The following is a 72,089-nucleotide window of genomic DNA, read 5'->3' on the forward strand; positions in this document are numbered from 1 at the left end:
AAAAGTAGCAAAAGAAGGATCTGCTGCTCGTTATTTTTCTAGAATTTCCGCTTTGTGTGCACATTATTGGTCCTATTCCCACCCAAAGGTAACTCTATATATGGCATTATAAAAGACCTGACAAGTCTTCAAATCTTGCAATTTTGGTGGCATCTGAAGGGGCACATGCTTCTCTTTCTATTGTTTGCGCCCAAAGCTAGCTCCCTATATTGCATCATAAAAGACCTAATAATTCCTCAAATCTTGCAATCTTGGTGGCATCTGAAAGGGCTCATGTTCCTCTTTTCATTGATCACGTTCCGTGTCCATATTCATTTTAGTTTGGAAAATATCCGCGAAAGAAGGTTCTGCTGCTCGTTATTTTTCTAGAATTTCTGCTTTGTGTGCACATTATTGGTCCTGTTCCCGCCCAAAGCTAGCTCTATATATGGCATCATAAAAGACCTGAAAATTCCTCAAATCTGGCAATCTTGGTGGCATCTGAAAGGGCACATGTTCCTCTTTCCATTGATGTAGAATTCATTTTCATATTCGTTTTAGTTTGGGAAAAATTAGCGAAAGAAGGATCTGCTGCTCGTTATTATTCTAGAATTTCCGCTTTGTGTGCACATTATTGGTCCTGTTCCCGCCAAAAGCTAGCTCTTTATATTGAATCATACAAGACTTTAACATTCTTCAAATCTGGCAATCTTGGTGGCACCTGAAAGGGCACTTGTTCCTCTTTCCATAGATGTAAGTTTCATATCCATATTCGTTTTAGTTTGGGAAATATCAGCGAAAGGAGGATCTGGTGCTCGTTATTTTGCTAGAATTTCCAATTTGTGTGCACACTATTGGTCCTTTTCCCGGCAAAAGCTAGCTCTATATATTGCATCATAAAATACTTAAAACTTATTCAAATATGGCAATCTTGGTGGCATCTGAAAGGGCACCTCTTTCCATTGATGAAAGTCTCATATCCATATTCGTTTTAGTTTGGGAAATATCTGCGAAAGAATGTTCTGCTGCTTTTTATTTTTCTAGAATTTCTGCTCTGTCTGCATAGCTCCATCTATCGCATCATAAAAGACTTGGCAATTCTTCAAATCTTGCAATCTTGGTGGCATCTGAAAGGGCACATGTTCCTCTTACTATTGATTAAGAATTCATATCCATATTCGTTTTAGTTTGGGAGAAATATGCGAAAGAAGGATCTGCTGCTCTTTATACACTCTTTAAGGCCCTATATCTTCTGAAGTACATGTCTGATTGGGTTCAAATTTTGCAGGTACGTTGAGTAGAGAGTTTTTTAGAGGAAAATGGACCTTATTTGATGATGACGTCAGGAGAAGACAAGTCACGTGACATTAAAGTTGAACTGTTGAAGGCCTTTATCTCCTGATGTACTAGACCAACCGGGTTCAAATCTTGCAGATATCTTAAGAAAGGGGTGCTTTAGAGGAATATTGACCTCATGTGATGATGACGTTATCAGGAGACAAGTTACAGGACATTAAAGGGGAACTCTTAAAACCACTATACCTCGAAAAGTGCCGGTCCGATGCAATTGAAGCTTTGAGTGTGGCTTAGAAGGGAAGGGTTTAGACCCAAATTGATCTGATTTGATTCTGACCTCATCTGGTGACAAGTCACGTGACATTAAAGAAATACAATTCTTGTAACTGATATCACATCCACTTGTGATAACGTCAACAGTCGAAGAAGCCGCATATGTTATCTTTAAGTAAGTATTATATTTTTAAGTTATTGTGAGAAGCTCTTCAAAGTACAAAGCAAACCCTCAACTGTGAGAGTAATATCACGTGACAAGTCCTATAAGATTTTCTTCTGAAGTGGATATCCAATTGCATTGGTTGAAATTATAAATTAAACTTTTTCAGGGTATATGTAACGTCCAGAATATTAAATTGTTCATTTTTACTCTCTCATAGTTTCTTAATGCCAGGTTTTTTCATCACATTTGCCAATACTTATTTTGTTGGTAAAACAGTCCCGAAACAGCTCTGTGTTTGTTCTTGTTTACAAACACTTCTATCTTGTTAGCTGTTTAGGCAACTTTGCCGAAAGAAGTATTGTTTTTCTGATTATTTTTTTTATTAGCTGTTTCGGCAACTTTGCCGAAACAGTATTGTTTTTCTGATTATTTTTTTCTTCTTCTTCAACTAATTCCTTCCACCAGTCGACTTCAAACTTGGCAGACCTTTGAACCATCATCCAAGGACGGTCCTAGAAGAAATTCACAGTGATAACTTAAGTAGTTTATTTGTTATTGATTTTTTAAGAATTAATTTTTCCTCATAGACTTTGTACACAGATTGCGCACAGTTTTCGGACTGTCCTATATCAGGCTATGAGGGCGCTATTGCAAAATTACGGCGACACCTGCCCGGGCTTTCAATTTTCAACAAACTGTGCTATATTGAACCATGGATGGCCTTGTTGCACAACATAGGGGTGCAGTGCCCAATTCAAGGGAAATTCTCCGGCAGGCGGAGGCGCTCAAAAAGTACCCCTACAGTTTATTTGGAAAAGAGGAGATTGTGTGGCTCAAGAATTTGTGGGCTTGTAAAAGAATGGCCCAAAATGAACTCCCTAGATTCAAGGGCTCCCATCCCAGGCCGAAGCATAGAAAAATGCCACTGAAAAATTGTCCCAAGAGCCTGAAAAGGTGGAGGGATGTCATTTGAAAAATGGCCGCTGACAGACTTGGGAAGGTTCACTTTTTGGAAGGTGAGTTTGTTTTGGGTGGATAATTAAAAATTTCATTGGTTAACCTACTAAAAATTGAAAATCAATTGAGAGCTGAATGACCCCAGAACACTTTGTTTTTTGTTTGAGAGGCCTGAGGGACTTCGGTGGCCCGCACCGGGGCTGCAAACGTGGTCGATTTTACATTGTCTTCAATGGGGCTTCAATTAGTTCAGTGCACCCATAGGGTTTGTACACACATTGTCGAGCATAATGCGTGAGCAGTCCTCAACTTCGACCGAGAATTACTACCAGAACGGCAAAGAAATCAGGCTAAATTTTCCCTTCTGTTCGATGGCAAATATACCCAAGTGTGCAAATATTAAATAATATTTCATGAGTTTTTTTCCAGTTTAGACAAAAATCACGTGACATGAAATTAATGGAGCAGTTTTCCTGCACACGTGTTTCTAGCCCCTTGACTTTGTACACGTTTTCGAGCCACAACTTTGGTAACTTTGCAGGGTTTGACCGTTCTCAAAGTGCAAGCCAACAAAGACCCTAATGCAAGATTTATTGCAGAGGGATGACGTCATGATGACATCTTCATCTTATTTTATATTCATTTTTTAAGATTTATTTTTCCCCATAGGTTTTGTACACGTTTTCTACTTAACACAAGCGAACAAGTAGTCTTTAACTTCGGCGCAAGATTACTATAAGAACGAAGGAGAAATTGGGTACTTTACGCCGTGTTATTTTATTTGAAATATGTCTAAGAGTCCGAATATGACGTAATATTTCATAAAAAATGTTCAGTTTAAGCGCAAATCACGTGACACGAACTTAAAGGAGCAGTGTTTATCCAAATGAGGTTTTTCGCCCATTAACTTTGTACACGTTTTCAAGGCACAATTTTAAACCCTTTCGGATGTTCGATCGTTTTCAAAGTGACAGCCAACAAAGACCTTGATACAAAAATTATTGTAAATAAATGACATCATGATGACGTCATCATGTGCTTTACTTTCGTTTTTTCAATATTAATTTCGGCCCCTTGACTTTGTACACGTATTCAAGCCAGCATTTGGGTTAGTTTGAGAGCTTTGATCAACTTCAAAGTTACAGCCAAGAAAGATCCTCATGCAAAGACTCGTCCAAGTTTCTGACGTCTTGATGACGTCATCATGTGATTTATTATTGCTTTTTCAATATTTATTTCGCCCCCTTGATATCGTACTCGTTTTCGAGGCACTATTTTCGTACCTTAGTAATCGGTGATCATCGTCAAACTTGCAGCAAGCCCTTACTATACAACGAAGATAATTCTAAAATATGTACGTCATGATGACGTCATCACGTGATTTATTATTGAATTTGGAATACTTAAATATTCCTTTAAATGTATAAAAAGCCATATAAAATCAACCCTGGCCTCCCGCAATATTCTGTTTGCAGCAAAGGTCAAATAACATGTAGGTCAAATAACATGACCCTTCCATCCGGTTTAAACCGGAAATGGGCTTATTGTTTAAAAGTGGTGAAAGCCGTTAATTTGTTTTTCAACAGAATGCGTCTGTCGGCGTTAGTGCTGGGTTGAAAGCTTGCTTATATCTTGGAGAGGAAGTGCATGAGGCAAATATTGAGCTCATTTATTGATGACGTCATAAATAAATTTTTTTTTTCCTAACGGACATAATCGGCGTTATCAACATGTCAAATATTTTTAATTTTGCCTGGATTCTACTTTTCCGTTGATTACAAAAACGCGTGGCACCCGATGATCTGCGTTCCACGCGTGGAGACGTATTAAGTCCTGAACTCCAAACAGGACGGGTGGTGTAGTCAATGACAACATCAGACCCTTAACTTGCAGATTCAGCCTGGTGTCAATTGCCAAAGATCGTCAGAGTAGTTTCAAAGTGTATATCATACAGTGCAACTTCTAGTCACAATTATCAAAAGTGAAATTCATTTTTGCGCCAAAATGTTCAGGATAGTGCAACAGATGTCATCTCTACTGGTCCTGCAATCTTTGGTCTTATATTTTGTACACAGAAAATGTGAAATGTGCAAACAATTACTCTTTTGATAGATATTATCAAAGACTTTTTGGTTTTCAGTGTGCAATGCATATTTATGATTATGCAAATAAGGCGGGGTTCGCAGACCGATGTCAACGGAGAATATACACTCTTTAAAGCCCTATATCTTCTGAAGTACATGTCTGATTGGGTTCAAATTTTGCAGGTACCTTGAATAGAGAGTGCTTTAGAGGAAAATTGACCTTATGTGATAAAGACGTCATGAGGCGACAAGTCACGTGACAATAAATTTGAACTCTTGCAGGCCCTATATTTCCTGATGTACTAGACCAATCTGGTTCAAATCTTGCCGATATCTCGAGAAGGGGGTGCTTTAAAGGAATATTGACCTCATGTGATGATGACGACATCAGGAGACAATTCATGTGACATTAAAGGGGAACTCTTCAAACCACTATACCTCTAAAAGTACAGGTTTGATGCGGTTGAAACTTTGTGTGTGGCCTACAAGGAAGAGGTTTTAGACCCAAATTGATCTGATTTGATTCTGACCTCATCTGGTGACAAGTCACGTGACATTAAAGGAATACAATTTTTGTAACTGGTATCACATCCACTCCTGATGTCGTCAACAGTCGAAGAAGCCGTATATGTTATATTTAAGTAAGTATTATAATTTTTAAGCTATTGTGAGAAGCTCCACAAAGTACAGGCAACTGTCAACTGTGAGAATAATATCACGTGACAAGTCATATTAGATTATCCTCTGAAGTGGACTACCAATCGCATTGGTTGAAACTGATTATAAATTAAACTTTTTCAGAGTATATGTCACGTCCAAAATAGTAAATTGTTCATTTTTACTCTTATAGTTTCAGGTTTTTTTCATCACAATACAGTATACTTATTTTGTTGGTGAAACAGTCCCGAAACATCTCTGTGCTTGTACTTGTTTACAAACACTTCTATTTTTTTTTTTTTTGGTTGCTTGGTCATAGTCCCTAACCCTCAACATTAGCAATACACTCAAATTTTATTATGTTACCAGACGAATAATAAAAGTATGCCATCCATAGTTTAGATACAAAAGTCTCAGCTCTCTTCTCAAGAGAGTGTTTGAGTAAGCACCCGTTACTTACACGCGTACATTCGTGTTGACTATGAGGTTTTCAGAATTATTGCTGTTAAAAATTGATCGCACAGCTACTAATTCCAAAATGCAGAAGCCCACGCATTTACACATAATAAAAATAGAGTGCAAGTATGTTGTACTGTGTTGAGACTTTGTCTAGGAATCCCTATAATAAATATTTTTTTGTAGAAATTCAGTCATAAAGTGTGTGAATGACGTTGCAGTTTTCAGTGATTAATTTTAAATGTACTTGCAATTGTATCGCCTTCCTGGATCCACGTGTCCCAAGGGCATTTTCGCACATGTCAGAATGTAAGATTTTCATTTTTTATCTCTCCAGTCAGTACAATTTAGTTTAGGTCGCCAAATCCCCACAAAGTACTGTTTCCATTTTTATGCAATGACTATGTGGCTATAAATTGAGAGAATATGTGTCGCCAACATGTCCAAAATCATTGTCTTACACGAAATTGGGAGCCGGCCTACGAACCGTAGCGTTCAAAGATATGGGCCACTCCCGAATGCATGCAGTTCGCAATTGGTCGCCAAGAAGCGCAGACCAACCCACTCAGCCGGGGTTGTGGTGGCTGACAGCAGGGCAGGCACAAAGATCACGTGATGGCTAAACGAACGCTGCTGTGTAAGTTTGATTTCACGTGTAAGCTAATCAACTGCACCATTGTGTACCGGTAAGTTAATATGTCTGGTACCCTGCTACATTTGTACGGCCTATTCACTGCTTGCGCCCAGATTTCAAGTCTAAGAATAAAAAAATCTCATTTGCTTTTCTGCTATCAGAATGGTAGAAAAACAGATTTAATGTTCTGGTTAACTTGCAATTTCGACTTTTCTTTTTTTTCTGCCGACTCAAAAAGCAGAACGAACATTGTTTGGTTATGCATTTTTCTATTTTTCTGCTTTTCTGCTTTTTTTTTCATTCGCTGGAGCCGAAAAGGGGTCATTTGCTTTTCCACTTTCGAGCAGGCAGAAATTTGGATTGAACATTTTGACGACAACCGTGTTTTCAACTTGTCTGCTTTTATGTTACTGGAAAAGCACATTTTACGTCTGTTTTTCTGTCCTCAATGAACTTTTGTGAATGGGGGTCATGAACCGGTAGGTTACGATCATTTCCGCTTTGGGGGAGTGAAGACGTATGGAAACAGGAGCGTAACCATGTTCTCAAGGGACCAATCCCATACTGCAGTATCAGTGTCCCTGTGAGGCAGAGAAAACAGCATCTCAAAGGAAATACAGTTTTACAACTATCATCCACTGCAGACACACAAGCTTGCTTGGGCCAAGGAAAACATGTGAATCTTTCATTATAAAAGATAGGGTGGATTGTAATTATTGGTTTATACGTCTTCATTCCCCAAGAAAGGAAATGTTCATAACCTGAGGTTTACAACCCCATTCACGGCCCTTGGAAGGCAGAAAAGCAGCTGTTTGCAAGTTTTAGAGCCCATAATGTGGAAGATTTTACACCCTTTGCAGTGGGAGTCGAATTACAAGATAGATTGCAACCTTATAGAGTAGGCTTAGCTGTACAGATGGCGTTCCCGGTCGTAAGCGTAAGTAATTTTTGTACCCCGTATTCCGAATTGGGGTAAATCCATATTTATTAATGTTATAAAGGGATACAAAGTATGCATGAAAGATAAGATCGAATTCTTATTGTGCCATGTAATTCGAAAAACGCAGGGCCTGAGATACCAGTAACAATGAACATTACAAAGGCGGAGGGAGGGTCCCTCTGTCCCACAGCTTGCTTCATATGTGATATTTTGTTGCACTGCGGGACTTACTAATGCTTATAACCTCAAACTCAGGAATTTGAAGCCTGAGACGGAGCCTAAGTCAACAGTCACGGCGTGGTAATGAGCGTCACCAAAGAAAGAAATCGTATGAATGTGGGCGTTACTCCAGTGTTTTCAATCCAAAGTTGTTATCATGGCGTCAGGGGCTGGTCTGGGATCAGTCACAATGTTGTGGTGTTGTGGTTCCACACTATCCAGATAATTATGCCACCACGGACGGCACGAGAACGTTCACACGCAGGCGAGATATGCAACCATACGTATGAAACTTAGCCAAAACATCCACACAATAAAAGATTACATGCCAGTACAGTACAGCAAGCACTGACATGAAACAGTGATTTCCTGAATGATCAGGGCCATTGAAACCATACAAATACACTTTACTGAAACTCAGGCCCTAAAGCTAAGACAACTTAACTCTGGGTATAGAGGAAATGATTAAACATGTAACAGTCATGGCCAAAAGTGGCTTTCTCAGTTGCGCCCATATCTCATCATCATTCCAGCCCCTCCATCCAGCAACCGGAAAGGGCCCAGAGGCTGTTTATAACAGCTTTGTTTGCATCAGACAGTATTCACCAAAACAGCTGTTTATATCCACTTTATCAGCGGTCTGTAATTGATTGCTAATAGTGGAACTTGGTTGGAACATAGAGCTACAAACTGTAGCTATACGGTTGGAAGGGGAGGCGGCACGAAGGCTGACAACAGGGTTACAAAATGATGAATGGGACCTGGCAGCCTGGGCTGCGGGGTGGTCGGGTTCATCTTTACTATAGCCAAAGACCAAAACGGTAAGGGTGACTGTACCTCACAAGACAAGGTAATGAAACAAAGATACATCGAACATTAACCAACGCAAAATGATGGCAACGGGGACTTATTAATTAGGGTCGTGGCCGACCCGAGCGTACTGAGTTGCCTGCATGTTTACAACCCCTGTCTCTTAATTTAATGGGATAATTATAGCATTAACAAGCATTTCTATTTTGCTTAACACAAGGGGGGATCCTATGGCCCATGCACCCCCTCCGAAACTGTTGCCCCTGACAATCTATAAGACCCTGCCAGTAGTCTTACGTTTTAAAACCTTACAATCAAATCTGGTCGGCTCTGCGTTGGACCATATGCCTGTGGTTATGGCATATGAGGATAGACTAGACTCATGCACTCTTATCTTACAAGCCAGGCCCACTGCACGGGATTTCATTTTTTTCTAACTACGTTTACACCCTATTATATTAGTTAATAACCTGCCCCACGAGCAGTTTTGTTAGAACGCCAGGCCGTTTCCAATACTACATGTACTGAATACTCAACTTCGTCTCCGTCTCAGGCTTAGTGTAGGAAGCCAAGCCTCGATTGTGAACCAGAAGCGTTTGACTGAAATTTATTAACTAAAATTAATCCCGGGATCCGGCCTGATCCTGCGTTAAGTTTACACACGTTTTTGATCCGGATCTGATCCCCCGCGTGGCATCTGATCCTCCTGGCCTAATCTACTGTAAACGCAGGGCCTGAGATACCAGTAACAATGAACAACACAAAGGCGGGGGGAGGGTCCCTCTGTCCCACAGCTTGCTTCATATGTGATATTTTGTTGCACTACGGGACTTACTAATGCGTATAACCTCAGACTCAGGAATTTGAAGCCTGAGACGGAGCCTAAGTCGAGTACTGAAAAACAGCCCAAGACGTGAGGTTCTTTCATGAGTGCCGGTTTATATTGGTCTGTATGGTGCATGACGCGATCATCCATGGTGCATCATCATCATGGGTGCATTATGCAGTGCCACTCGGCAAAACTCAGAGCGCGGACTGCCCGGCACGTCTTTAGCACCTCGTAAATTTGTTGAAGGTGCGCCGGAGCCAGGCGCCGGGCGCACGGCGTGAAGAGCACATGAATGCCCCAGATACAGTAGTTATTTTTAGTTCACGCGCACAGGTCAAAAGTTGCGCGCGATGCATAGTTCCCAGAGCTATTAGTCGATCTTGTCTTGCACTGAGCTGAGCTAACTGGATTCCCTTCGTGTCCTGGCCCAAAGCGGTCCATTCACACACTGGGGACGCAGTGAAAATGCCTTCTATGAAAAACACTGTGGCGCCGCGCCCCTCCGACGAAGGCGAGGGCGCCCTCCTCCTCGAGGCGCGGTGCGTCGGACGGCACGCCGGAGAGTCCCTGAGCGGCTAGGGACGAGTCCGTTGGGACCGAAGTATACCGTCCCCCAAGAAAGTTGGTCTTCGTCGAGATGATGGCTAATCTGATTGGTCGAAACTTAATGACGTAACCCGGACAGACCTGACTCGAAATAAACTTCGCCTGGACTCCTGACTTATATACAACAATTCACAAGCGGCTGGTTTATTCATCAACACACTCAACCAATACACTAGTAGAGGGCGCTATTGACGGGGAAACTGCGTGATTATACGTGACCGGACTTTGCCCAGAGCAGTGAACACCACAATTAATTGCGGGCATCCAGTGCCGAATCAGGGACTTTAGCAAGTCTACGGGGCTTATTGTCAGGGCTGTGCTACACGCAACTCACGTCACGAGATAGCAATGCGCCCTTGCATCGACCGCAAGCTCCTATCAGGAACTATACCGCACCACCAATCAGCCCCTCAACCTACCAAGCCCCTCAACAGCACACGCACCACTCGGATTTAGGCACAGTCACACTAGGCTAGGTGACTTTAACCCTTGCACAGGATTCTCGACCCTTACCTCAGGATCAGCCCTTTATCAGGACCACTAGGCGTAGCCTACGCGCGCCTTTTATAGCTTTCGCGCTGCTATGACCACGCCCGCGCACGTGCTCACGTGACTAAGGAGTGACTTCCGCTGCCCTATCGCACAACGCACAAGGCGGAGCCTATGTGCCGCGCTTGCTTAACACACAGCTACGCGCGCCTAACATCTGCCTCTGATACTGGGCAGAGCGCCATCTATATCTTTGCACTATGCCTAGTGACTAGCGCCCTCTGTCGCGTCACAACACCTTTTGCCTGTGTGACACAGGGTAAAGTCAAGGTCATTGACGCATGGTCTGGTTTCTTTCCAAATCTTTAATGGTGCAGAAAGCTAAAACCAAAACAAGAAAAACCCTGAAACGAGAAACAAAATAATGCAAGATAAGTACTAAACCAATGGATGTACCATTCTGGCAAAGAACAATCAAACACATATTAAAGTTATAAAAAATCTGCAGTCCCTTTAAACACAACATGATGCACTAGGCTCGGACGCACAGGGCACGTATATGCTTTTACCTGTACTCCAGTAATAAGCAACAAAAACAAATCACACGGTTACTGGCACACCAGTCTATCCAGCCTACATGCACTGCCACTAAGTCTTCCCACAGTGCTTAACTAAGCAGGAACAATGGGCTTCCTAGTAAGGGGCAAAAAACAGTGGTGGCTGACTTCCTCCTTGCTGCACTAAAAGATAGCAAGACTATTTACACATCATTGAATATGCGGCAACTTGAGGATTAAAGACTTCCTGTGCCATGTGCCACATGGGCAGTGTGCCTTACACATGCACCAAATGGATAACTTCAAGAAATCACTAAACCGCAATGGTATAGTCAAAATACGTAAAGGAAGAAAGAAATCGTTATACAAAGAAAAGAAAACTGATCCTGCCACTCTCAAAATGGCTCTAACTTTGCCTCTTGTGGATTTCAGTAAATTATTTAAAAAGTGATTCAAAAGTAAAATGTAAAAATAGAAAATGCAACAAACAGAGCTCACATAAAAGTTACACAAAATGCCATCTTAAAAGCACTCATGTTCACAATTGATCTTCAATGCCTTAAAATACAACAAAGACGTTCCTGGCTGTCCCCAGATCGCTGAAAACTCTCAAAGAACTAGATAATTTAAGTTAAGGCGGCCAGGAAGTTTCTAACTAAACTTAAAGAAAAGTCAATCAAGCTAAGGAAAATAATAAAACTTTCAGTTAAGTTAAAGACACTAATTATACAGTATAAGATGGACACTAAATACACAATAAGAATAAAAGAAAGTACACTACCCCAGTCAAGCTTGGATAGAATACAAAAGATGAACTGGACTAAATTGCGGGGACAGGCATCATGGCACTTGTTGGCTATGTGGCAGCTAAAGGACTCTGGACGGTGCTTACGGGTGCACCACTACAAATAAATTCCCATAGACAGCAGTGACAAATCCCCATACTTCACAAATATTTTAAAAATACTCACAACTCTCACAGGTGTTCAGGCTGCACAGAAAAATGATGTTCCACATGTCCTCTTTCATTTTCCTTTCAATTTTCGGGGGGTTGACCAATGAATTTTTGAGAAATTTTCACCAGAAGCAGACCACCCCTAAAATGCAGAAAATGTCCCTGTCCAGAAAAGTAACCATTTTGAAAAACCCTCCCTCAGCAAAATGGCTCAAATAGTGCCACTTTCATACCCGATTGCATCCAAATTGCTCAGAATTGGAAGCCCCGAGTCCGGCGCAGAGGTCCAGTCTCATATTTCTTGAATTCCTCAGTTCCATGGCTCTCAGGACCCTCTAATATAGAATATTTTGAGTGTATAACTTTTATTAATGAGCTCGGCGGACATATTTCTGGCCTAATTACCAGGGTGCACCCTTACTGGCTGAAGACTCAGTGTGTTATGAGACAAAGGGCAATATACTACAAAGGTGCCTAGAGGGGGTCACTAAATGAACTTGCAAGTGCCCAGAGGGGGTCTCTGAATGAACTCACACTGAATGGTTGACTGAGCACAGCCAACTGAGGGCGCTATACAAATAACATACAAAAGTGACCTGTCACACCTGTATGGATTAATCACCTCATCAATGCGCTTATTTAATACTTTGCTCGATTTCCAACTTGCAGAAGTTTATAATTCAAGCCACCTATTTTATGTTGATGACTTGTAACTTAAAGTTTGAGCACACTGAATCTTTTGAAAAGGTTCAGTGCACCACGAAAGCACACAATTGGCTAGCCCCACTAGTGTGGCACGGATCACTCCCGATTTATCCTGGACGGGAGTGAGACAGCCACACTAGTGGGGCTAACAATTGGCCATTTTTTTACAATGGTCAGTGCACGGACGTATATAAAAAAAACCTGGACTTGCAACGCCTTTGTATGAAAAAGAAGCCAACCAGTGGCCATTTTACCGAGCCGAATACAAAGGCGTGGGTTGGCTCCTTACTATTGACGTCAGGAAGAACAAAGGCGGGCATTACCAGGAAAGCTTTGTATTCGGCTCGGTAAAATGGCTGCGAGTGGATTCAATGACTCTATAAGCTGATTAAGGGCATTGCGAGTCCAGATTTTATTATACACGTCCGTGGGTCAGTGTACATTACTAGGGATGCACAACTTGTAGATGCAGACATCTAGATTATAATTGTACGTGTAGGAGAATTTCTCACTTACCATGAATACCATGGGTAACTGCAGACAGGGTTTTTAGTATTGACTTTTGATAGGAAATCAAAACTTTGAATACTCCTCAACTGTCAATTTTATCTGATTTTTGCTACATCCAGGTGACATTCACGTCCCCATAAGACAGACCTTGCGTGCTGGCAAGCAGTCATTATCTGTGGCATGTAAACAGTTTCACTTTTAGCAAGCTTTTCAAGCCGAAGCCACAATTAATTGTCTCCAGTTGCTGACTTTGTTGAAGCATTCAAGGTGCCATTGCCATTGGCACCCAGGTGTGTGAGTTGGAGGAGGAGACCTGCTTTCCTGAGGGCAGCCAGGAATATGCCTTGACAGCAGTACTGATGACCAACCGCAGTCCTCAAGCCACGCAGAGGTACATGTAGGATTCAGTGCATGTACATGTACATAAACCACATGTTATCGTATGCCATGATGCATGGATGTATAGGTCTACATGTAATTAAATTTCGGGGGGGGGTATGTTACACCCCTACAACACCATTGTTCCCAACTACAGTTGCACGTGAGTGCAGTCCCAACTAGAGCGCTGTAGATGGGGAGGCCTAACAATAGTTGGGGCAGTCGCCGCCGGCCATGTGTTCCCGGCTGCACCAGGTGACTGGGATCATACATTTTTTCTATGATATTACTTTACCCGTGCACGGCCGTGCTGACCTTTAATTAACCCCTGCGGTTTGGCACAAAATGTTAAATTTCACAAAAAGCTTCACATACATGTACATGTAGCTGAGTGGGAACAAATTTCTCTAGTTGGGACCATATCTCTACAGTTATATGGTGGTCATTTCTACCTCCATGGTCAGATTTTATGAAAATTGGCATTAGTCTGATGTTGCGAGGAAGTAGCAATGGACCAAACTTGAACTATAACATTTATATCCCAGCCAAAGTTGGGCCCAGTCCAACTGAAGCAATATTGTTTGGCCGGTCCCAACTGTAGTTGGGATTAAGTCACAGTCCCAGCTGTAGTTGGGACCAATGCTATAATGGGGATGGGGTGTAACAGATACATGTATGTATTTGTATGAGAATAATGTATTGACCAACGTGTACATGCATAACCCCAGACAGTAAAAAGAACAATGTTCATCATAAAACTTCAATATACAACCTGATACTTTTCTAGTACTTAATGGAACAAGTTGTGGGGCATGTAGGCAGCATATTAGACACTGACTGTAGAACCCCCATCGACATGTTATCGGTGTACATGTATTTCAACAGCTACAATTGGTTGGATCACTCATTTCTACGCATACCCGCACTATCCTGCAGCCAAAGTGGCATTACCAAGCAATCATTGCCAGGGAGAGAGGGACATACTTGTCTTCCAGCCACACATACACACAAATCAGATTCCCCACAGGTCCCCCAACTAAATGCTACATGTACATGTATTGCTATGCCAAAGAGTACATGTACTGTACATACCTGCAGTTACCGTGGTGTGCACATATGCCAACTACAGTGTTTTTCTGTGGTTGAATCAGTGAATGGTTATATAAGTAGACATGTATATACATGTATACAGTGTACATGTGGATTTTTGAGCGTCATCACTTTCTCAACATTTTCTGAATTACAGTGGTCAGAAGAAGCAGAAACATGATGAAATCCAAGTCCCACCTCTGTTTAAAAACAACCATGAACTCTGCAGCATACAACATCAGTACCCACTGGCAACCCGTACAAGCAGGAGATCGCCAGTGCATATCTAGGTAATTATGATCTTTCAATTTTCAGTTCGTCTTAAATGTACTGGTACTATTTCAATCTTTTGTACTGGTTTAAGAGTTAGCCACTCACTGAACTCTATTCAGTGTTCCTGTCGTGTTAATTTGTCATAAAGGAAGATTATTGGCATTTTCCCAAACTTTACAAGGTTTTGCCATTGGAGGTTTATAGCTGCTTCTGTGTTTCTTGTCTGAATTAAGGACAATCAAGGTGTGCGAAACATGTCCAAATTACGGTAGGCCGACTACAATTTCTGAATGATGTAAAAGTTCATTGTTATTGAACATGGATCAACACCTGCGAAACAATTTACTCTTTATTGGTAATACCATTTTCTTAAAGGTAAAAGTCTTTTAATCACAAAGGAATTTTGCCCTTGAAATTTAGAAAAATATGTGTATTTAAAATCCTAAGCAATATTTGTAGACTATAGTTTTTGTAGAAGTAGAACATAACCCATGTAGTGATTCGTCATGCTTTATTTGCCTTGCCATTTTCTGATCCACTTTTCTGTGGCCATCAGACACTGTAAGGAATCCTGTGTGTGTTACCGTTATTCAAATCAACTTATCATTTCTTTATGCAGGCCATGTTTGGATATCAATTCAAAACTTAGAAGTTGGGAAGCAGATAAGGCCAGGAGAGATTCATTTGTAGTCAGCTTGCAGAAGGAGATGGAGAATTTCTCCAACTAGACTTACCAGCCCGTCGTTGTGATAACCAAGACTCTACAGAAAAGAGAGCTCTTCAGTGAGGCCAAGGTGTGTGTATACGCAGTGCTTAATCATACCTTAATTAGGGGAGGTTTAGTAATGAAGAACCAAACTGGTACATGTGTGTTGAAAACCAAATTATATATAGACATAGGTTTAACTGAGGTTTGAAAGTTGGCTGGGTTTTTAACACGTGTTTATCATGATTCTACTAATAACCACCAATCCATTGCTTTTTGTTTTTAATAAGAAAACTCGCTAGCTTTGGATCACTTTGTTTGATTTATCAGTTTTGATTCTATTGCTATGTGACCAGACAATAGCAGAACACGCATGTGATCAAGAGTATGCTTCCATCTGCGGCATCATGTACATAGTGGTAGTTGTAAATGTAATGGAAACCATTCCGTTTTTGTATCAGAAAATGAGCCAATACCTGTACATGCATGTGAACAGGTGGTGAGTCAAGGGGGCAAGTGCCCCCAAGTTTGAAAGGTTGGGGAAGGGCATTTGCCTCCCTTACAACCCCCCACCACCTTTCTAAGTATTTTCTTTTTTAAATGGGTGAATATGAAGTAAAGTTTGATTAGTAAAGTCATGTGTCAAGACGGATACATGTAGTTACAGTTGTAGACATTTTTTTAATTAATAGGCTGTGTTCTGTTCAAGCTTTACCATAGTATTGCTTGGCACTGGAAAAAACGTAATGGCTACTATGAAAATAATTCAAGATCCTCACATTTGAAACCATCCTTTTTGCCCTCCTTGGATGAAATTTTCTGTGGACAATTTGTAAGCTCTCCCCCTCCCCTGCAGGTTACTACGGTATGGCATATGAGAAAACTTATGCCTTTGTCTACACAGTACATTTGGTCACCTTAACAACTACACATACACTGCCCTTTGTTTACATTCCAGTCGCTGTTTACAGTAGACATGGAAAATAATTGGCATGTATCCAAATGTACTTGGAACTAGGTCTACATGTACATAGATGGTAAACTTTGGGAAATACATGGTGTAGCTTTGATTCACACAAGGCCATTGTTTTTCTTTTCTGTTTTTTAGGCTAATGGCTTCAAGTACGTCACCTTAGGGGGGTCAGCATAATTTTCTAGCTATGCGAGAGATGCACAAACTGCATTCTGAGGAGGAGCTCTTCAAAAGTCGACGGTGCAGTGTTTATTATCATGCAGCACTGTCCTTAGAAGCCACCCTGGCCTTGGCAAACATCCACAATGTCATTGGTGGATTTAGGCACATCATTACGTGGATTTAAGATGACATTCAATAACAAGGTAAGTACATCGGGCATATTAAAAATGTTCAAATGGTACTTTAAAGGTCTTGGCTTAGTTTCAATCACGTTATATTGCTCATCAAATTTTTTACTCGGTCATAACACTGTTGGTAGAGCATTGAAGTGGCAGTGTATAAACTTGAGGCTAAAGTCCAAGTTCTGCCCATCTACCTTTCAATGAAATTAAATTTGATTTTCAGCAGTTTAAAAAGAATAAGCAGGCAAGACATTTAATAGCTTATGAGACAATTTCCTTTTCTTTGGTTGCCCTGTGATGTAATTTAAAATTTTACATTGAAAGGAGAGAAATGCCACAAATTCATGTTCATGCTTGACCTGTTATATTTAATTACCTGAACTTCTCAGTTTCATGAATAGGGGGTTTCATATACTAAGCTATATAATTTTCTTGATATTTTATATTTTTGGTTACCCCAGGTGCAGTTGTGTCACACAATAAAGGAGGAGACAGCACTCCCAGGAAAGGACGAGTGGAAAAACACTTGCTGCAAAGTCTTGAACCAGAAGGCAAGTGCATACTGAATTAAGTTTATAAAGACGGGTGCATTGATACAATTATATGAAAATTGTATCGGCCAAAACAAATAGAATGCCTTGATGTGGCGCATTGCACAGTACATAAACTTTGTCTTTGTTCGTGTTTGGAGTGCCTCATTTTCCCCTTTGCGAGACAAAATGCAATGCTCCCCAAGACAGTGAACAATTACACATGTTTGGAAGGTGAAGTAAAACTTTTCAAAACTGCCATGTGGAGTAAGATATTAAGGACTTAACAGCTCAGTTTGGAGACGTACAGGAAATGAGTTGTCTTTTGTGCCTATTTTGAAGTACAGCAATGAAATTAGGAAACTAAACACCTCAGTTTATGTGTACAACTTTGTGTACAACAGTGCCAAAGGCAGCATTCAAAAGTCTTAAGGAGATTACTCTCCACTATGAACATAGTTACCTCTGGATATTGCTATGTTAAATTTGCAAATTCAGTAGTTCTAATGAATAATATGTACGTTTATTGCATACATTTTTAAAGATTTGGGAACAGGGAGGGGAAGGGAGGGGAGTGCACGGTATGGGGTTCCCCTTGGCCCCCACACCACAGTTATCTCGGGATGCAAAGTAACTTCTTTGTCTGTGTATTAACAGGATGCCAATGGACAGGAGATGAGGTCCATCCTATTCCTGGCAGACAAGGAGGGACCAACTTTTGAACTGACCACACAAGCTTTTCAGATGTGCTTTTCGAGAATGCTGAACTGAAGGGCTAGACTATGAGGAGAGAAGACATCGAGGGAGTTCCTCAGATTAAGCTGTGTATTTTTGCTCTCCCGACTAGTGCCCTAGACACACTTTTGCAAGACTTAGTGCAGAAGAAACTCGCATTGGCTGGATTTAAGAAGGAAGGGGAGGTTGTAAACAAATTGCAGTGAGTGCAGCATAATGCGATGTTTTAAACAGAGAGCAGCACCTGGGTGAAAGTTGAACAACGTTTCCCGACTTATGCAAAGCGGGACGTTCTCTTCCTATATGCAGGAGCAAAAGGGAACTTCTGCAGGTTGCTGAGGCTGAGTGAAAGTCAGACAGCAGAACAGCAGAACTTCCGGAAAGGTGCGCCATACAAAGGGGAGTCAAATACTGTTGGATTCTCCCTTTGTATGGAAGCATCTAACCTAACTCCAGAGATGGTTGCCAACCTCAGTGTGGAGTTAGGAGGATTCCACCTCACCATCCTGGACATGCCAAAGGTACATTTAAATGTACATTAAGAAATGACCAACTAAAAAAATGAATGAAATACACTCCGATACTTTTTTCACATTGGCACAACACTACCAAGTCACCTAAATCTATACTTAATGTCAGACAGATTTGCAGTGTGGGTAGTGGTGCAGTATATAAATCTTTATTTTAATATGATCTTTGAGAAACTCCTAACACTTCAATGTGTCTATGACCTTTATAATCCAACTAATTTCTACGGGGATACGTGTCATTGGATGCTCATGGTAGTTGAGGTTTTTGACCAATGTTTCCCAAAATGCACCATGGTGCCAGTCCGGTTGCAGACATGATTGTGGAAACTAAGCATATTGGTTCCTTATGTCTGAGTGTGCTTTCAGGTGAAACATGGTCAGATCATAGTCTTCTGCAACTCATTTTTTAAGCCAACAATTCCACCTAAAAAAAAATGATAAAATTTCTTATATGAAGATTTCAGCCATCCAGTGCTGATTTCACTTATACACATTTGTAACTTTGTGGTAAAATATTGACTTACATTTATATTTTTATCAATTTTCTTGGCAAAGAAGACGACCTACTCGAGACCCACTCCTTCAAGACCGAGACCAAGACTTCAAGACTGAAACTTTTGCAGGTCGATACCGAGACCTAGTCTTCCAAGATCAAGACCGAGACCAAACAATAAACATGTACCGGTATACTATTTTATGCAAAGCTGAATGAGGACAAGCAACATAATACGATAACTGTATTGAACATATAAAATAAAGAAATTAACGTATGCAGCACACCATTGAGCATAAATATATAGATTAAAGGTTTTTTTAACACTTGACACATTTCATTTTACCTCTGGGAAATACAATGTAGTTGTGATGAGCTGCAGACTTTTGATATGTCAATATTAGCAGGTGTATGGTTTAATTATAACCATGAACTCCCAAGCCCATTTCCATTTAATTTCAATTAAGATGTATGGCATATTTATACGGTTCACACAAATTTATTGGGCATGATTTGTCCAATACCAAAGTATAAAATGACCTTATGTTAAGGCTGAATGTCCGACTTTATCGGTGATACTTCTTTAATGATCACTGGACTGGTTAGAAAGGTCAGTTAGCAGAAAGAAAGTTACCCACTGATATGGTATTTCCCTGTTGATTGAAATCGTCATTTCCAACCTGAGTGACCCCACTGATGGAAACATTAAAATTGTTTTCATAAACAAAAATTAAGAAAAAAATAGTAGCCCAGTAAGATGTTGATTTACTGAGATGACAAATGAGGGAAAAGAAATACATTCTTTGGGCACGTGTGCCAGTTAACTGTGTACCAGTTCCAGTGCTTCCAACCTCGTCTCCATCGTGTTGAGCGTTGAATCGTTCCCAAGGCTGTCTCCCGTGCTGGAAATAAAGTAACAACTTTAGACGCAGTTGTGGTATACTGTATTGACTAGTCTCTGTCCAAGCATCAATTTCATTCTTTATCATGGAAATTTGTAACATTACGTTGTCGTGTTTGGAAGCTAGACTCTTACGGAGGTCAGCTGGCGAGTGCGATCGTCCACATTATATTGTGGTCTCGACAGGTCTCGAGGGGGAGACCCAAGCCTTTGACATCCGAGACCATGACCGAGACCAGCACTTTTGAGACCGAGACCATCCGTCCCGAGACCGAGACCACAAAAAGGTCTCGAGATGGTCTCGAGACCCTCGAGACCAATAATACTGCAGAGAGAACTACTAGTACTAGCGGCAGGATAGTCCATGATGTTTGTATGTAACCCCCCCCTCCCCCCGGGGCAGTGTACAAGAAGGCCCGTACAATGATTCCAGCCCTTCACCTGTAGCCTAGGCTATGCATACGAATTCCATACTTCGTTAATTAAACTACCTTTATAATTGTTTTAATAGCGAATCAGCCTTGAAATTGTAACACTTCATAGTTTTAATCAATGACGGCTGCCCCGCACGTACTTACAGAACTAACTGGTGTGACCGTGCCCCGCTTTAACACAATGATCACTCAGATTGGCGTTTGCATACGTTGTGAACGCAATATTGAAAATGTACAAGTTTTCCACGGTGACAACTGAAATGGAATATTCATCTGTCACCAATTGCAAAAGAAAATATTCATATTCAAAGTAAGTTACCTCAAAAAGAAGGATAGATCTGGGGGCACACCAACCCCCCCCCCAGCACCTGGTAATACATATTTTTCATAAGGAAGGAGAAATTGTAGACTCACGGTGTATTTCATTCTCCTTCCTTCTCAAAACTGTAAAAAAAAAACCTAAATGTAGTCCCACTCCTCAAAAGATCATCAAAGGTTACATAAAAAATTTCAAGTATTTTTCCCCCAAAAGCGAGTCCCCCCTCCCGAAACAAAATGGTTCTGGATCCAAAGCTGAAAAATTATACGAAGGCCGACTGATTTGAGAAAAATAATGGTTGCGGACCAGTAAGTAAACTGTCGTAGCCAACAGTGATAAACACCTGAACTTTAAAAAATCGGGAAAAGTACTCAAGAGTTTCCCAGGCGTTAAAGACGCACATCAAATTAAAGCCCATTTTATAATTGTTCACTTTCTTTTCAACTTTCTATAATGTCACCCTTAAAAGGCTGTCGTGAAGCACCTTGCCAGTTTGAAATATTGCTGCCTACACTTCTCGAAAAATAGACCGTTTTCGGGCACCGATTTCTTTCAAATCTCACTCAGACACAAGCTGGTATTCTTTCTGCTAGTCTAAACCTGTCTTTTCAACAAATCTTCAAGTTCGTGGACCACAAAATGCTCTGTTTCATAGAGAATTTGAGATATACAAATTGTGGTTTGCCACATGCAAGCCCAGTTTTCGGCCTATTTACTGGCCTGCAACCCTATACTGTAGGGTGCACTGAACTAATTCAAGCTCCATTGAAAACAGTGTAAACTCAAAGTTTGGAGCCCAATTACAGGCAACTGAAGTCCCTGAGGCCTCTCAAACAAAAAACGTGTTGTTTGGTCCTTCAGATTTCATTTGATTTTCAAACTTAGTACGTTAACAAATGAATTTTTAAATTATCTGCCAAAATCAAACTCACCCCCCCCCCAAAAGTGAATGTTCCCAACGTCTTCTCAGCAGCCATTTTTCAAATGGCATCCCTCACCTTTTCAAGCTCTTCCGACAATTTTTCAAAAACAGTTTTGCCTGCTTTGCCCCCATAATGAGAGCCCCTGAATCTACATAGATGATTCTGGGCCATACTTACACAACTTCACAATTTCTTGGTCCACACAAACCCCTCTTTTTGAAACAATTTGTAGGGGTACTTGTTCGGCGCCTCTGCTTGGCGGAGAATTTTCCTTGAATAATTGTGACCAAAGATTGTGTAACGGTCGATTACACACTTAAGGTTCGGACGACCTCACCAGATTGGGATTTCCATTTAACATCAACAATCAGGAATGATTTATTTCGGAATCACATGAGCATTACGAGAGAATTACGATACATTGATTGCCAGCCATCTTTGATTGTATCCCAGCATCCTTTGCTGTGTTTACAGGGTGCAGACCACTAATTCAAGTGAGAATTTCTGACCAGCTCATTAGCATTAAAAGTGCTCCCCCCTACAGTATCTTTTGAAAAAAGAGATTGTTTGGCCCCCAAAATGGTGAGATTGTGTAAATCGTCGCCAGGATCAACTCCCTGGGTCTTTGAGCTTTCATATGAGGGCAGAAGGGCTGAAAACTACGGTTGAAAAATGGTCCTAAGTGCCCGAGAAAGTTGAGGGTTGCCACTTGAAAAATGGCTGCAATCAGACTTCGGAAAAATCACTTTTTGGGGGGTGATTTTGTTTTGTGGGAATAATTAAAAATGTAATTGGTTAACCCACAAAAAATTGAAAAGAAATTGAAAGATAAGTGACCAGACAAGAATTTCATTGTGTTTCAGAAATCTCAGGGATGTTGGCGTGCATGCTATTGGGCCCTGAACGGTGCTGATTTTACACTGTTTTCAATGGGGCTTGAATTAGTGGACTGGACCCTACATGTACATGCGTTAGTCTCCAGTCAAGTCGTGTCAGCCTAGTCTTCGTCCTGTGGTCTTTGTCTACAGTCATGTCCATCCCGTTACAATTGTATAGCGCCGCGCAGCGGCGCAAGATGGGGAACTGACCATCCCGCATGTGTTAATTTCATGGAGGTCACGATCCGCCATTTTGGTGTGCAAATTGCGAGCTGTTTGTACACGCGACATATGGCGGCGGGAGGCTCTATCCACGAGAAAGGGGCCGTTGGAGATGAAATCGGAGAATTTTGGTGTGTTCTGTGTGGTTACATTCTCTGGGTTGCGGCCGTCGGATCGTGCAGCAATCTTAAACACAAGAAGTTGTAGCCTAGGCCCTACACATGTTTCTCCTACGCCTGGGGGCAGATATCCCACGGCACGTTTCATTACAAATTGCACTGGTTATTCTGTGGAAGATCTGTTTCTGTTCTGAATACCTGTTCACAGAGAGTACAGAAGTCAACAAAGGAATGTGACAGCACCATAACTTGTGACCCAGAATCTTATTTTGTAGTATCCCATGCTTTGTTGTGTATAAACAGGAGGGATGGATCATGTAAAATTGCTTCGGGTGACAACGAAGCCAATCTGCACTGGTCATACTGAAAAGGAACAACATGACTCTTCAGGCTTTTACAACACTGGTGATGGTGTTGTTGGGGCCCTATTCTCTGTGAGAGCTCAATGTTAGCATGGGATGTAGTTGGGTTGTCACAAAACCCACACTTCCGCTTTATTGTTGAAAAAAGATTTCATCTACTATGATCGTGTGCAACTTTTTAGTCAAAGAATACATATATGCATATATAAATCAAGCATCCATTGGCTGAACCCCCATATTGCCCATTAACTTTAACTCAAATTCAGGGTTCAGCCAATGGGCACATGTAATGTGTCCGTGTGATGACAAAGTCAGTGATGAACTTGAATGTACAGACAAAGATTGATAGGCAATTTTAATTGTATATACACATGTATATGATACATGTACGTATATCTGTATATATTTATTTTCTTTTGGCCAGTTTTAGTGGACTTTTTTATGTCCCATCTGGCTCAAGCTTCCTTAAGCATCCTCGTTTTTATCGTTGAGGTGTCACAAGTTTTGGTGGGTTTGGGATCTCAAACATTGTGGGCACTTCATTCCATTTCAGCTTGTTTGGAGGTGATTGGTAAACTGGGTTCAAAAAAATTGGAACACAGGCAGAAGTTTGTGTAGAGAAACCACTGGGTTCTTTTCAGAAGATCCTTCCTGTGGGTGTTTTGAACCTAGAATTGGCATCTGTAATGAAATGGAAACATCAAATAAAATGTAAACACATAGTAAATTCAATTTTTTTTCTATAATAGGGCAACAAGTCTGAATTTGCAAACTGTGCAGTTTCTGCGCTTTTGTTGTTTTAACTGTCCATACTGTCTGTGAAATAAAGAAAGCTTGATAAAACTCCTAAAGAAGGTGGTGTGGTTTTCATCCTTTGTCCAATGTGCCAGTAGATATTTGTAGCGTATGCCTAGATGTTTAGTAGAATGTTAAGCTAATGACAATGTACATGCCTTCACGGGTCAGAGGCTCATTACAAATATGAACGTCATTAATTTAGGGCTCAATCTAGCTTAAGCTATGTGTTGTGTTGGTTTTTGCCGCTATTGTATGCCTATACTCTACTACTCGCTTTTCTTTGTTGTTGGGAAAATGTAAGAATGATAGTTCCGAGCTTTTCTTGAACCTGCTTTTGCTGTTGATGCATAGACCTGGAGGAGAAAAAAAAATGGTTGATGGCTGCACACGTCGACGACATTGTGCTTCGCGATCCATGCACGGAGCGCCACCTAGAAACGTACAGTGTGCATGTACATTTTTTTGTACTTGACGCGCATTATACTGTGGCGCAATATCACACCAAAATGGCACCCGTGGCGATAACGCGATTCAGTGGAGAGTTGCCCATTTTGCGCGGCCCGCGGCCCTATACAATCTTTGATTGTGACAGTGTACTCCTAGGATAGGAGTACGCAGCAACTTGACGAGAGCGCCCTCTTGAGACGGTGAGTTTCCTGCACGAGCAATGAACTATAGTACTAGTACGGTGCGTCCAGTGCATGCAATGAGCGCAGGCGTTAAGAGCAGCGCTTCGGTCCTGTGTGGCTTCTAATTCTAACGAGATAGTAATCGAAGAGAAATTTGTGGGTTTTTTTCGGTATTCGCACGTTATGATGGTAAGTTTGAAATATAAATGAAAAAGTTGAGAAAAAAATGTTGTATCCTGACTCCACTTCAGCAGTTGTGTACGGGGAGTGAAGAGAATTATCTAAGTACATGTACGTTGTATTTCCCAACAACAACATCGGTAAATGTTTCTCAGTCCAGAATTCGTGTCTTTCCAGCATTTCTGTAATGACTGACTTTAAAGTTTTATTGAGATTATATATGACGATAAAAGTGGAGTCAGGATGCAACATTTTTCCGAAGTTTATGTGTGAGCTAAATATTGACAAGAATTGAGGTAACACTCACTGACAGTAGCAGAAAGGAGAAAATCGGCTCAGCCTTGACCATCACCTGATCACCATGATCACCCTGTTCATGTGGTATGAACAAATGGATGCGGATGTAACCTTGGCCTGAGCCTACCCCCAGAACTGTGGGGTTCAATGTCCACTCAGCTCCCACATTGAAGCTATTAAAAAGGAGCTCCATGCTCCCACGAACCCCTCAGAAGACGAGCCTTTTTGCCATAGGCTCTACATGACGTTTAACTGGGCATGAACAGGGATTTTGTGGTGGTTGTGTACCCATAGAAATGCTGCTCCATATCTTGTGTATCAATCGCAGCCGTTGCTTGTGGCTTGTCTTCATAAGTACACATGTGAACCGCGTGACTCTCAGGCACTGATAGGGATTGGTAAATACTTAAACCTTTTTTTGAAAATCAGCATGAGTTTGGTCGGTTTTTTTTCTTGGTTCAAAGTACGAAGGTTTGAAGCAACCTTACATGGAACTCTTGGGGGAAATCTCTACTGTATGCACACACTATGCACACAAGGCTCACCAGAAGCCTTTTGGCACATATCAGCCTTTCTCCACTGTCTTCTAGAGAAGGCACGGTTTGGGTGTGAGGCCAAGGATATGTATATGTAGGTAGTCTGGTAGACTGGCCCTTAAATCGGACTACTGTAGGTCTTGCTGAACTTGGGTGCCACAGCCTGCAATGTAAATAGATGTACATGTAGGTCTGTTGTGTGTACTTATATGCGTTTCTAATGTTGAATTTATTCACTCATGAGTCCATAGGCTTACTGCGTGTGTAGTACCGTACCTGCTTTATGGTGCATGTCATGAAACACTCCCTGTTTTAATCATCTTGTACTATCGGTGTTAACAGCAGACATGCACACCATGGTCAAACACCTAATGTTGTACGTGCAAAATTGGAAACTCAAAATGAAGAATAATATTTTATATTATAATATGAAAGGGTGTCTTTTCCCTTTTTAGGCTAGCATCACATGTGCATCACATATCGTCCTTAAAGACCTCCAGGCTGAGTGGTGAAGCATGCTGCTTCAAAATGGTGTCAGCTTGGATGGAGCATGCTAACACTGTATAAACATTGCTCTGTCTCAGAACAGATTTCAATCAGACATTGTAACTGTGAAACTTGGATCATGCTGGCTTATGAGAAGCACAGTGTGCTGGCCATTGTTAAAAGACATCGGGCTGATGAGTCCATGTTGTCCACTGATACATACCATTGAATGTTGCTCAACGAATGTGGCTCATATACTAGACTACCTCCTTATAGTCCAGTCTATGAACCGCATCTATAGAATCAAATTTGGGTGAGACCTGGTTAAGTTGAGCAACAGCTAGTGATGTTGTATATTAAGACATAAATGTAACTGGGATTGATAGTGCCATCTTGACTTCTTTGCCTGCAGTGTTTTCCCTCTTCATGATACTCCTTGGGCGTCATCTTCTCCGCCTCCTCCTTGCCGCTTTTGCACTCCTCATCTTCTGCGAGTTCTTCATCTATTATTTCATTGCCCTCCCGTGCTCATGGCCCAAGCTTCCCCCAGGTGATGGTACGGGAGAGGGGAAGATGGCTCCTCTGCGTGCCATGTTCCTGGCTGACACCCACCTGCTGGGAAGCAGGCAGGGTCACTGGTTTGATAAGCTACGCAGGTATGTGACCACTGGAAGGATAGCTGTGGGAAGGAGATCCATACGTGGACATCACTTAACACCTTATTCATAAAAACTGCAGACAGTCTCCCTATTCAACCACGTACAACTTGACCATGCATTAACAACTGATAATGTTCGCTGAGAAATGATAATGCCCACTGCATAAATCACATGCTGGCACCTGGATACAGGACAGTTTAATCAATTCTGATTGGTCAAGAGTCTGTGTGCATGCGTGCCAATTGGACAATTTGCATAAGGAATATTCCGTAAAATAGGCGGGGGTGTTCAGGAAAATGAAAGTAAAATTCTAGAACGAAATGCTGGAAATCCATCATATACTGACTTCTTTTGACTCTGACTACAAAGATATTTATGAATGAGAATAACTATGTACTTGGCCGGTCTGAAACTACAGTTGCATCCGAAATTAAGTGGACGAATTGCAATTGAGTTATTTGCGTTTCAAATCGCGTTTTGCACATCATAGACAGTTTTCCAGGGTACTGGAAAATGCAATCGCGATTTCCACTAAATCGCAACGAAAGTGCGGTTTGTAATAAACCACAATGAAATCGCGATTTCCACTTACATGTAGGGCCTAGGCCTAGGCTAATCGCAATTACATGTAGGCCTAGGCTAATTGCAATAAAATTCACCCAGTATTATTTCCAGTTCTTTTAAATCAAATTCTATCCGTTCATTGTCGTCAGCAGCGCAACCACATCATGGGAGGGATCTACAAAATGCTATCGACCAGCGGCCGTACATGTATCATTTAAGACTGGCTCTGGAGACTGAATGCTGATAATGCCCTCCCCTGTGGCTCGGGCATTAGTCGCGTCCATTCTTCTCAGCTGGTCTTAAACGCACGTTTAAGATTGGCCAAGCACATATTTGTTCTGCTATGCATAAATACTGTGAAACTGGTCTGTGAAACCCTGGTTTTAAGTAATGCTTCAATATTTTCCATTCTAAATTTGACTTTATAGGAAATGTTTGCTCTCTGATGGTTTATAAAATGGTTGTCATTTGCAGGGAATGGCAGATGCAGCGAGCATTCCAGACAGCGATGACCCTGTCCAGTCCAGAAGCCGTCTTCATTCTTGGTGATCTAACTGACGAAGGAAAATGGGCCAGTGATCAGGTGAAGATGACTGAATGGAAATGTTTGATTTGCTCTTCTTTTCAAAATCACTTCAAAAGATGGTCACTTTAAGAATGAAAAAAAAATATTTGCAGAATTATTAACTCTGGAATAAAAGTAAGAATTGTCTAAATTTTATTTAAAAGTAAAGTCTGGAAGCCTTTTCTTTTTAAGATTTCAGCCCCAAATTTCTTGTTTTGCAAGACTTAATAAGTTAAATCTATTTGCCCTCACCTCAGGAGTTTCGCGAGACAGTGGATCGCTTCAATAAAATGTTCAGAGTCTCAGAAAATGTGCAGTTCCATGTCGTTGTTGGCAACCACGACATTGGTTTCCATGAGTGGTAAGTCACTCAATTTCACCGAAGTTGTCACTGAACTAAACCAAAGTTGTTACTGAATTCAACCAAAGTTGTTACTGAATTCAACCAAATTTGTTGTGGCAGATTACACGGATATCAGTGATTAGACTTTTTTAAATTTTGTGAAAGGTGTATTTAAACAGATGTAAATTGATGACTGTACACAGTGTTATTTGTATTTTTGATGGTTAAGTGGACTGTTTGTACTGTTTAAATTCAAATTTCTACCAGGGTACATCCATTGAAATTCAACACCCATCCTAATTTAACACCTGGTTTTGCAGTGCTTTGATTGATTCAGACTGTTGATTTCTGTTTAAGAACGGATTTTAGCAGATAAAGTTGGCTGCCACACCCTAGCAACTGGAATTGATCTTGGAGTAATGCTTCTCAGATTCTTCCAATCTTTCTTCGCTTTTCACCAGGGTCACTAAGAGCAAGTTGGACCGCTTTCAGGAAACTTTTGACATTCCTCCAGTCAAAATCCTGACAATTAAAGGCAACGTGTAAGTGCAGGCAGTGTCTTTGCCCATCATTACTGTCTATAGAGTACTGAAATAAATATGTCATGTGTACAATGTGTGCAAAAGACATTGATAGGAGAACCAGCGCATGAACCAACACGCACATGTACACATACTCGATTCGTTTGCATTGCACTTACTGGTTCAAAATAACATCACACTTCGGTACTCTACAGGTCTCTCTCAAATGATGCTACTTCCTGCAGATTGCCAGGTGCATCAGTATTTTGGACTTCAAATTTTAGTGACGCACATTGGCAGCACCGAATTTTAAAGATACTTAGATCAACACGCGGGTGTATAGAACATTCGCACACTATGTACAAATGCGCCTGATGGCGTTGACTACACAGCTGTTATTTTCCTACAAAGATGGTGTCCAGTAGATCTATGTACAGTAGCGGCTGGTTACCTCCAAACTGGAATCTAGTAGAATCATTTCAAGACTCGGAATAGGAACTGTGATGCTATAATCTGCTCCTTGTAACATTTAATGCTGGTGCCCCCAAGATTCAATGCTAGACAAACACGGGTATCTCACCTCTTGATGACCCTGCATTCACCGCTCACGACACAATGCAGTTCATTTGGGAGATTGTTTTGGTCCCCTTGCCTTTCGCTTTGGGCATTTGTGCTCAAACAGTAATGGAATCTTGACACGTGGATGTTGACGTCAACTGTCAGCATTTGTTCCATTTGGTTATATATCCACAGCTTTGTCCTAGTCAACAGCATGGCCATGCATGGGGATGGATGCTTCATGTGCAGCCCGGCCATGGACAAACTTCGCTCGGCATCGGAGAAACTGAACTGTACTCGGCACGGATCACCAACTGGCAAAGTAGACGAGAGCAAGAAGACCAAAGAGAGATGCCAAAAATACAAGAAGTTGCCAAATGTCAAGCCAATACTACTTCAGGTAAGCCTTTGCTGTTACAAATTAATCCAAGGAGGGACTGTGACCGCAGTAGCACTGCACTCATGCAAGCATTCTTTTACTTAGTGCAAGTTTGTTTTTACATGTAGGTATTAAATCAAGACAGCCTGTCAATTGAAGGGGTATGTACCAGAGTTGTAGACTTGAGTCACTTGACTCGGATTTGAGTCGGTTTTGAGTCACGATTTTGTGACTTGTGACTTGACTTCTATCATTTTTTGACTTGTGACTTGACTTGGACTTGCCCAAAAAATGATTTGTATTCCATGTGAACTTGTTTTGAAAAAGCAAGGTTCTGTCTGATAACAAGAGCCATATTGTCCAGTTGCCAGTATCGTCATTACTTGTTATTCATCATGGGAAGGAGTGGGAACCATTGAACCAGTCAAGAAGACTTTTGGATGAGTTATTTGACATTCTTTTAGATGTAAGTAGATTTAAGACAAATTAGCATATTTTATCTTGTTTTTACACTTGGCTTTTACAGTCTGTCAAGAGACAAACCAGCACAAGTTGACCCCCCTTAGCTAAGCTTTTCCAAGTATTTTTGCTTACATTTTGAAATAGGTTCTCTTCTTTTTTGTTGATTTTACAGAATAAATGTCATAATTTAACTTTTGCAGCATTTCCCCTTGTACAGGCCTACTGAGGCCAAATGCACAGGGCCTGATGCCCCAACCCTCACCCAGCAACAAGAAAAGAACAAGGAAAGATATGATGTAATATCCAAGACAGCCTCTCAACAAGTGAGTAGTTTTTAGGATGATACACAAACACTATATAGTCCAACGTGATTAACATGAGCACGCTTGAGACGAGATCGCGCTTACTATGAGCATATTTCTTCAGTCCCATTCAAAATGTACACATTCCCTTGAGAGAAAACTTACTTAAAATATGAGCTGTGCTATTAGACGAGAACACAGACAAGAGGAGCACTTTTGCCTAACCCTATCTCTTCAAAAGCTTTATCCCAGTAAATTCTGATGGAGGGCGGTAGTAGTTCTCTAATTAATGCTAATCCGCTCGGTAATTTGCACTGCGGTTTTACCACCGATGACTTGGCGACTCTATTCCTTGTGCCACTAGAAAGGGCTTTATTCGAGACGACAATGGATGTCGCAATGTCGTGGCATCAAAGGAGTTTCAGTCACAGCAGGCCAGTCTGAAAGAGGTGTTTTCTAATTGAAACTGAACAATGGGTGAACCTGACTTGAAAATCGTAAATGGGACGGAAGTTTTGATACCGAGGAAAACAAGTGCACAAACGAACCCGCCGCGTTCACTGTAGCTTTTTCTGAGGGAATATAAGCAGGTGCAATTGTCACAAATGGTCATACGTCTATCATACTTACCTTGAGGTAACTATCGCACCTGCCTTCAAGAAATTCCTTAGAGATAATCTGCCTTCAAGAAATTAGCTACGGCTTCTGTGAAGATGAAGCGCAAGGGCTGTCTTTAGAGACGAAGATTGAAATCATCAAGGCTGTAGGAGCTGGCCACAAAAAGGCAGACGTTAGATGCCAATACAGGCCAGTGTCAAATATGCTTTCGACCATCCTTAAGAACAAGGCTGACATCTTAGAGAAGCTTAAAACTTCCAAGTTTAAGCCCTCACAAAAGAGATGCTGCACTGCTGCCCACAGAGACGTGGAAGAAGCTGGTTTTAGGGAGCCCGTGCAAAAAACCTACCCATCAATAGCCCCCTTCTTCGTGAAAAGGCACGAAGACACGAAACAGGGCTGTGTTGTGGCCCCTCTGCTTTTCAGCATTGTGTTCTCCGCCTTGCTCCATGGCGCCATCAAGGACTGTGACAGAGGAGTGGAGATCCGGTTTCATATCGATGGGAGTGTGTTTAACTTCCAGAGGATGAAGACCAAGACCAAGACGTTGTGGATGATGTTGCGGGATCTACTCTTCACCTGTGATTGCTCTTTGATCGCTCACACCTTAGAAGATGAGCAATTCATCGTGGATCAGTTTGCCAGGGCTTCCGTTCAATACGGAATTAACTATCAATATCAAGAAGACGGAAGTGCTTTATCAGCCACAGCCAGGAACATTGCCTTCAAGCCCTTTCATCACCATTGGCAACGAACCACTCAAAGCCCTGGATAAGTTCTGCTATTGGGGTGGGATTGTCTCACAGAATGCCAAGGTGACAATGAGATCATGGCTCACATCAGCAAAGCTAGTGCGTTCTACAGACGAGTTACACACTGACTGTGGTGCAAGTGCAGTATCAGACTCAGCACCAAGATGATAGATCAAAGTCTATCGTACAGTCGTCCTGGTCACGCTACTTCACGGCTGCGAGTCGTGGACAAGATGTCAACCCCACCCGCGTAAGATCGAACTATTTCACATGTGCTGCCTACAGAAACTGTGTAGTGTTACCTGGCAAGATTGGATTTCCAACACAGAGATCCTCAGGAGATGCAACATCACCTTCTTCATCAAGCGAATGCAATTATACTGGGCCAGCTATGTAATGCACATGGGCGATGAATGCATCCTAAAGGTGCTCTTCTTCAGTAAGCTGTGCGAAGACAACAATCCCGAGGAGGACAACATAAACGATGCAGTGATGTCCTGAAGTCAACCCTCAAGTCGTGCTGGATTAATCTGGAGAGGTTGGGAGTCAGAGGCCAAGAACCGGCCTCACTGGCATAAGATCTGCCATGAAGGCCTCGCACACTTCAAAAACAACAGGACAGCCCACTTGGGGGCATGGCGTGAAGCGCAACATGGTGCTGCCCATCATCGGCCCCCTTCATCATCAGGGTCACAAAACAACATTTATGGCTGGACTTTGCCAAGATCTGCACTGCATGCATAGGACTGGTCAGTCATTGTATACACAAACACCCACCTACATAGCAGCAGCGGGAGGAGGAGAGATTGGTTGAGGACAATGACGCAAGGAGGGAGGGGCTCTGGATGGATTTTTTTTCTTCAGTGTCTCATTTTTGTGGACAATCATAAACGATAATGAAACATTATACATGACATACATTGTTTACAATGCTATTGGTGTGCTTACTTTAGTTATTTTTTATCATTTCCACATTTTTTACATTCTGAGAGTGGGTTTCTTTTTTTGACCTCCCCGATCCACACCTGTGACTTTATGCCTCGTAACTGACTCACAGTGACTGAATTACAGCAAAGATGAACCTTTCTGTTTACTGCAGCTGCTGTCCTGGATTCAGCCACGTATGATTCTCAGTGGCCACGCCCACCATGGCTGCTATGTCATGCATCCTGGTGGGGTGCCCGAGCTCTCAGTCCCTTCATTCAGTTGGCGTAATCGCAACAATCCAAGCCTGATCATGGTAGGTAGTGACCTTGGCATGTAGTTTTTTTAAGTAAGGTCATTCAAGAACAAGGCATGTCAAATTAGTCCATGTTGGGTCCCACTGATAGGGCAGACCTCACACGCATCTCACTGGCCTCAGACTCTTCCGTTTTTTAGCGTACGCTGTAAACTGGCTCATTCAAACCTGTGTTTGGGTTTTCAAATTTTCTAGCACCAGTGGATAGCATGATTTTTGAAAAAAATGGAGACATATTGGCTAACTTCTGAAAAGTAAGCGAAACGCCACCAACACCGACTCTGACACAGATTGTGTTGACTGGCATGAACTGGTTAGTGCAAAGAAGAAGATGGATCTTTTCTTTTAGTTGTCACAGTTGGGCCTTTTAATTTACTCACAAGAGTCCGTAAACTGAATCATCAACTTATGACAGAGGAGGAAAGATGAAGTCTAACCATGATAGAATCAACACTCTACAGAGTATGAACTTACGTTGACAATGTCAGACAGTCGGACAGTTTCAAACGATGCTAACTGTTCTCATATTGAATCCTATTTAGTAGAGCCAAGTCTAATGAAAGTGGCACATATCAATATCTCCCGTGCAATACACGTTTTGGTTTTAGTGAAACACAGTTTTTGTATCCATTTTTCCGGCAAGTCCAGTCTGGTCTTTTAAAAATGGATGTGTCGCCACGACTCATTAGCATCTAATGAATATTGTTTTTTTTTATGTATTACCGTGGAGAGGAAATACCACAGTACGTGTGCTTTAGGTGTGCACAGCACGCGTAGCCGCGGACGACAGCAAGAACTTGAAGAATGCTCTCATTCTTCGAAATCTCAAATAATTTCAATCCCGGTTCTTTTGTAGAGTTTCTAATACTGTACATCCACCAATGACGCACGATTTCGGCATTATTGTAAATCACGAAGAAAGGAGCGCACTCTCGACTGAAAATAGACAATGCTGGCACAGTAGACCTGGCACACAGATTGATACCCATTACGCGGTGCACGCACATGTAGCTCCATGTTCATGTACATGTACGTTTGTAGCAGAACCAGTTGTGCCATGGATACCAGTTTCAATGTTTTCTCCAGTTTTACATCATACATACTTCGTTTCTTAAAAGTGCCACCAGCGGTCAGATTGTGGAAATTTTTCACATCGTTCAAAAGTTTCGGCAAACTTACAAAGAATACAGATGCAATACAGACTTGATTTGGTAATGAATATATGATTTATTACACAGTAAAAACAATAATAGTTTAGTTTCAAAACGTTAAAAACCATTGGGGTTGGTCTTTGAATAAACAAATAAATGAGTATTTTTGAAAGTATTTTTTTTTTCTGTACAGGCCACAATTTCTAAAGACCATTTTGAATACAGCAAGTGCTTCATACCACAAGAGACATCAGTCATCACCATCTACGTGTTCTTTACAACGCTCATACTGATCTGGTTTGTTGTATCCATTTTGCAGAACTGGGGAAGGAATTTTAAGAAAAACAGACAGGTTTAGGGAATCATGAAAAAAGAAAAGCCACATTAAACCTTCTTGTGCTGCGATTCAATAATGGAAACCTTAATTTTTTTTACTGTTTGATAACAAACACATTATAAATGAGTAGCATGGCATTTATGATCAAAGTGGTGTCATGATTTGTGTAAGCTTGTATACTCTAATCAAATTGAAAGTATACTTTGCGATTTTAAATGGGAGCAAATGAAAATGCATACTCACTTCCGAATGGTCACTGTAAAAGACAGATTTTAAGCAAATAAGAATGCACATTTGTTGTAATTGGCAAGGAATACGTCAATCCGAAATCCCAGTCACATCTTTGTAACTTCTTTAATGAGAGAGACATAATGCACGTTCATTAATTTGAAGGATGCAAAACAAAGTCCAATGCGTGTTACTGCGAAAATGAAACCAGGTTTTAAGTCATTTTCAGAATAAATTGACATTGTATTTTACAAATTAGATCATGCATTTTCCGAAATTGGCTGGGCAAACCTATATTGTAGTCGTACATGCAAGATTTTACTCCTGTAAAGACAAGGCAGATGAATGGTCAGACAATATTGAGCATCGCATTGGAAATTGTCACCGAAGACACCATCCCCCACTGAACGTTTGTTGTGTGCACAAATCACTTATCTGTGCATTCAGTGAATAGTAATAAACTTATCAAATGGTATCAGCCATGTGCATGTGTATGAGGTGGTTGACAGGCTATCTATCTGGATAACTGTACATGGGTAGTATTTCTTTAGTGCAGGTCATCAGGCTTAGCCGTTGTTGAGGGTGTACATCTGTGCTACCAAAGCAGCTGGGTACCTGATTGAAAAAAAACACACAGTAGTTGAATTTCAAATTTGATACCAATATGCAGATACTTCATGAGCATCTGTGTGATAATACAAACACTTCAGTGCCTGGGCAGTGTGTAAGGTAAGCTCAATACACTATATGCTACTTTACTATTTTACTTTGTAAAATGTTACGAACGTATTTCCTTATTTGATTTTTCTGTGGTGGTCTGGTTTTCACACTAAAGATTCTCCACAAATTAGCGTTCAAAAGCTTTCTTTTTCATTGTCCCCTAAATTACAAATGTGTAAACTTGGTTGAGGATACGTGGTTAATTTGATCATCTTGATTTAGTTCCTATGATGATCAGGTACCTGTTTCTTATGCGCAACCCTTTCGTCATCTGACGCTTCGTTGTCTTGCAAACCTTGTACGTAGTGGCCATTTCTAAGAGGTTAGCCTTCTTGTACAGCAATGTACATGATTTCACCTTTCGTGCAATTGTTTTTAGGCTGTGCCTGATTCAGCTGGCTAGTCGGAAATGTAAAATTTCGAAGAAATTATGATTCTTGAAATGAGTATAATTACTTCTGCCTCTGTTATAGGACATTTCCTTGAACCCCCACTCATCCTGCTTAAAGATAAAAACACCTCTGTCACGTGTCCACATCTGGGTCCATTCACTGTCCTTTCCACACATGCGCACCAGTGCTTCTTTCAGCATCTGAAAACATGCCAAGGGAGAAAAGTCTATGTATAGAGGCCGGGACGGAGGGTGGTAGTGAGGCAGAAGTAAGTAAACTCATTTCAAGAATCATAACTTCTTCGAAATTTTACATTCTTTCTCATTGATATACTTACTTCTGCCTCCGTGTTACTAATAGGACAGATTCCCAAAGCAGTATAGAGGAGGAGGGAGGCAGCCTCTCTAAATTGACTGCTCCTCCTGCCCACAAGGAGGTGGGCAGGAGTATACAAAACAAAAAGAGGAAAACCTGAACCATAGTACAAAGACAACGCTAAAAAGATATAGTTCTCACCGGCTCCTTCTAATCCTGATGAAGCAAAACTGCTCTGCCAAAATGGCCCTCAGCTCGTTTCCACAGGTCAAGACCACAGTGTCGTGCAAAGGTCAACGAACTTCTCCAGTCTGCCGCTTTCATGACATCTTAAATAGAGGCTCCCATGAACATTGCCCAGGATGTGGCCATGGCACGGGTAAAATGAGCATGGACTTAGTTTGCCAAAGAGATGCCAGTAAGTTGGTAGCTTTCCTCAATTGTCTTTACCAACCAACCTGAGACGGTACGCTTGGACACAGGGTACCCTCGTTGCTTGCCACCAAAAGCAACAAACAGGTGCTGCTCCCCAACAGCCACCAGGGAGGATGTCGACTGACATAAATGGATAAAGCCCTTTTAACGCAAAGGCCTAAATTGGCATCTCCAAATTCTGCAAGGAAAATATCCTGGCCCAAATGGAGTGGAGTGGCAGTCTTAAAGAGGAAACCAGGAACAAAACGAACCCTTAAACCCACCAGCCTCAAAACGCAGGTAAGGGGCTTCACGACCCATAGCCTGAAACTCGGAACATCGGTTCGCTGATGCGATAGCCATCAGGAAAACAGTCTTAAGGGTACAATACTGCAAAGATGTCTCTGCTAAGGGTTCAAAAGGCACCTGCTGTAGAGCCAGTAAAACCACATCCAAATTCCATGCAGGAAGTAACACCCGAGAAGGGGGATTCTTGTTAAAGGCTCCTTTCAGAAACCTGCAAATAGTTTCATGCTGACCAGTAGGCCTTCCACAAAGACCATTATGGAACTTTGAGATGGAGGACCAGAAAACACCTAGCGTCCGGTAAGCTAATCCTTTCTCAAGCAAAGACTGCAGGAAGGTGCATATTTCCCCTACAGATGCTGAACATGGATCTGTATCTCGTGAAGCACACCAATCTTGAAACACTGACCACTGCCTATTATACATCTCTTTAGTGGATGAGTGGACGTCACTCTGGATTGTGTCAGTAACCTCTTCTGAAAGGCCTGCCTGGCAGAGGAGTCTGCGCTCAGTTTCCATGCCGTGAGACAGTACTATTCCTGTCTTGGGTGGCATACCCTGCCCTCCCACTGTTGCAGAAGATCGGGACGAGCTGGAAGCTGAATGGGAACATCCACTAGGAGGTCTAACATTCTCGGCTACCATGAGCACCAAGGCCAATTCGGGGCTGTGAGGATCACCACACATTTGTAATGCTCTATGTGATCCAGAACCAAATGAATCAGTGCGATTGAGGGAAAAGCTTATGCTGTCAACCTGTCCCAATTCAGAGTTAAGGCATCCTCATGAAATGCCTCACTGCACGGGTCCCACGAGCAAAACACCAGGAGCTGTCTGTTACTGGCTGTTGCAAAAAGGTCGATCACTGGCTCGCCCATTTTCTGGAAAAGAGACTTCACAACCGAACGAGACAGGCTCCACTTGGAATTCATCAACGTCTGCCTGAACAGCATGTCGGCTAGGTTGTTTTGGGATCATTGAATGTGCACTGCAGACAAGACGATCTGATTCTGCACACACCATAGCCAAAGTCTCCAAACTGCCATACAAAGGCTGGGAGATCTCGTTCCCCCCTGGTTGTTTATGTATGACACCACTGTGGAATTGTCTGACTTTATTAGCACCTGTTTGCCCTTCAGAAGGTGGCAAAAGTGGTGACAGGCTTTCATCACTGACATTAACTCCTTCATGTTGATGTGCTAGAATTGGACTTCGATTTTCGACCACAGGCCCTGGACAGACGGACTCTCCACGTGGGCTCCCCAACCATAGTCGCTCGAATCTGTCTGGGGCAACCTCCCTCATGGGGACCCCCTGCAACAAATTCTTATGTGCCCTCCACCACTGCAGGTGATGAAGAAGATGGTCGTTGATTGGAATCAAAGCCTCCAGATTCCTCGAGGCCGGGTGCCAAAAATGGAGCAGGTACAACTGAACTGGCCTCATGTGAAGCCTGGCAAGCAAACTTCTTCTATACAGGCTGCCATCATCCCAATGAGCCGCAAGAACTCCTGAGCTGCAGCCTGACGCCGATCCATAAAATGATTTACAAACTGTAACAACTCTTCCTTCCTCTCTGGGGAAGACAAACTACATTCAGATTGGTCTTGAAGTGACCGCGCATATATATAAGATTCTGGCTGGGAGTCAAACTGGACTTCCCCTTGTTGATAAAAAACCCACAACTTTCTAACAGAACAAGCATTTTGTTGACTCCTTCTTGAGCTAGAACTTTGCTCGGAGCCCTTATCAAAAAATCGTCTAAATACTGAAACACATGGGTCCCATTCATTCTCGCTCTGGCCACAACATTTGGATCCTTCCAAATCAAGGTCAGCCCCATGAAGTGAGCCAACCCCCACTTGACTAACCGAATCTTGATACATCTTCTTGTGCAGCCCTACGACCACGCTTAAAATTGCCAGTGGAAGAAACCTGAGACACAGAGTCCTCAAACAGTTCCATCAGGCCTTGGGTGAAGTAACAATGAATCAACACCGTCATCACGCAAAAGGTTGCTGTCAAACGTCTTCCAAAGTCTTTGAGACTTTGCTGGAACTACGCCCTGTCAACAAACTGTCCCATAGGGGCATTAGTGGGGCTGCATTGAGCCCTTTGCGATGACAAAGCCGCAGCCTTATCTGCCAATCTTTGTTTTTTCTTTTCCTTAGCCTCATTAACAAAAGAAGACCATAATTCGGAGGACAAACTGCCCATCTTCAGACACAGATCGCAGGTGTGCCCACTAGGACCAAAACGGCATTTAAAGCATAGTGAGTGTGGGTCATCCACCCCCAGAACCCTATGACATGTTCCGTTGGAACACAGTTTTGCCATTACGGTAGAACGTGGGCTGTCAGCCATATTTTCCCACTCAGTACTCCCCACAAGAGATCCGCAGATGGGCTAAAATTTTGCCTTAAGCTGCCACCTACAGCAATAGAGCAAACTACACTACTTAAAAAGACCTACACCTGAATGATTTTCACAGAACTTTGATGCCTCTTGGCCTAATGGTAGCCCATATAGACCTTGACAAAACCATTGTTTTCTTGTTCCTTTAATTCTTCTGAGTAGTGTATAATACTAATCTACACCTAGCAAAGGTGTACAAAATACACTTTCTCACAACCGATATGCACCTATACCCGCAAATTCCTTAGAGCTTTGTGGTTTTTTGGGGACACGAGAGAACACGAATGAGTGGGAAGATGCTTAAAGAAACACTGGTGCGCATGCGTGGAGAGGATAGTGAAGGGACCTGGATGTGGACACGTGACAAAGCTGTTTTTTATCTTTAAGCACGATGAGTGGGGGTTTCAGGAAATGTCCTGTACGTAATACAGAGGCAGAAGTAAGTATACGAATGAGAAAGAATAGCCACTACTTGGCCAGCCAAGAGCTTCTGAAGGCCCAGTGAGACCAGCAGTAGCCACAACTTTTGGATGCAGCCTTCCTGAGTTACATGTACAATGATGCCCCCCTCCCGCAAGATGGCTTCTATGGCTATGCTGCAAGAAATTATAAAACACCTACTGTGTGATCCCCATGTAGTAGCCCATCAACTCATCAACAAATCTATCCAATCACTGCACTGTAAAGAAAGAAGAAGCTGCTATTTTTATTTGCACATCAAGAACACCCCACAGCAGTATGGCTAAGTTTTTACCCTGTGTGTACAATAAACACAGAATTATTAGTGCCACAGGCAGATGCCCACAGCACCTGGGAGGTGGTTGAAATCCACTTTCCCAAAAAATAAACAAAATAAGATCTTACTGTATGCAATGAGAAGTATGTTAATTTTCAACCACGGAACTAGGGAATTTTTTTATGATAATTATAATAATAAACACAAAAAAAATGATAATTACCGCAGATAGTACCTTGGGGGAGACATTCCCACAAGAGCGTGTGTAAAATGTTTTAACCTTTAATGACCTCTAACACAATATCCCCTCAGTTGACCCTAACCAAACTTGATGTATTTATGTTTTGGACCATGATTTAACAATCTATCCCATTTGTGACAATTACAGTGTAATTTTGTCTGAGCCTGGTAGTTGTTACCTTAGCTTGTTACCAAATGACCGGTGTCTCCCTGTATGACAAACAATTACCCCATACTCAAACACGACATGTCTCCCCTACGATGTATTTAGTAAAAGACATTTAAATGTTATCCATAGTGTTCTGAGGAAGAAACATCCCTGTAAAATAATTCTACTTAGCAGGCATTCCAGACAGCAGTGATTTCAACTACAGGTGCACATTATTTGGATAAAAGTGACAAAATATACAAAATACTAGTTGGTAATATTTAAAGCTTGATTGGTTATGTCTTCATGCCTGCTCAGAGGCTCAGCTGTACAAAGAATGTTGGTTGCACCATACAATTAATAGTAAAAAACAGTTCCTTTTATTCATAGATAAAAATTTACAAAACTGAAAATTTTGTACCCTAAAAAGTTACATATAAAAGTATAAAACCAAAATTTATATTCCACTTAACAGCAGTCTGGCTAATGCAAAACAGTTTCTGCATTATTTGTTGAAACCTGTAACCTCAGAAACAGTTGCAGTACCAGATGATAAATGATTACAAAATTTCTAAACTTCAACCACATTACGACACTGCCACTTAAAACAGAGTTATAAGTTAGCACTGCTAAAGTCTTCCCAAAGCCAAGAATTTTTATCGAGAAAATACCAGTTAACTGTCAAAAAACTCGCGAGCAGTGTTGTAACATTGTGATGCTGCTGTTTGAATACCACAGAAAACCTACTCTTAAATTCAGAAAATTGTTTACTCATTCACCAGTGCCCTCCATTAGAAAGCTTCGCCCAGTTGACTCCACAGATTGTCCGCATGGACTGGGAGTCTGATGTCTGTGATCATGCTGTGTCCTTGGAGACTTGTCTCTTTGCACTGGTGAATGATATTTTGATGTCATATATTAATTTGGTTTTGCCTCTCATTCTGTGATAGTCTTCAACAGAGGGTACTTCAGCAGTATCGTCAATAGATCCGCTCACACTGTCAGATAAGAACAATCAATTTATGTTATGATGGGGGGCCTCAAGTACAGTACACAAGTACAGATGACATTATATTTTGTCTTGCATTCAAACTTAAACTCTTCAAGAATTCAGCACAGATAATGGATCGTTGGATAAATGTACAGCTTTGCTGCAAGGGAGTTGGAAAAATTCTTGTAAAATTGTTACAAGAGGTTGAGAGTAAATATTACTGCAAAAAATGCAAGAGAAAATTGACAGAAAAAAAAAGGAACTTACTAAGACCAGCTGGCCAATGCAATATTTCTCTAGCAGCTTGTAGGCCTTGTCCGAGTGACCTTTGCTTTGAAATGCATAGGTAGAGTCCTTCCCTGTAACATTTGGAATGAGCAAGTATTTGGATGTAATTTGTCTTAAGGAAAAAGTAAGTTCCAGCTCAACAGGTACTGTATTTTTGGTGGTCAAGGTAAAACCCACAGATGACTTTTTTTATTATAAAAAGAAGTGTATATATTTGGGAGGCAAAGTCTTGCTTGCGTCAGAATGACGCATTCTGAGAATGCTGTTCTTTCTCAGAAATAACAGCATTGTCTACAGACTACCACACATTACCATAATGTCTGGGTTGCATTCAAGTCATTTACAAACCTTCAAAAGATCAATCATTGGGGTGACCACTGACAGAGGAAAGCTTTTTGTCATCAAGGTTCATTTGAACAGTGTGTAATTTGGCTCAAGACTGAATCACCTGTAATGGACTTGTGATGGACTCGGCTATGGAGCAAACGAAGCGTGATGTCATTTGAACCAGGAAATGTGGTGTAAACAAGTTTAGTAGTGCGCACGTTGGTTCATATGCTGGTTCTCGCACATTCCGAGATAAACGCATCTGAAAATACCAGCCATTTCAAGGTATATTTTTGATCACTTTTATGTTACGGGTTGAAGAATTTTTTGCATAGTCATGATATGTAAGATTTGGAAAATGCTAATCCATACTTCCCTTTGTGAAAAAAAAATGCACTTGAAAAAATAGTTACATTTCAATACACACAGGTGTTCATGTCAAACATCATTCACACACGTGAAGTGTACACACGGACAAATGCATAGATGTGTACAATTGTTTCTGTATTTTTGCCTTGCTAACGATGTAACTTTTTGTCACTCTTAGAAAACAGCGAAACACAAGGACCAAGCGTTTTGTTAGTTGTTTGTTTACTGTTACATGTACTAGGAAAGTAAACAGCATTTTGCTTTGAAACTGCTAATTTGTTCCTTGGATCAAAGGAAGTAAGATGGTAGGAAAAACTTCAGATGGAAAAATTATTATCTGGGTTTTTGTCACTTTGTGAAAACACTGACAAATTGTGCACATGATGTATCACTTCGGTACACCATAACACTGGTGTAAATGCCTTTGTCTAGTTGAATCTTACAGCTCTCTGCCTTCACTGGTGGTTATATGATCCCCCATCAGGTGATAGCCTGATTTCTATAAGACTCAAGCTCTCATTTCTGATTAACAACACGTCCCTTTGGAAAACTTTGCATGGTATGGTGATCCATTGATGAATAACTACTACATACTACATGTACATTCATTTCAGTCACCTGCATGCTCCAGTAGGATCTCGGCTCCACCTGGGTGCTGTAAGAAATGAAATCAACAGTTTCAGAAGCACTCCACTCTGATGAAAAGAACTATCATTAGCCTATTGCAGGGGTGGGGTAGCTCTGAATGTGAACACATCCACACCAGTGTTGTCTTGCCTGATATGCACAATGATATTCAGAATATGGGCAATTAATCCCTGTTCTCTCTGATGCCAGATGGCATATCATACGTGTATGTCAGACAGGAATAATGGCTATGATGTGACTGTTCTGAATACCATGGAGTTGGGATTAAAGTCTCCACATGAATCCAGCCACATTTCACTGGGCATTTTTGATGACCCTCTGTAATGGTGGGGAGTGTCGTGTTGGGTTTTGTAAAGAAATTGTTAACAGAACTGTGGCTCAGTACAATAATTATTACAATACACTCTGCCATCGGTTGGGACAACTGCAAGTGACCATGGAGGTGACCAGTTACAACATCATTATGGTCACCAAATTCATCCATTGTAAAAATTGTCCTGCTCCAGCCTAAATGATTTGAACACTGTGCCAGGTTTCCACAGCCAAGATATTGTCAATACCATAAAAGGAGAGGTCAGTGTTCGTTGTGACTAACGTAATTTTCGGAATATTTAAGCCGTCAGATGTATAAGCCACAGCATGCAAAATAAAATTTAAAGTCGACGTATAAGCCACACCGCAGCGCTGATGATCCAACCACTAAGGTATGCCGTTCTGAAGCGCCAGTACAGTGCACCAATAATGGTTCCACTATGCATGGAATTCCGATAAATGTAAGAAAAGTGCTAACAAGTGTTATCCCAAACATGAATTTTAAGTCCTCAAATTTAATACGTTTTTGCATGCTGGATGACTGACCTGCATGGGCAGGCAACAGCTCTTGTTTTTTTTTTCTAAGCGGCCGCAAAAGTTATGTGCGCTCGGGGAGGTATGATAAAATCTTGATAACTTAAAGGCAGTCAAGTCAAAGATCGTTTTATTTTGTAGGCCAACGATTTCTTGCCAAAAAATTAAGCGTTTATGTTGCAAATACATGTACGTCTGTAACTGTCCACAACACTACATCCGTTTTTGTGATGCCAATCAAAAGAACACCACCAAATCGCTTCAGAAATGTGAAACCCGCCGCAAGGTTCAAGTCATCATATTGGAACCGTGGGTGTTGCATCCATGCTGCACGCAGCACACGAACACACTACCGCAACCAAGAAAAAACATGCTTTCAGGCTAGCCTTACTGCTACCACAGACCCATTCATGGACAGCACATGGTATGCATGGCCTGGCTTTTGTGACTGATTTTTATCCTCCAATATTTGCCGTGTAAGCCACTCAGCGTGTAAGCCGCAGAGACGTTTTTCAACGTGAGAATCATCGTATGAGCCACAGCTTATATTCCGAAAAATACGGTATAGTCGACTCTCATTTAAAGAGCACCATTGGAAGAAAATACTGTTCTAAAGTGTATATTCTAAGAATCCCAATCTTTTGAATCCTTTTTTTTTCATAAGAAAGTCCTGGTTCCTTTGATTTCTCTAGTCCCTCAGCCATAACTTTGCCATAACAAGAGTTGACTGTATCTGAAAAGGTCAATGTTTGTGTGTCCCTGCATGACTTTGGGGGTTTGTTATATTAAAAGGTATCTTACAGCATCTAGCACTATAGTGGATTCAACACTTTACTAAGCAAAAGAACAAACACGATTTTGGAGGGTGTTTTGATTCCGTCTCAAGGAATTTGAATCTTGAAGGATCAACTATTCCCGGTTACAATCAATTTGGCAGATGGCAATGGTTGCAATACCTTACATCCCAAGGAAAAAACCTCAGTAAACATGCACATGTATATTTTCTATCAGGGGTTCAAACTGACCAAGTCAATGAATTAATCTTACACCTTAATAGCTAAGGCTTCCTATTAATTTCCTTTAAAATGGACTGTTCAATGTTTTTATCCAATCTTCAAGTGTACATGTAGATCTTCCTGGTTCTCGAGTACCCATTTAGCCCCTCCCCTACCTAATTTTTTTCTTACCTTGCGCAAAAACTCGGTGACATCATACACATGGTTAAAGAGAACGATCCAACAGGACTTGGCCTCCCAATGGTCTGCCACCTCCTCCAGTGTGTACTGGGGCAGAGCACTGTCACTGGTTCTGGCGTCCATTATTTGCACAGCCTCTGCTCAGCAGAGAGAAACCAACTGTGCCACCGTCCTCGCTCTGAGACTGGCGTACGTTTATCTGTAGACCTGCCTCTAGCAACCTGTCCATAACCAATTGAGAGGCGCCAGTATCCCCTCAAATGATGAAAAAAGTTTTGGATGACAATGCTGCTGATAATTAATGATCTACTGCAGGGCCTTTCTCAAAGGTCTGTCTGTCTGTTCATGTACCTGCTCTTCAAGTTACTAGTTCACAGCACATTCAAGTTCATGTAGTTCAACCTCAACAATGGTGCACTGTATGTTGCATTGTAGTGTCTATCAATACAAAATGAAGTACATGTACCGGTACTCTGCTAGATCCATATGTACACGTACATGTATGCACATGTACACTGTCATCCTACATCCCTCACTTTGAATCCTGTGGCAGGGAAAAAAAAAGGTAATTAGCCAATAGCTTTTGCATGATCAACAGGCTACAGACATCGGCATCAAAGAGCCTGTTTACCCTGTCTATCCAGTTTGTTAGTGACTACATCACATGTGCATGCTCAACCACTTACAAGCCCACTAGGTAATTGTCCACGGTTGCACTATTTCCGCTTCCAATAGTTCCGTGATCACACCACGTGAGTGGATGTGGCTGAAGTAGCAACAATGATACATGAATTACAAGGATTTGAACTCACTCTAGCAGAAACACCATACATTGGCCTAAATGAAATAAAACTGTTTGCAGTTTACACAGAATCAAGTCCGAAACGATGCACATCTACAGTAGATCTTTCATTTACTGGAAAGGCATGGGGTGGGGCAACCAGTATTTCCCAAAGGGAGGGCACAAAAATTGGAGGTGAACACGAATATACGAGGGGGAATATTACCAATGATAAATTTTTTTTAAAAGCCAAAAACAAACCAATTAGAAAACGAAAGAAAACAAAAACATCTGAACACTTCTATTGGGCTTCAGTCATTTTCATACTTATCAGTGCACTCCATCAAACAGTACTTTGGGGCTGAATGGACTTCAAATTTCTGGCAGGTCAGACATAAATGCCACAACTGGAGGAGTTTACATGTAATCAACAGAGCAACTATTAGTGTGTAGTTATTGAACTAGAAATTCCAACAGGAAGATCGCTGTCGGAAGCACACAATTTGAAAGGGCAAATTAATTCTTTTTACGCTTAATTACATTTCTGTAGTGTGAGGCAGTATTCATTCACTGACAGAGCACTTGCATTTCCTGATTCTATTATTTCTGAAAACAAACATTCAAAAGCCCCGCGTCCAGTTTACTTTCTTGACTAAGGTTACCAATTATATTACATTTAATAACTTTGCTGTTTGTGATTATGTCAACAATTACGTTTTCCAGTCGGCTTCACACGAAAATAGCACACAAAGCAATACATGCAATTTCTTTTAAATGCACATGTAGACGTATGCCACTTATTAACCCTAACAGTCCTCCAACAGGTGAAGGATTGAGGAGTGGCAGGGTCAACATATCATGTTACACTACCTCTATGAAACATGGGGTTCTTCGTCCACATTCGCAGCAACCGAGGCCAATGACCATGGAGCTCCACTGAAAGATGAATCCCTAGTCATGCTAGTTCTGGGTACATTTTATTGATAAAAACATAAATGTTAAGTAGAAGTCTCATTATTTGAACCGTGACCACATGGCCAAGCAGTGTGTGCTGCAACAGGTAAACTGTTGCATCCTCACTCCACTTCAGCTATGTCAGTGGCTGTGTACAAAGTCTACAAGGAGTTCAGAAAATTTTTCAAGCAGGCTCATAGAGCTATAAACTTCACATTCTCTGCATGAAGAAAAGTTTACACCGTCCTGGGTGCAGATATTTTGAATCCGTGTGTGTGCTCATAGAACATTTAAATTCAGACAGAATGAGTATCAAATAATGTGTTTGTATTTACAACACGCAAGTACAACATACGTGAATGTCAGCGCATCTTTTGAATAAGACGCACACATGCAGAGCAATAGCACATGTTTATTTACACCCAAAGCAGATTATTTTAAAACGACATTTCCCCAACATTCGAGCAAGGTTGTCCAATTTCATATTCATGTCTTTCGATGGCTTTCTTTCGATGAATAAGTTCAGCTAAATTAAACAAGTCGTTCCTTAATTCAGTCAGTGTTAAGTGAGTTGAGGGCTCTGGAGCAGCAGCTGTCATGCGCATTGGGTACCGAAAAGTTATAGCAAAATTAATGTGCAGCGCATACACGCACACATTTTTTGGCATAGAGCAAAATGAAATGCTCTTTTACTGATTGTGCGTTCAGGTTGTTTGCGTATCGGCTTTGTTGACGTATCCTTTTAGAATACAGACGCAGATATGCAAATTTGCTGTACAAAAGCCGTATAAACTTTTGAGTTTCCCATAGGTTTGTGCACTAACATGGATGCGCCCAGCAAGCATCACTTTGTACACAAGTCAGTGCTCTAGTTTTCATGGGGCAACGCGGACTACTGGGATTCCCGCAAAATGGCAGGAACCGTGCCGGTGAAAACAGTGACCATGGCGACGTACGCACGCACCAGCAAGTCCAAGGATCGGGTTACACAATCCTTTCTTTGATCAGTACATACGCATGCGCTCGCTGCAGTTGTTTTCATCGGCGCAGTGTGGTTGGTACCCACGATTTTGTGAAACTCCCGGATGTTCGCGCTGCTCTATACACAGCTCTCATGTGTAAGAGCAAGGCCTATAGACATGACAGAAACAACACTGGAGTTGTTTCTCATTTCCAGGTTCGAGTCTTTTCAGCAACTAGTGGAGGCAGGATGCGACATTCTTCCACAACTAAGCAGGCCAGCAGACTCTGTCAGTAATGTACAATTTGTCAACTGTGCCATCAGGCAATGCAATTTGCGGTTTTGAAAGACTGTAAAAAAATGGAATTTAGTTGGAAAGCAGGCATCGCTCAATATCGCTCATAAAGATCTCCGACGCACAGATCAGCCGATTGCATCCTACAAATACATCTCCAAGTCATCCCGGAAAGAGTTCCATAGGCCCTCAGGCTATACGGACATTAATTTTTCCTTAAAATGATCACGTCCTAATTCGAACACGGGCAGTAATTCTAAAATGGCATTTTGCAGCCTAAGTTATGATTTAGGATGATGCGATAAGCTTTCAATATCACAAAAACTGCACAGTTGATTTTGCACAATGGTAGAAAGGCATTGTGGGAAGGAAAAAGGGGCAATGTTTGCTCTTTTTCCCTTCCCACAATGCCTTTTTACCATTGTGCAAAATCTCCCATGCAGCATTTGCGAAAAGTCTTATAGGCCTAGCCTATGATTATCATTAGCATATGAAGCAAGATACGATTCTAGTCTTATGAGACGGACAGGAACCCCCCCCCCCCGCCTTGTGTCGGTCATTGTTTCACTGGAATCGGAGGAATTCGTTTCAGCCTAGGGAGGATGTGTTAGGTAACAAAAGTCGCCCTGTGCGTGCATGTACGAACGGCGACATCCTAGCCGACTACGATGTAGGAGAGGTGAGGTATTCTGCAAAAGTGGAATTTAGATAAGAAAATTCCGAAGACTTGCTCAGGAAACACTTAGATTTTTTCACACAAGTCCCACACTAGTACAGGTTTGTACCACAAAGAGCAGGGCCTCGGAACTCTCTCCGTAACGCCAAACCTTGTGTCTCTCTCTCCACACATGGACGAGCAGGGTCCTCCATGTCCCAGTCAAGGCCTACTCATGATGCTGTCCCGGCCAAATCCCTCCCAAACGCATGCTTGGGAATGTACGCCATGGTGTGTCATGCATTCATCATATGGGGACCCATCACATGCCCCCGTTCGTCCAGCCGGCGCGGTCTTGTCACCATGCCTTTGGAAGACGAAAACATTAATACCAAGAGAGGTCGCACTTCAAAATAACGAGCGCAAACGTTACGCGTTAAACCCAAAGCTGCCAGGTGAGCCTCGATCTGATAAATATGGAAGAGCTGCCTAGCACCGTGATCAGAATATCGACAAGAATATAATTTCAATCGAGCTTTCGGTAGCTGAGTACCTTCTTCAGAGCAAGCAGATTCAGAAGAAGGTACTCAGTTTTTTATTACATATCATATATATATATATGTAAGCCCCTTCCCCTCACCCAGGCCCCCTCCAATCCAAGGAGAAACCGCTGGCATTCATGTATTGGTGTGCATAGCACGCAATCGCACCAAGGATTGTACATAGCGCGGCGCTATACAATCTTTGCTTTGCACACTAGGCATGCGGAGCTTCGGTCTCTTTTACGACATGCCAGTTCAGTGATTCGCGCTTGATGGTTCTGCGCGTGCTGCGTAGTCTCTTATACAATGACAACCGGACGGTGTTTAATAGGCTGCGTTGACGCGTTCTAGTTTCTGCAAGCTGTCAGATCGAGACAGTGCTCTGAAATATGTGATAAAATAAAAAATTTACATGTATATTTTATATATATATATTTATAATTTAGATATTTTATATATATATTTTGTATATATATATATATATAAATATATATATATATATATATATATATATATATATATATATATATATATATATATATATATATATATATATATATATATATATATATATATATATTTATATATATATATATATATATATATATATATAATATATATATATATATATATATATATATATATATATATATATATATATATATATATATATATATATATATATATATATATATATATATATATATATATATATATATATATATATATATATATATATATATATATATATATATATATATATATATACATGTATATATATACATATATATATATAAAATATATAAATTATAAATATATAAAATATACATGTATATTTTTTATTTTATCACATATTTCAGAGCACTGTCTCGATCTGACAGCTTGCAGAAACTAGAACGCGTCAACGCAGCCTATTAAACACCGTCCGGTTGTCATTGTATAAGAGACTACGCAGCACGCGCAGAACCATCAAGCGCGAATCACTGAACTGGCATGTCGTAAAAGAGACCGAAGCTCCGCATGCCTAGTGTGCAAAGCAAAGATTGTATAGCGCCGCGCTATGTACAATCCTTGGTGCGATTGCGTGCTATGCACACCAATACATGAATGCCAGCGGTTTCTCCTTGGATTGGAGGGGGCCTGGGTGAGGGGAAGGGGCTTACATGCCCGCATTGTCTGAATTTCAGATACTAATAGCATTGAATGCAATTAACGTGTGCTCAGAATAAGCACAAAATCAAAACAATTGCCAACGACAAAAATGTAAAAGTTCTGTCTGTGCACAAATATCCAAGAAAGCCGGATTTTCCCCCTCAACTTCAAGACGCAAAGCCCTTTTCTCGCATTCGGACACTGAGTAACTTCACTCTGTGATTGCTTATCCCCGTCTTGTGCAGGCAAGGTTGATGGTGCTCCAAGTATGAGCATTTGGGCTATTTTATTGAGCCGTGGGACCCTATATTCTACCACTTTCTTCCTCTAGCAGGGTGTGCCTCTCTCCCCATAATTCCCTGCCACCTTAACTTTACCCGCAATGAAAGGTGTTTTTTTTCACGGATAAACGGGGAGGGGGTTATCGGAGGGTCTTACTTAAGGAGAGGCATTGTTCGAATAAATTCCAGGTTCTTCGCCTATATTATTCTCAAACTGCTTTAGCATACAGGAGAGCATTAGGAGGGACTCTTCGTTATCTTCTACCAGAGGGGTAGGCCAAATCATGTACCCCTTTTTGGAAGAGTGCAATAAGGGTGTTTCAGTTTGCATGAAAAAGATGTACATGTGTAAATATCAACCCCCTGAATAAGTTTGTCACAAGCAAAACAGAATTCGAAGCCATTATTAAAATAATATCAAACACTGCTGCCCTGGATTTATCCCGAGGTGAAAAGCAGTCACTGTTCTAAGGATTGCGCAGATGTCCTCCGATAAAATCATCCTACCTCGGATGATCTTATCACCTGCTGGCCGCTCCGTAGTGATATTTCTTGGCAACTTTCTCGGACCAGTCCTATGATATCGCACCGAGGAATTTGCTCCCTCCTCACCCATTCGATACCCCCGGCCGCTGGGCATTGCTCTACTGCAGTTAAAAATAAATTCTCATTTCTTTTGACAGTCTTCTCGCGGTTTACTCAAGTTGCCCCTTTAATGAATAATTTCCAAGGGCCAGGGGGTTCTTATATTATCGAGAGCCAGATCCGCAAATGCATGTGGGGGCACGTAAAACTGCCAAAAATATCCAACAGGCGATCAGACCGTATCACTCCAATGACGGTTGCCCGTGCCGCACGCCTGGACACCTGGTTCAGCTGCTCGGTCCACGGACGCTTTATTGCCTTGTGTTCATTCACACAGCGCCTGTGGTCGCCCGTTTCTTCGCTTGCTTGCTCTGTAGTGATACATGTATTTAGAGGCAGGCTTTTATGTACTCCTGTCATAAATTATTATTTGGGAGGGAACAATGCAGCTTTGCAGACTTATCATGAATTCAAATGCCTGACCATGTGTCTTTATGAGGGAGGGAAGTGAGTGTGAAAAGCGCCCGATGCAAGTACGACGTGTTTTATGATTATTGTCATTACAATAATCGAGGCCGGCTGGTCACAAAGCTATTCTTCGTGTTTAGAATATTAATATTCTACAGCGGCTGGCTCGAAAGAGCTTCGTTTAGATTGTGCTGCGGTTGTCTACAGTACTTTAATAATGCTATGCCTTTTTTTCAAAGCGGCAAAGTTGAACTTTGATTTGTCGAATAGCCAGAATTACATGCTTTTGCTATGCAGTTCGGTTCCACCGCAAATTTCTGCACCCGGGACTTGCCCGATATACATGTATATATCGGGTGGATGTGCACGATGTGGACGAAAACAAACGAGACACGTGTTGCGCGTGTTTGGTTTTTTATCCACATTGCGGGGCCAATGTTTCCATCAGCTTTCTAACGAGTGCATTGTGGGTAGTGTAGCATATTATTCATTCACACGGTAATGGCGGCCGACACAGCGAGCGTGTGGACTGCTGTCATGTTGAATGTAATTTTTTGATTTCACGCCAGTTATCCGTACAGGGAGTTGTCAAATTCTGGTTTTTCAGTCTAGATATGTGTTTGCATCTTTGGGACAAGTCTGGTATCCGTTCAATGTTTTGTGGCAAAGTGAAGGGGTGAAATTTTGAACTGGCCATGGCTGGTGAGACAAGGCCGGGCACAGAGCGCTCAACGTCCGCGAAGCATCCGCATTCGATAGCCAGGGACGAACACGGCAAGCCTCATTCCCCGGCCGCAGTGTCTCGCTCACGGGCCGCTCGTATGCTGCCAAACTGCTACGTGTGCGGTGCACGTGGGGCTGACACCACCTTGAGAAGTCGGCCCCACGCCAGTGAGCCCTTCTTTCCTTTTCTTCAGTACCATGATGCTTCACCTGGAACCGTGTTTCGGCCCGACGGCACTGTGGACTGTTGTCAAGTGTGTCAGGCATTCCTGAAACAGCAATGGCTGGCTTACGAGAGCACCAACACGCCGATTGTTAAGCGCCTGTATTGGCTGAAGCGTAGTGACGGGATTGGAGGAGGTCATAGCAACAAACCGGACCCCCAGATGCAAGTAAGCCCGCAGGTACGCGAGGAGATGTACAAGCTGAACATTAGAGATTCACACTACTCTGACACTGCTGTTCCAACAGGGGTACCCCTTGGAAGTGATAATTCCAAACAAGACAATGGCTTTTCAGTCCCAGCAGAAACAGCTGACCACAAGCGAAGGATCTCATTTGACAGTGTGGATGTGGATATACCTGCTGTGACTGTCTGTTATGGTTGTGGAGCAACAACATCCAAGCAATCAACCCGTGTTGTGCACACTAGCCACTGGTCCAAATCAGAGGCTCCATACTTCCCCTGTATTCTCGGCCATCCAGCCCCATCTGGAGCCAAGCCAGTAGACAACCTTGGCCGTGTACTGATGTGTGAACTCTGCACTCTCTTCCTTCTCCGACAGTGGCACTCGTTCGAGAGGGACAGCGTGTCCCTCCATCAGCGGAAGTACCATCTCCGTTCAGAAACCGATCCTAACCAAGATTCAATGTCTGGGGCACCCAACCACATCGTGTGTTTTCTCTGTGGGAAGGCCGTCAATCTCTCAGACACACACCTCATACGTGCCAGGAGATACAACAGCAGTGAGCCCTACTACCCATTCTTGGACAAGCACTCTGCACCATTGGGCAGCGCGCCCCTGAGCAAGGAGGGCTTAGCTCAAGTATGTCTGCCTTGCAGTAAGGATCTCTATGAGCAGTGGAATGCCCATGAACTCACCCACACTCCCCATGATAAGCGTGTGTACCGCATACACAAAGCTAAAAAGCAGAGCCGCCCTCACACCAGTGCTGAACCGGGCTTGCACAAGCAAGCTGAGAAGAGGCACAAGGTGCATATCTGCTATCTGTGTGCTCAGACTGTGCCCATCGAGCATGTCAAAGCTGTTGACACGCTGGCACCAGACAAGAGCAATAGCCACATTATGTACTTTCCGTTTTTTACCAACATTAAAAAGCCTTCCCAGGCCAAGCCGATTGATGCAGATGGCCGTGCTTTGATATGCAGCAACTGCTACTTGGAGCTGGAGCAGCAGTGGAAGGTCTACCAGGCAGAGGGTATCCCCCACAGTGAGAGGAGATACGTGGGGAAGTACAAGCAAAGCTCACCCATCGACACCCACTCATTCACCAAGGGAGTGTGCTACCTGTGTGGAGCCCACTCTGACTCCAACGGGCTCTACAAGGTTCACTCATACCCTCGCAGAACCACCACCAATATTGATGAGGCCACGCCCTTCTTTCCTTTCCTGGCAAGTCGTAATCCCGCCCTCAGTGCGGCACCGATCGATGCTGATGGAACTGTTCTCAGCTGTACCTTCTGCTACTTCAACCTGATTGCCCAGTGGCAGGATTTTGAGGACTCCAAGGCATTCGCTGACAGCAACCGCTGGCTGCGGCACTATTTTGTGCACGAGTTTGCATGCTTCGTCTGTGGTCACCTGACTTCGCGGGACGATGTCCGCACCTTGAGTACCAAAGAGTATCCCAGTCTTCTTGGGATTGAACGGCCCCGTGGAGCCGTAGTGCTGGAAAATGGGAATATCATCTTCACCTGTAGCACCTGTGAACTCTCCCTGATCCGTCAGAGGAGAACTTATGAGCACATGCAGATTCCTGAAGAACAGAGATCCTACAAGGTGGGAACAGCAAGTAGCTCGAGAAGAGAGGTGGTAAGTCCTAGGTGCTAATGCTATGCCCCATTTCAAAGTGTTTCAATTATATTTTGATTTGAAATGTAACTGGTTTGTTTTACAGACTTGACACCGTGGACCTAAACAGCCAGGTTTGTGATTTAAGGTTAATACCAAATTCTGTATGTTGTCTGTGACTTATGCTTCATTGGCAGCACCAGAAGACAATTTTTTCATGGAAACTTATCAAGAGATGAGCAAAAGCCCTGCCCAAGTACCACGTGATTTTTTCCATGTTATTTTTAAATATTGTATTCAGTTGAAGTCAGTCAAATTATAAGAGGTGTGTCCAATTATTTGTTTCAGAAATTTCTAGCCCCCCCCCCAAGATTGCAATATCTGAGAACAGAGATTGATACTATGGATGGTAGTGGGCTCAGGTTCCAGGCCTTAATTTGCCTTGATAAAATCCCTTTAAAAACAGTTCTTTCTATGGAACATTTTTCTTACTGATGTAGCCCCTCATAGCAAGTAATGGATTTACATTCATTTCCATTTCTGTATATCCCTGCGGTTCTTCTTTTGCCCATAAACCCTAGTCTGCTGTGCAGTTGAAGGGCCTTTTTTTAAGAGGGTTGGTTTTGGCTTGTTTCTTGCATGTACGAACAGGTTTGCTGATTCATTTTACTATTAAATTACCCACTAATTGGGATGAATAAATGCACAGAGGACGGTTATAAATCCAGAGATTAACCTTAAAAAGAGTGAAGCAGTGTCGTTTTATAGGTCTTTTGACACTCAGGTCAGACTAACGTTTAAGTTAGTAAAGAAATCACGATTCGGTGAATATATTATTTCAGTTAAATTACCTGTGAGATTGGATGGGGTTTCCAATCTGTCATGTCAAATTACCCTAAATCATCCATTTTGTAACAACCTATATCAATAAGGTGCAGCCTTCACTTTAGTTGAAGCCTCCCTCCATGTGGTGTGGTTCATTACACATGTTCAGGGGCCACTCGCAATCTGGCTTTTTTAAACGACCCGCAATCGCATGCATTGTGGAGTTCCGAGTGGGCAGACCAGACGTAGACACATTCATCAGAAAGGGGTGCAGTGACAATCAGCACCCTCCCAGCTGGTGTGTTGGGTAATTAGTATTCTTGTAGACATTAAAGGGGCAGTGTTGGATGCATTAAAGGTGCTTGAAACTCTTCAAGGATGCTCTTAATATTTTTTATATGAAATAAAAAATCTTGCATATACATGAGAAAAAAGCAAGCCTGGTTGGAGACAATTTGGCTCATCAGGCCGGTGTTTATCTCTGGTTTCCTTGGTATGACTGAAAATATTTCTATTCCCCTGGATGGGATGCCAGTCCATCGTAGATTGCTTCCCTAGCTAATGCTGGTAGGCAATTATACTCCTGGCTGGAGAGAGCAGGGGTGAAGTGGCTTGCCAAGGGCCACAACATATTGCCCGCAGCTGGATTCGAACCTCCAACCCTATGATTGTAAGCCACAGACCCTGACCACTTGGCCACAAGCCCCCCCCCCTTCACATAAAGAAGTATCACTAAAAAGGGGGGGGTGGGGATAGGCAACCATACAACCGGTGTTTGGAGATAATTTAGCTTTCTTCCTCTATACTTGCATCAGAAAATTAATTTCTTTTCTCTTTTTTACCCCATGTTAAGGTAACAAATTGAGGAGAAAAAGAACTAACCAAGGGGCACTTTTTGTCATGGTTAACATTGGGGGATCTGTCATGAGTGAAACTCCCTGTTTATTGTAATTAAATCCACAACACAAAGCCAGTACTTCACTTTAACACTTTTGTAAGGAGTGCTGTTCTTGCCGACTCATCACAAATCTTCAGTACTCAATGGTTATAGGTGTACAAGGCTACTTTGACTCAGAAAAAATATTTTTTATGTTTTAAATTAAACGTTGTATAAGAGAAACCTAGTTTGGAATTATCAAATGGGAAAGCGGTTTTGCTCCTGGTAATAATATGCAGAGTGACTAAATCCTGCCATTTTTAGTGGCGATGAGAGTGAAATCCTTATCTAATTGGAAGAAATACATGTAAGCATTTCATTTTCTAGTGTTGTCTACCTGCCTTGCTTGGATATTAGGAAAGCCACGGATGCTCTGCCAGACGTCAAGCTATGAAGGCCATAGAAACATTCGTTTTATGACATCGATTCAATGTTGAGTACCTGCGCAGCAAGTTTACTGTGCCGCAGCAAGTTTACTGTGCCGCAGCAAGTTTACTGTGCCGCAGCAAGTTTACTGTGCCGCTCAGTGGCCAGGAAAACCCCCTGTGGGGGGAAATGTGGATGCATACCAGACACTCAGCAGAGGTGCACTCCCCCCTGAACAGATAGGTGGGACTTATTGAATTATGAAACAGGGTTTGGGAGGGCAACTCTTGATGTAGCACTAACAGGGTGTGCTACCTTACCAGGAATGAACGCATAGAGCCAAAGTGACTTTATATAAAGAGGGTTAGCAAATACATGTACTTGGTTACGTAATCGACACAGTTGGAGCGTTGTGCCAAAAACGTCAAAAAAACAACAAAAAGAAATTCCAATCGGTATGGAAAGCCTTGAAGAAACAGACATACAAGTTACATTCACATTTACCATGCTGCACAAAATTTGTTTATTTGCATCAGTGATTTTTACAAATATTTTTGTTTGAATAGCAAATTAATAAAAACTATTCAGAATGTTAATCAAATTTCAATCCAAGCAGTCACTGTGTAATTAATAGTACATTTTTGAAAGTACTGTATTAAAGGGACCACTCAAAATTTTGAATTTTGATTTTTTTCAAAATGGCGGATGGGTCAAGGTAAATTATTGAAAATTGAAATTCACTCTTCATTAAAAAAGGAAGAAATCGTTTTTTTTTTTACTTGTATGAACTATACGCACCATGCCAGTGTTCCATATGTCTTCCATATATAATTTTTCAACTTCGATCCAAGTTACAGATAGAATGACCTGTTAACGTCTATCATGTACGGTGTGAAATTCCACAGGTGAAGGATGTTCTTCAGTAGACTTCTTCACTGCATTTGAATCTGTTGTCTAGAGCTAGGTCTAGGTCTTCACTCCTTTTGAAATATGTTTTTTTGTTCTCGGGTTGCAATATTTTTACTTTTTTAATCGTTTTTTTTTCTGTGGAGAAACGCATGCAGTAGCCTTTGACAATAAGGCAGATGACAGGCTATTGAAGCCCTTATTTTGAGCATATCTAAGCAATGCTGAAAACCTATGTACATGTAATCACATAAAACCAATGCAAACATTGGTCCAACTGCATTGTACAGCATACATGGCATAATCTGACGGCAAACTCGTGTCGTGTCATCTAAAACTGTACAAATTTTTTCATAAATGTAGGTTTTCCTGGCAATTTCAGAAAATGCATAAATGAATTAGTAATGGCAGCATTCGTTTTCAAAGAATAAGTTACATCTTAGAAGTGTTTAGTTGAATGGCTAAATGTTTGAATATTCTTGACTGTAATATACCATTCATGTTGTCTTTAAAAACATACCGACTGTTATACGAATCCTATACAAACACCGACCCTGAGGTAACCTTTCCTTCTCGTGCTATGTTTTTGATACAGTCAAAGTTCACACATGGCCTTGTTGCAGTGGCTGAACGGGAAGATACAGAAAAATCATAGATTTAATTGGTGTACAGTTTGATAACAAACACACTATAATTCTTCATGAGTAACACTACATCCATTATCAAAGTGGTGATGATTTCTGTAACCCTGTATATTCCTAATCAAATTGAACACAAATTTGTGAATTTGAAGTATAGCAATGAAAATGAATACTCGATACCGATGGTTTATGGTAAAAGACAGGTTTTCAATGCATGAGATTGCACATTGGTTACAATTGGCAACAAATACGTCAAATCAAAATCCTAATCACTTTTGTAACCTCCTAAATGAACCGTAATACACACTCATTCATTTGAAGGATGCAAAACGAAGTCGAATGCTCGTATTGCGAAAATTAAACCAGGTTTTAAGTCGTTTTCAAAATCCACGCCAAATTGAATTTTTATTTTACGAATGAAACAGCGCATTTTCCGAAATTGGCCGGGAAAACCTACATTATGGTGTAAATGAAGGTGCAGGGAGTCAAATATAAAATGGCCGTCATACGTGGTACTTTACAAGCTCGGTAGGCTTTCACTCAAGCATGAAACAACTTGCATTGTGCAAGCTGTGTGATGGAAGCACACGAGAGGCGTGCACAATAAACTGGTTCTTACTATAGAGAATGGCCCAGAGCCAATGACCCCCCCTTGACAAAATGACACGTTCCAAATTTCTACAACCTGAAAACATGAAACAAAAACATCAGAAGTATTTTTGCGAGTTAATCAACAAAATCTGATTGCTCAGATTTTGATTTTTTAATTTCATATACATGTACATGTATTTATACGTTGACTCTCAGTGCACGTACATGTACATGTTTTTTCAGGGTTTAGCGAAGCCTGATTTTCTGTTGGACCCTCAGCGGGCTCATGGAGTGGGTCCATGAAGGCAACCAATTTAAGCTGATGCGCAGCTGCGTAATAAATGAATACCAAAAAATCAGCAGACATTAGTACTTTACACGTTTTTATCTGGGACGTGATACCGGTATTTGGACTTGAAAGTGCTGTAAAAAGGAGAGCACTGTAACGAAAAATAAATTCACACAGTCAATGTGAGAACAGCCACGGATGCAAAAGAGCCAGATGAACATTATGCAGAGAGCGCTATAACGAGAATAATTTGTTGGTGAATGTTTTTTGTACTGAATGTACAAAAAACAATTTTTCAATCGAAATTGGGGTGGGTGTAGTGCTGAGTCAATTTAAATAATTCACTTTTCGAATATTCGACCAGCAATTCGATGAAATGTCTGAATATTCAGTCGTACCAACCGGTTTGTTGATAAACAAACCAACATTTCTATTCCTTTTAAATTGTTCAATGAATAATTTACTTTTTGAATCATTGAAAGATTCCTGTCACTTTTCTTTTAAATCTGCTTGATACCAGCCTTCATAGTGCCATTTTTCTCTAAAACCAAAGAAAATGTTCCCTTTTCATGAATTTCGCATTCGAATATTCAAATTTGGAACATAAGATTTGAATATTCGATTATCAAATATTCGGTTATTTGGATATTTGGCACATCCCTAGATGGGTGTGTGGGTGGTTCAAAACAAGTTGGAAAAAAAATTGAGATTTAAATACATTGAAAATTTTGAATGACCCCTAAGTATATCCATACACTAGTGCACTTAGCAATCAACTGTATTTTGAAAGCTGACTTGCTTTTAATTTCACTACAATCACAGAACTGCATTTTAGCATACAAAACAGCAGTTATTAATGCACGTGACAACAATCAATAAGATTGTTTGAGATGAATTTACTGGCCAGTAATGTCATCTGATTAACGTGACCTCTATCAGCCCACTTCCTTGTTATGGGAGAGACGATCTTACCAGTGGTCATTCTGCATAGATAATATTTGTGTCATCTTGGGGGGGGGCTAGGGGTGGAGAGGAAGAGTACTGGTAGGGCAGGGGGGGTCAGGACCTTGTGCAAGATCCAGTAGTGGGATGTACATGTAGTCCCTCTGCCTGCTGACAAGGCTTTTCCCCTCCCCCAGCCCCATTGCCCACATCCCTCAGGGATTTATTCAGTCAGTGGTTAGGCTGACTGTTGTACCTAGGAATTGCATGTACATGTACAGTACTAGCAGATGCACAGCCACGTAACTGCTGTTGATATGCATGTCATAATTACATTTAGAGAGTGAATTTATCACTACTGCACAGTAGTTGCATGAGTACCATAGAAACTTACACATATGCAGGTAGCCATATAATTTGTTATAATTCTATCATGTTAAACTGAGGCTCGAGTCTATTTTTATTTGACTTTATTGTGTTTATGTAAATGGAGGATTAAGTCTTTCACCTGGAATGTACATAAATGTAACAGGCAAGCATGTCTTACCAGCAGACCTACATGTACATGTATGCATAACAGGGTATGTGTACATGTATACTAATGAACCAATACTGCTGTGGGCAAGTGAGCAGGAGGAATTGGGAGCTGATTGAGGTTAACAGATGCATTGTGCATTCCATCAGGATTAGTACAAATAACCTTGGAATAACAGGCACAGGTGGGTGTATGGGGAAAAGGGGCTAAGTTTATGGGGCAGGGAAGGGGATGGGGTCGAAGGACAAATAATTCTAGAGTTACGGAACTAAAAGCATTGTTAATTTGTTTTTTGGTGTTATTTGCCGAGGCAGCACTGAACAGCATTTCCATGATCAACAGATCATTCACAGGAACTGTTTGTTTATCGTTAGGAGTCTAAATTGGCACTAACTGTAAAAAAGGGGAGAACCTTAACAGCACCTGACATTGGAATTTTTGCCTTTTTTTCTTGCGAAGAGCAAGTTCAATCTGGTGACTGTAAATGTATATAATATTGGTGGTAAAATAAAGGCTTTACATTTGAAGAAATGTGTAGTACATGTAATCGGGAAAACAGCAACAATTTTTAATCAAACCCTTGACAATGGCAGTAGAAGAATTCTTCCCCAAACCACTTTTGTACATGTACATGTACCTTGATGCTTCAGTAGTTTACTACTACAGGAGACAAAGAGCTCTAACTGGCATCATACATGTAGGTGCACACAGAACCTGAACTCTGCCCGAACACACTGTAGATTTATGTCCAAGAATCCAGTGTGTGCCCCCCCCCACTGACCTGGGGGGGGGGAGATCTTTCGACATCAGATGATGAATATTTCTCAGATACGAAAACAAAAATGTGAAGAGGGGTATTTGTATATGTACAGTGTACATGCCTGAAGAGGGGTTATTCGTACATACATGTATCTACGTTCCTGGGCTTGGAAGGGATCCAATCTTAAGTGTGACCTTATTGCTAAATTCCATCACACCTTCAACAGGCCCAGAAAGTGGAAATTTATAGGTGAAATGCTAGTGATCAATCCGTCTTCAAAGGTACCCTAGGGACCTTGAATCATGTTTGAATACCACCCACAGGTTTCCAAGCTGAGGCCAGCTGGGAAAAGATTCTCTTTCTCTTTTCTCTTTCTGTTTTCTTTTTCTCTATAAATGAAGTTAAACACACAATTATTGCAATTTTTGTTTCTGAAAATCTCCCAGTTACAAGGTAAAGGAAAAAAGGAAATATTGGTGATTCAAAACACAGTTTATACAATGCCCACTTTAGCAGATTCTGGAAATGACCTTATCCTTCTGTAATTTTTTTTTTCTGAAATGGCATGTTTTTGCTGTTTAGAGTGTGATCCAAAACTAGTTCACATTTGGAGAAAAAAATTAAAATCCGTCCATCAATCTTAAAAATTGTCTCGTCACTGAGAAAGGATTATATATCTCTAATTTAAAAAGAATTTGTAGAAAATCCCCACTTATTAATACATATCTTGCCTTCAAAATCACACTCAATTCAACCTAGGTCTTTGCTTTCCAGAGAATGAAACCGATTGCATTCCTTGTCAGTTTGAACATCAGTGTTTTGATTTATTTTGACGAAAGTTTCTAATGTTTGGAAGTTTCAATATAAAAATGAGAATCTGTGAGCGTAGGTGATGGTACCCAATTTTATTGATATCTGCCCCTCACACCCTAAAATATGCTTTTACAAAAAACATAAGATAGATAATATGGGATGTACATGTGGCCAACTTCCAGAAAAGTGAGGGCAAAATACACATGTACGTGTACGTTGTAGGCATAAGTTTCATTGAGAATAAATAGTCCAGAAATCTTTGGCAGAGCAGCTAAATGTATTGATGTCCGTCCCTCACGTGAGGGATGGATTTGGATGGTACTCTTCATTACTGGTTTTATCATACATGTAATAGAAGTCTGACCTTTTTTGTGACCAACTACATGTACATTAATTTGGAGCAAAACAGGTGTGTTTACAAAGCTGATTCACTTGTATGAAAATGGCTAAGCTGTAAGAAAACTGTTGAAAGGTTGCGTGTATATTTTGATGAAAGACTTTTTTGATAAGATACGGTGTGTTTTGTACTAAACTAGTGGGATAACTTGGGAAGACAAATGCTAGAATGTTCCTCTGATTTGTACTGGTCATGGAAATGAATCCAGCTGCAGAAAGGGCATCAGTTTCATCATCAACAAGAAACCAAAAGTGAGACATCTAAACAAACAGATTTGGCGTTGACATACACTGTATGTGTAAATTATCCCTTACCTCAAACTCATATCCTGTCTCATTCACAGCTTGTGCAAGTGTCCTGAAGTATTTCCAGGTGTCTTAGAATAACTTAAATTTTGGTGAAAAAACTTCTGCTTGCATCTTTGAAAACATGGACTAGTACATTATATGTCTGGCTTATTACACAATTTAGTGAGGAATTGTTACAATTTGTCAAAACGGCATCAGGTTCACTTCTAAAGGAAATAACAACCCATTCGAAACTGAATTGATAGTGTGTTGGTCTTTGGCCAGTAAAGGTCCTCAGGCTGACTCTTTATGAACTCTTATGACAAATGTTCCTGTTATTGTAAACATATCTACCCAGTACAATGACAGTAACAGTGTTTATGACCTTCAAAAGAATCTCACCTCCATAAAAGTATTGAAGGTTAAATGCTACACAGATTTCCTGTTTAGGTCTACAGGTGCCAGTATGACATGCAGTGTCCAGTTACATTTCGGATTTTTAACATTTTTTCGTTGTTTATTTTTCCTGTATAAAAAAGCATTTTTCATTGTGTGGATGAAAAATGGCATTCTTTTATTTTACTTGTGCGTGGAATGTGGAAGGGAAATGTTGTGCTTCCGCTTTGAAAGCAAGACATGGGTATTGATTCTTGATGATGTTGTTTCTTTATTCTTCTTGATTTTGAAAAGGCCTGTTCAAAAAAGCAAACAGAAAGTGAAAAAGCCTGTTCAAATGTCAACAAGTTAGGTGTGGTGTCCCAAAGCATTGTGTAATAAAAGTCATTGTTTCATGTTGAACAAAGTCGATATTATCAAGATGGATTTGGCAACAGCTTGTGTAAGTACATGTATATAAAAGCTGCTGTGTCAGAAACAAGTTTTACATGTGAAGCCCTCCATGCTTTCATTTTAAACCTTAAGCACACCCTTTACATGCACAGGCTGTGCGTCTGTGTAGCTTGAATGTTTCTGAATAAATCCCTTCAGTTCCATTGCAGTAAACAGTGTGGAATATACATAGTTACATACATGCTAGAAATTGCTCAGCCTCTTACATAGAAGTAGAGACCAGGAAATTACAATACTGTAGTCTCTGTGCAATTATTTTAGTGATATATCCAGGTTGTAAATAATATATATCCTTCCTGCATTTGGAAAGACTCCAGCCAAGTTCATACATGTACTGAAATATTGAGGGAAGAAAACCTTAATTTCCTTTGGCATCATCATTAATTGCAAGTTACATTTATTTCCTCTTTAAGGTAGACTAAATCACCAGAAAGTTAAAAGAAAATAATCAGAAAATCAAGTCGAGAAGTCCTACATGTACATTGTAACTTTCCCAAACACAATAAAATACAAAACAGAAATTTCTTAACCATGAAACAAAAACAACAAGAGTTCTAAAGGCCTCTGGTGTTCATTCAAAAGTTTATGTACTACCTGTAACTGTGTAATGTAAAGTTAGGGCAAACACGATGGGACATTAACAGGAGATGAGTTACATTGGACAAAATAGTATACAAATAAATTTTTTTTCACTTGCCCCATCGGGGCAGGCCTTGTCATAAATTTGCTTGCCCGAAATGGATCAACATTCGCCCCAGATTTCTCGAAATCCACGATTATTATGGTTATTTAACTTAGGCCTACTGCAAGCAGTCTTTTATTTGGCCAAAAAAACTGTTGTGCTTCTGATTACACAATCGGGCGTTAGGTCAGAAATGGTTGTTTTTTTTGGGGGGGGGGCAATTTTTTGTGTTGATTGCATAAACGGGAACGACAGCTCCCAAAATTATCTCAAAAACGATGAACACCTGTGTTAATCTATGTAAAAATTTCAACAGTTGACAGTTCACCAGAATTATGGATATTTGACACAGTTCTACTCAGGCAATCATGACGGCAAACTGGCCAACAATGTCCGAGTATTGTGTGGTAAGCGTGCGTGATGCATCCAAACTAGCAGGCGATAAACCTTGTGCCGCGGCAGGAATTTCTTGAAACACACTCACTTCAAGTATGAGCAAAACAACCTCAAATTAAACTCATGAACACAGAAAATACACACATACCGTAACTAAGAGACCAAGTTCTGTTAATTAACTTGCAGAAAACCTCTTGCGACATCAATGGTTATTTTGACCTGCAGCTTTAGGGTTGCATGCGATATGCGCGTATGGCTGATGTAGTGTAATTGACCAGAATGTACATTACATGTACATGTATAGACTGCCTCTTGTTGTTACATTTCCATCACGCGTTCTGTCGCTTGTGCGCGGTGTGGCGGAAACCAAGGCAGCTTCGTTTAATGCACTGAGCTTTGCGCACGTGTTTTCACCACTGCGACAGTTGCGAAAGTTGGAAATTAAAAAGTGACGTTTTGGTGACAAACAAGTGGTAAGGTTTGTCTAAATTTGCAAAATAATCGCCAATTTTTCTCGCCAGGTCAATGGAATAACAGCCAAAATTATAATTATTCGCCAATTGGCGAGAATGGTGAATGGCAGCTGGAACCCTGCGCATATCACTGTTAAGTTCGGATGGTCAGTGGTTAAAGGAAAGTGTGCCTGTGCATATTTTCACATAACTGCCCATGAAATCTTTGTCCCAAAATAGTGAAACGTCCTAAAATGATCATTGCAACAATACAAAATAAATGCTTAAATCCTTTTGGAAACTGCCCAAATGAAGAGATGTCTCCCTCTGATTCAAAGGATCGTAATTCTTTATGGGTGAAATTGTGAAGCTTTTGTGTGTACATGTGTATTTTTTTTCCTTTTAATTGAACTGGTTAGTAAACGTAATGCCAACATATGTCACCTGTCCATCATTAATGTCAAAGGCGACGAGTGGTGCTTGTCATGCTAGAGACATTTTTTGCTGCTACACCAGGAAGTGATTTTGGCGTTGTGGATAGAATGACAGAAACCCCCCATAGGGAGAACATCTCTGTAAGCCTGGTTACAGGTGCAGGTACAAAAAATACAAAGGATGTGGGCTTGCAGTTTTGTATGCTGCTGTGATTAATGCTAGTTATTTACTTGTGTGGGTTTTCCCATGGTCAAATCCGCAGAAGGTCCTCTGCAACTGTGTCTCTAAGTAGCCTTGTTAATTCAAAGTCGTAAAGTCTGATCTGATTGAATGTTTCTTCTACTAGGATCCTGTCAGCATGAACCAGTACCAAGGGTACGAGGGCAAATCAAAACCTAAATTTTTTGGGGGGGCGTGAAAATGTTTACATTTTTTTATGTAGTCTTGTTGTTTGTAAAGTTTGGGGTTTGTTGTTTGCAAGGAGGGAAGTGAAATAGTCCAAAAAGTCAATTTTTCTCTTTATGAAAAAAAAACAAAAAAACCAAAGCCTTTTGGGGTGAACAGTGGTCATCTCCCCCCTCCTGGCACCCCTGGATCTGCCAACACATGGATATGGAAAGTACCAATGCATATTTGGCCCTCATGCCAAGCACAAGGCTGTGCAGTGCACCACACCCCAACCTCCTGAATTCCCCACCAAGGATAATACATGGCACAGTCTGGCCCCTGTGGAATGAGTGGAATAACCAAATTCATGTTCAGTTTTAATTAGTCAGGCTTAAAGACAATTTATGCATGGCATAGTTGTGTGCCTTGAAGAATATTGATTGCACACACAGCTGTGGAATATGTAGCTTAGTTTCATAAGGATCTCAGCAATGTTGCTCACACAATGAGTCAGTAGTACATACATGTATGTACTTGTACATGTACAGTACATGTATGTGTATATTATTACATAGTGTACCATACCCGGTACATTCATCTTGAAACTTCTAATGCTTTGGCAGAAATCATGCAGGCCAGAAAGTCTGACAAGCTTTATGTCTCATTGAATCTGTTGTTACAGCCAGTAGAGTTTCCCTTTCCCTTCCCCTGGCATTGTATTGTTCAATAAATTAATTTTCATCTGTACCCATGTACACTGTACATTGTAGAGTAAGGATGCAAATTTGCAACCCACATGTTCTTCATTATGATGTATTGTGATGGGGGGGTGTGCTATCCATGTGGTTAGTACATTCTTGATGGTTGGAGCAGGGTTGAAGGGAACCCCCTGGATGGGCCTTCATTACCACATAAATAAGACCCTGTATTATATTACAGGCTAGGTGGTAGTTGCTGGTAATTACTGCATCAAGTTACAAGGAACTGCATCATGGTCATGCCCCACCCCAGATAGTCCATACACACTGCCCATAATATTCCCACATCACATGCACAGCATATGCTTTCCTTCCTATTAAGAGCACATATATACGAGTAGGTTGGGACCTATTCTACCGTTAGATTGTGGTACAGTTTAATTCAATGAGCGGGCCATCTTTCCAACGGCTACATGTGTCCAGATCAGCTCCATCACTGGAAAGTGCACTATTGATCATCACTATCAGTGCTTTTTGTTGGTGTCACAATTTAAGCATCCATGCATTAGGAAAAGCCGTAAACTGTGTTGCGTGTTACTCTTGAATTATCTTGGTGCCATTTGGCCCATCGGCAATGCTCATGTGAACATGTTACATGTAGGCCCTACGTATCAATATCTTGTTAAATGAATGCATTGTGCATGCAGTGGTACGTGTACATTGCATACATTTAAGGTGTTTTCACATCAAAGCGTGACCATTTTTCACTGCATTGTTTTGTGCCGGTCTGTGGTATCTTTCCTCCAAGCAACAGATGAACATGTTGTATTCCGCTTGTCCCATGTTCCAGAGTCATTTTCAAGCATTTAATCTCAGTCTGTCAGAATGAAATAATATTCCACAGGTTGGCCTCACATCAGACATCAGATGGGCGGTCTACTGCAGAAAATATTGGTAGAGCAGAAATAAACCAGAGGGACACGTGGGGGTGTGACTAAATTGGTGAAACCTGAATCCGAACCTAGAAGCATGGTTATGGTTTCAAAAAGTCTGGTGAAATATAAGGGCGACAGTTGTATCTTGCACTCAGTCAGTGGAAAGGAGAGGAGGGGGTTGAGTGTATGCAAGCATACACTGTAATTGGAAACTTGATCCATCATTTTATGAACCTTGGGAAAAATATGAAAGCAAAGTTAAAGGTTGAATGATTCAAGTAATGTGCAAAGTGATTACTGTACTCATCTGAGCCCTGAACTGGACCAGAGAGGGCTCAGTTTCCCCAGTAATGCAGGCTCTTTTGGTAGGAACTGCGCTTGGCTGGTTCACAGTCGAGTATGAAATGCACAAGTTATGGTCGCATCGCTACCAACAAATGAGCACTCTAGACCAACATGGCTCTTTTCAACCAATGAATTTTGAAAGAGTGCTTCTGCTCAAGGTGGATAGTCAATACCGTACAGTATGTGCATCGCATATCGTGTTTAGTGCAGTGTATTTGTGATGTCAGTGTAATGCTGAACGACCGCTTGTAAATTCTGGCTCACACTCTGGCCGATGTCTGTATGTAAGGATCATAGCAAACAGTTCACATCTCTCCCTCTCCCGTCTGCTCCTGACAAGGCATCACAATCCTGTGAAGTCACTCACCAGCTGCATACGCCGCCCTCAATACAATGACAGTAGTTTTTTTTGTCTCTGTAGCAAAATCAATAGCCTGGCACTGGGCAGGTCAACGGAGGTCAACACGGCAGATGTCAAATGTTCTGGATTATGACAGAAATTTCCCTGCTGTCGCTGGAATCTCCCCCTTGCGTGATTGTCTTTGATTGATTTTTTGACAAAATCATCTCAGAGACATTTTTTCCCCTTGCTTGACATGTTTTTTTATTGCTTGAGACACACACCCTCAATTTACATACAGGGATATGTCATGTAAGGCCTGCAGATATTCAAAGGCCCAATTTAATTTTCGGCACGATTAAAGTTGTGCTGTTGTTCTGAAGTTATATATTTAAATAAGTTCTCTTCTCAGAAATGTAGCCTTGTAAAACATTTGTGAGAGTATAGGAAACAGTGTGTGTTTAGGTTGTAACTGAGAATTCACGTCGTATGTTGCATCTTTTATGCATCAGAATCTAATGAGACAGACACACTGGCCACGGTGCAGCTGTGCTTCGCTCTGTCACATTTCAGACCGGCCCGACACTTGTTCATCTCTCCATCCAGTGCCTTCGTAGGTTTATGTCAAGGAGGGAGGGAGAGAACAGTGCAATCATTTCAAATCATTCAGATGAAGGATTCATTAACTCAGAGACCGAGCTTGACTGAGCAAACTCACACAGCTCTGGGCCTAATTTCATGGCTGTTGTGAAGTGACCATAATTCAGTACTTATGAACAGCTGCAGTCGGGGCTTACAACACGAGCATAATAGAAATCCTGCATTGACGGAATAAGCATAGAGTCCCAGATTACAGGACTAAGGCAGATGTGTTGGAATTCTTTTTTAACTGTGTTGGTTAGTTAAGATTTCTCCCTCACAGAGCTGGGAAATGGGGCCCTGAATTTGTGCTTGTCGCCTTGGAACAGATGTGTGTCTCACTTTGTGTCTCATTCCCTCCGCATCAGTTCACGATCCCCTCCCCAGACCCCTTCCCTATGGGTACTTTTCCTTTGGTTGGTCAGTCCCAGGGTTCTGCAGCTTGAATGTGAAATTTCCTCTCTTGTGACCCAGTTTCATAGCTTCCCTTGATGTACATGATGTTTGACACGATCAATGGATTGGTGCTCTCACACAGTCTTACTATGTTATCAGCTGATCCAGGCCTAAACAATATTTCTTGCTTTGTCTCCTCCTCCAAACAGTCTTCCATTGCTGTGACTGAGAAAGAAAAGGCGATCAACTGATGGTGGGGAATTGACATGTTTTGTCCAGGATTGACCAGTAGTGCACTGAGTGCTGCGTGATCATTTCAAATGTGGTAGATCTTACAAAGTCCGACTTCAAGCTCCAGAAATATTTTCTGTCTGGTCAGGAAATGTGCATAGTCTTTGATCCGGTACTTGTACGTGTCAGCCCTGTTGTGCTGATGTGACAGGAATGACATTACCATATTGCTGGATCTTTCATGCTCAATTTAGCTCAGGCACTGAGGCTTGCGGTATTTATTGTGTAAAAATGTGAATAATTGATCATACCGGTAGGTTCAGTTTTTCAATTGTTATTTTTCAGTTCAGTTTTTTAAAATCACATAGTTAAAATGTAAGATTCCTTTCATAAGATGGATAGTATTAAAGGCCATGAGTCTCAAAAATATAAAGCCAAAAAACCTTAAATTTCACGTGCTGAGCTATTTCAGGAGGAAGTTGGACGGAGAAAAGAATTGATGCATTTTCTTCAGAAATATCAGATTTCCCCCTCCAAAACAATATTGGGCTTTATAAATTGAAACCGCAGGTAAAAATGAACCGATAAATCATTTTACATGATATTTAGAACAGATGTGCCTGCAGTCAGGCACAAATTGTTTCAACTTGAAAAGTATGGTAACCTACATGTACGTAGCTCAGGCCCAAATGAGGAGTAGAATACATGTATATGTAATAGCTAACGGCTGTACAGTATAGATGCGTGACTTGTACCGGCTCTGACATTGTAACTTTCATAATTTGACATCTGCTTGCAGATGCCACAGACAGACCTGCAAAATATCAGCAATTCTATTCATTGCCATAATTGAAACAGAGTTTTGTGTAAATGTACATGTACACATAACCCATGCAACTGTCTGGGTCACCCACGTCCAACCAAATCCCAATTCGTTCCTATGAGTCCCTCCAAAGAAAGATCTGCCAGTGTGCCTCTTGAGTCTTGGCCTCAGATATACATGTAATTTTAATCTCATTCATCATGCCAGCGCTGCTGTAGACAAAAAATCCATCTTGTAAATTGTGGTTGTGGGCCCCTCTCCTCAAACGTTGTGAAGGGGCTCTCTGACTGCCCCCAAGACCATGTCCCAGCTGTGTAAACAGTGCCCCAACTGAGAGTCAGTAGTGGTTTGATTAGGTCTCTCACTGTATTGTACCATTGTACATGCATGTACATGTACATGTAGGCCTACAGTATGTGTAGCCATGCACTGGTGTATTGTCCTGAGCTATACCAAGCTATACCATTCCCAGACAACCAGATATCATGTTCTGTTACAAATTTGCATCCTCGAGCCAAGCTTGGAATGATGTTGAAACAAGCACCTTGATTTCTGTGTGTTCCTCACATTATTTACATGTATGTATATGTACATGAAGACTTGTGGTGTTACCCTACATGTCGAAGAGTAAATACGGCTTTTGTGTAGGCCAAGCTCATGCTGTTCAACAAGTACCAGTACATGCACATGTATGATATTTTACATACATTTGTAAGGTAATGTAAATTAATATGGAGTGGTTATATTGCATACATACATACCGTACACTAGCCTACCTAAACACACATGTATATACGTAATCACCCTTACGTATGTAGGCCTATACTTGTGGGGTATTTCCTTTGTTCTCGTGTACAAAACTGAGTCCCACACAACATGGAAAAAATTTCAAATCACTGCCATTTCAACCAAATTCAGTTTTCTAGGTTGAAATTTTGACCGTACATGTATGTCCCTTATATAAAACACCTCAATTTGCGACGGATGAATGGCACTTGAAATTTCCTACTTTTTGAGTAAATTTGAAATACCGGTTTCTATTCGTGAAATTTTCCTGAGGTACCAGTATCACTTTAGTACCCCACAAGGATCAAAACTGGCCTTGTGGGGTACCTTCCATTGTTCCGGTACCCCACAAGGCACCATGTACAAGCACACACATGTGTATTTGCCTGCAACTGGGGACCGGCTATTGTTCCTCTTTTGTTTATACTCTAACTTTTTCAGAAGACCACCCATATGTTTTGTACCAATTGTCAATCGGGGACCCTCTGTCAATTGGGGACCTTATTGTCCTCTATTGTTCAGGGTGCCCAATTAAATGCAGAAACCTCAGAGTTAAACCTCAGTTTCACTGATCCGCCATTGCCCTGAATCAGTGAAACACCAATCTGAATAAAACGCGTGTTGCACGAGGAGGTACTTGATCAGTACATCCAGTAGTACATGTACATGTACGTGTACTATTGACTAGT

At 41.3% G+C, this 72,089-nt stretch overlaps 3 protein-coding genes and 1 long non-coding RNA gene across 18 annotated transcripts; 3 read left to right on the top strand and 1 right to left on the bottom strand.

The window, feature by feature from the left end:
- The first annotated feature begins 12,498 nt into the window (after positions 1–12,498).
- LOC110975704 (uncharacterized) lies at positions 12,499–20,127 on the top strand. Of its 11 annotated transcripts, none has more exons than XR_015425581.1 (8): positions 12,499–12,514; positions 13,242–13,513; positions 14,747–14,879; positions 15,482–15,656; positions 16,677–16,906; positions 17,347–17,436; positions 18,073–18,671; positions 19,236–20,127. It is a non-coding gene; the product is annotated as an uncharacterized LOC110975704 (long non-coding RNA). The 11 variants fall into 11 exon arrangements; XR_015425575.1 differs by having other exon boundaries at positions 12,511–13,513; positions 18,073–18,352; positions 18,460–18,671; XR_002597737.2 differs by having other exon boundaries at positions 12,511–13,101.
- A 4,660-nt stretch (positions 20,128–24,787) lies between these two features.
- mppe1 (metallophosphoesterase 1) lies at positions 24,788–35,428 on the top strand. Its single transcript, XM_022228227.2, has 9 exons — positions 24,788–24,947; positions 26,670–26,913; positions 27,955–28,063; positions 28,303–28,406; positions 28,850–28,930; positions 29,663–29,867; positions 30,509–30,631; positions 33,080–33,220; positions 34,565–35,428. Exons 2-9 carry the CDS (start codon positions 26,684–26,686, stop codon positions 34,727–34,729), a joined length of 1,158 nt encoding a protein of 385 aa, XP_022083919.2. The 5' UTR covers positions 24,788–24,947; positions 26,670–26,683; the 3' UTR covers positions 34,730–35,428.
- Positions 35,429–40,180: 4,752 nt separating this feature from the next.
- On the bottom strand, positions 40,181–49,320 carry LOC110975621 (cytochrome b5-like). 5 transcript variants are annotated; one of them, XM_022228228.2, is made up of 6 exons: positions 49,106–49,320; positions 46,939–47,034; positions 45,279–45,831; positions 43,216–43,252; positions 41,881–41,972; positions 40,181–41,620 (listed from the first exon to the last, which is right to left on the bottom strand). In XM_022228228.2, exons 3-6 carry the CDS (start codon positions 45,408–45,410, stop codon positions 41,603–41,605), a joined length of 279 nt encoding a protein of 92 aa, XP_022083920.1. In that variant the 5' UTR covers positions 45,411–45,831; positions 46,939–47,034; positions 49,106–49,320; the 3' UTR covers positions 40,181–41,602. The 5 variants fall into 5 exon arrangements, with proteins under 5 accessions (XP_022083920.1, XP_022083921.1, XP_022083924.1 ...); XM_022228229.2 differs by having other exon boundaries at positions 49,064–49,320; XM_022228232.2 differs by lacking the exon at positions 46,939–47,034.
- Positions 49,321–51,911: 2,591 nt separating this feature from the next.
- LOC147798787 (uncharacterized) lies at positions 51,912–54,756 on the top strand. The gene has a single exon (XM_087137807.1). The coding sequence runs from the start codon at positions 52,657–52,659 to the stop codon at positions 54,754–54,756; it is 2,100 nt and encodes a 699-aa protein (XP_086993933.1). The 5' UTR covers positions 51,912–52,656.
- The last annotated feature ends 17,333 nt before the right edge of the window (positions 54,757–72,089 follow it).

Source organism: Acanthaster planci, linkage group LG06, assembly GCF_054643075.1.
Source record: "Acanthaster planci isolate LZ-2023a linkage group LG06, COTS_SCS, whole genome shotgun sequence".
NCBI lineage: Eukaryota > Metazoa > Echinodermata > Asteroidea > Valvatida > Acanthasteridae > Acanthaster > Acanthaster planci.

Excerpts from the sequence above, each read along its gene's own strand:
- mppe1 (XM_022228227.2), top strand. The coding sequence starts at position 26,684 with ATGATACTCCTTGGGCGTCATCTTCTCCGCCTCCTCCTTGCCGCTTTT. Across the intron at positions 28,064-28,302 it reads GAAAATGGGCCAGTGATCAG|GAGTTTCGCGAGACAGTGGA; the intron begins GTGAAGATGACT and ends CCCTCACCTCAG. Across the intron at positions 30,632-33,079 it reads CCAAGACAGCCTCTCAACAA|CTGCTGTCCTGGATTCAGCC; the intron begins GTGAGTAGTTTT and ends TGTTTACTGCAG.
- LOC110975621 (XM_022228232.2), bottom strand. The coding sequence starts at position 45,410 with ATGGACGCCAGAACCAGTGACAGTGCTCTGCCCCAGTACACACTGGAG. Across the intron at positions 43,253-45,278 it reads TCACCGAGTTTTTGCGCAAG|CACCCAGGTGGAGCCGAGAT; the intron begins GTAAGAAAAAAA and ends CATTTCTTACAG. Across the intron at positions 41,973-43,215 it reads GATCCTACTGGAGCATGCAG|GGAAGGACTCTACCTATGCA; the intron begins GTGACTGAAATG and ends CAAATGTTACAG.
- LOC147798787 (XM_087137807.1), top strand. The coding sequence starts at position 52,657 with ATGGCTGGTGAGACAAGGCCGGGCACAGAGCGCTCAACGTCCGCGAAG.